At 51.2% G+C, this 68,090-nt stretch overlaps 1 protein-coding gene and 1 pseudogene across 1 annotated transcript; both read left to right on the top strand.

The window, feature by feature from the left end:
• The first annotated feature begins 28,369 nt into the window (after positions 1–28,369).
• LOC142458704 (large ribosomal subunit protein uL13-like) lies at positions 28,370–35,334 on the top strand (annotated as a pseudogene).
• An 11,036-nt stretch (positions 35,335–46,370) lies between these two features.
• On the top strand, positions 46,371–48,344 carry NOG (noggin). The gene has a single exon (XM_075561563.1). It carries the CDS (start codon positions 46,988–46,990, stop codon positions 47,684–47,686), a length of 699 nt encoding a protein of 232 aa, XP_075417678.1. The 5' UTR covers positions 46,371–46,987; the 3' UTR covers positions 47,687–48,344.
• The last annotated feature ends 19,746 nt before the right edge of the window (positions 48,345–68,090 follow it).

The raw sequence follows: 68,090 nt of genomic DNA, 5'->3' as shown, positions 1-68,090 counted from the left end.
GGGGCCAGTTCACTGTCCCCCAGATCCACTGGAGGGCCGGACTAGTTTTTAAAAAAAAAAAACTATGAACAAATTTCTATGCACACTGCACGTAACTTATTTTGAAGTAAAAAAAACAAACAGGGCAAAAACACCCAGCAGGCCAGATGAATGTCCTCAGCGGGCCACATGTGATTGATTGATTGATTGATTGATTGATTGATTGATTGATTGATTGAATCTGGAATCCCTTATGCCCATCTGCGTCAAGGCAGACACTACTTCATTCCTTTAACAATACTAAATCAACATTTTTTTGTACCTTAGTTACCATGCTGAAAACTGTGTGGCCAGCCAGTATCCTTGCTTGTGTGCAATACAAAACATGCAGAAAGGGGCACCTTGTGCATAAATAAGAATTCTGGGGGGATATCAAGAGAACACTCAGCAAAGTTGGGAGGAAAAAGGATGGGTAGAAATGAAAGAATGCTGACCAGCCCAGGCACAGACAAGGTGAGGCCTCAGAAAAGCAGGTCAGGATGTGAATGCTGCCTCCCCTCTGACACCTAATATGGCCAGGGCCACCAGTGAGAATCCTTGGACCTCCCAGCTTGTCCGCATCTTCAGCTTCAGCTTCCATGACCTAGCAGGAGCAGCCAACTGACTGTGCTTAGATCAGGGGTCCTCAAACTTTTTAAACAGGGGGCCAGTTCACTGTCCCTCAGACCCGTTGGAGGGCCAGACTATAGTTTAAAAAAAAAAAACTATGAACAAATTCCTATGCACACTGCACACATATTATTTTGAAATAAAAAACAAACAGGGCCAGATAAATGTCCTCGGTGAGCCACATGTGGCCCATGGGCCATAGTTTGAGGACCCCTGGCTTAGATCATATGCTATGTCTTGGTTTGCTGGGAAGTTAATAGGGACTATCTGGCTCTCCAGTCTTTCCGTTGGATGTAAAGCCTCGCCTCCCTCTGAAACAGACACTGTAGAAGGTTTCCTTGGGAAACATTTCTCAGGACCCAACGAGGGACGATTTTCTACTACAAATGGTTGACAAAACAAAGAGAATCGTTAATTAACTAGGCAAAGGACACATTCACAGCCATGATGAGTACAATGAAAGCTGAAAGAAAGAAATGAAATACTGAGGTGAGGTTCCCCTACAAAAACACTTGGTGCCTTTTTCTGTTAAGGGGTAACCAGAGGGGACAACCAACCACTGGGGAAAATGCTTATCATTACTTATACAGCTGTAGACAACTGCGACTTTAGACCCTGTCCCTTTGAGGTACACAGCATCTTTCATAGGCCACACCAGAAGGATCCAATTTGGAAGGCCCACTAATCAAACTGGACCTTACACACTTGGGTCAGATGAAAGGAACTGAAATAATTCCTTGAACTTTAGGCTGAAATGCCCTAGTGCAAGGAGAAACAGATGACTGCTATCCTAAGGTTATGGATTCAGAAGGCATTGGAATTAGCTTAAAAACTCTTGCTTTAAGGATGCCTGTGATAGTTTTTGGGGGGCCAACATGATACCTGTAATAAGTTATGGGTGGAGCTTAGCCTGTCAATCAAGCCGCAGCTTGATGACCTCCCTTGGAGGTGCAACTGAGATGAATGGCTCTCGGGGGCCGCTCTCTCTTATACAGATGTGATTTGTGTCTCTGGATTTGTTTCTCTAGTCAACCTGGCCCAACACAGTGCCTAATAAATGGAAACTCAAAACTACCATATATTTGCTCTTTTCATACTCTCTTGGCTTTATTACGATGTGCCTTAGCCCAGCAGGCCTTTGTGAATGAGCGTTATGGGAAGTCTTGCCCTGTCCCCAACCCTCGTGGTTTGCATTAATCGTGTCCAGTCACTTGACTTTTGAATCTGTACAAGTCAACAATCCATATACCATAGTCTAAAAAGATGTCCTATCCATGTGTACTTTCATTTGCTCAACAGTGTTTTAAATGCTATATCATTGGCTAAATTAATATTATTGGTAGAATTACGGTATGTCTCATGGGATGATTTAAAACGTTCCCCAATCAAAATATAAGGATGACTCTAAAGTGAACCAGGGGCGCTTTACATATATATCTGAATGGACTGTGAGCTCACATTTCATCGTATCCCTAATTTGAGAACAATTATTTCTTAACGGCATGACCCTACTCGATACTTGCCCTCAAGAAGAAATCACTGAAGATACGGGTGCAATAGCAGTGTGGTGAAGAAACCACACCGTGATCCTTTTGGTACCTTCTACTGGTCCAAAAGCCAATCCTAGAGCAGGCCTAGACTACAAGAGAAAGACCCAGAAACGTGCACGAACACGAGAGGTGTGGTTCAGTGAAGGTCGGACTTAGAGATTAGTTCCTACCAAACGTATGTGCTAAAAGAAGCTGACCTTATATGAGTGGTCAAGGAAAGTTCCCAACAAAGTGCTCATGGATCTGACAGGTCAGTAGACATCAGCAAGGTAAAGAGAAGCAGCAAGTTTCAGGAGCAGGCACAGCATGTGCCAAGACCCAGAAACAGTAAGTAGCAGAGCAACTTCAAGCACACAGAGAGAACCAGCTCGACTGACATGCAGAATTAGTCCAGGGACATTGAGTAGGGATCAGTTCTGTAAATGTCTATGGACCTGGTAGCAACTGATAGTGACTCTGTAAACCAAACCCATTACCATTGAATTGATTCTGACTCATAGCAACCCTATAACGAGTTTCTGAAATTGTACATCTTTACAGGAGGGGTTACCCTCATCTTTCTCCCAAGGAGCAGCCAGTGGGTTTGAACTGCCAACCTGGTGATTAGCAGCCCCATGCTAAACGCACAGTACACCCAGGGCTCCTTCTGTCCCGTAGGAGTTCCAAGGCTGTAATCGTTAATGAAGCAGATTTCTACATCTTTCTCCTAGGGAGCAGCTGGTGGGTTGGAACTGTTGACTTTGCTGATAGCAACGGAGTGTTTCAGTGGGCCACACATGCTTCTTTAAGTCCATGTGAAATATGATCCTCATTATCATCAGCGTTTAGTCCCAATGTGGGGCAAAACGTGAACACAGTTGGCTGCTAACCGAAAGTTAGAGGTTCAGGTCTACCCAGAGGTACCTGGGGAGAAAGCGGATTGTTGCAAATCCAGGTAAGTTCAAGTTCAGCACCGTATCATGTGATCTCCCTTATGGTCCATTTGAATTTGATCTAGTTTTTAATATTTTCGGCTTTCTTCTCTAGCAAGGTTTTTCATCTGTTTTTACTTTGTTATTGTTGTTGGTTTGGGTTTGTTCTCAATGCTTTCCTGTCTATGAAAGCCGGGACAGGTACATCTTTAGCAACAGTGACTGGATTAGTGGTTCCTTGGAGGGGCAGTTTGGAGGGAATGGGGAGCTCATTACGATGAGCACAGGAATGAAGGAAATGTTCTAAAACCGATTGTGATGATGCTGTACAACTCCTCTTAATGTCATCAAATTGCATGAGATGTGAACTTTACCAACAAAACTTTTTCTTTTTTTTTAATTTAAAAGTAAACAACAAATAAAATTCTAAGAGAAACAAGGTATTGGACATTGACGATGGGCCAGGAATAACACGTGCTATGGATAAAACCAGCCAGGTTTAAGCGGATGGAGACGGGGGCTGTGTGGCTGGAGCAGGTGGTCAGCAGCATCCTCTTTGAATCTTGACCTCTGATCAAAGATGTAAATAATAGAAAGTGCCAGCCATTCTGAGATCAGAGGGAAAGATATCCTCAGGAGAGGGACACAGCAAGTGCAAAGGCCCTGTGGTGGCAGTGAGCTGGGAGTTCTAGGAACAGCAGGGGGGTTGGGGGGTTCGGGGAGTGCTGCGACCCGGAGCAGGTCTCTCCTTGTAGGGAAGAATTCAAAGCTGGTTTTCTATAAATGGCAGGGGCACCAGCCACTCTTTCATATCAGGACAGCCCATCGCCAGGGCTGTGGCTTCCGTGACTCCGGAATGTCGCTTCCTGCTAGAATGCTTGGAATGCTCTTTCTCTCTGGCCTGGCCCGGCCTGGCCCTGGCTCCGAGACTCATCTTTCACCATGTACTTCCAAAGCTCAACAACCCCCAAGGAAGAAACTTGGCAGAACATTCAAAGAACCTTCAAGATGTGCGTGCCCTTTGATTCCGTGATTCCCCATGACGGGGTCCAGCCAAAGGAAAGACGCATAACTCTGGAGAAGGTTATTGCATGAGGAAGCTCACTCCGGCATGATTTATCATAATGAAGCCATGCTAATAAATCAAATGCTCAGCCATAGGGGAAAGATCAAGTAAATGAATGTACATCTCCAAGAGGCAAAGCGCTGAAAGCCACGTTCCCCAAGGGCTGCAGGAGTGTCAGGAAATGCCTGGCCTCTAACGGCAAGATGAAAAAGCAGGCTATAAAGTAGTGGGTATGTGACTTTTTCAAAGATTTCAAAAATCACATGCAGGAAAAATACTGACCGGAATCATTTCTTTATGGGGAATCTGAGGATGATTATCCGTGCATGTGTGTCTGATCTGTAATCTTTCTACTTCCTGTAAAGAGCATTATTATTTTCAGGATGGAAAGAAATCTTATCTCCTTCAGGGAAAAAAAAACAAAACAACTAAAATCAAGAAACAATAACAACCAAAAAATCCCCAGAAAACCAGCCTGGTCTTGAGGAGCCCATAAATGCTTACCCACCACACCACCCCCTAAACCACAAATTACCTTTTTTAACTTCTTTTCTGATTTATTTTGTTCCCTATATCTCACATTGTTGTGGCTGCTTATTTTTTTTGAATGTACCATAATTCACTGTCCCGGCTAACACAGTTTTGCCCCGTCCTGCAGAGAATGACCCTTTGCAGTGTAGTAACCGTTGGCACCAGCCTTTTCCTCCCCCAGGCTTTAGGAAGGGGGTGGGGTAGAGAGAAGGGCCTATCCAACCACCAACATCTCCTCTCAACTGCATGCACGCCCACCCGCTCTTTCAACACTCCTGCCCCACCTTGAATCATTCATCCTCCAGAACGCTCTCCCTGGCCACATCATCTCCCACAGGCCTCCTCTTCTCTAATTGCCTAGAACATGGCCTCCTCTGTCTACACAGCTCGCCTCTAGGGCTCATTATGCCTAGACTTGCATTGCGTCTCAGAGTCCGGGTCTGTGCTTTATCCCCATGGCTCCTGAGCATGACTCAGCAGCTCCTGAGAGGGCGATCTCGCCTACCTCTGGCCCCAAGCACACTGTCATCTTATAATGACTGTATTTGAACAAGCCACGGACAGAGCAAGGGCTTTGGGAGTTTTCCCTACACATCTAGCTCAGGCTCAGTTCTTGACCAGGACTTCAGACAGAGCATCCCCCTCTTTTCATTCCCCTACCCACCCCACCCACCACCAACCCTGATCCTCTTGAGCCCAAGGGGAGGGGAGCCTGAACCAGCAATAGCGCATCAGAGGGAACCCTGCATATCAACTCTGCCTACACCCACCTTCTTGAGAAAGAACCCTTTCATTAGGTTCCCCATCAGCCCCAGCACTTAGGAGCTATGACGTCTTTCATCCCTTTGTGTTTCAAATGAGCCCAAGTTTCAGGTTGAGAACCTCTAGCTCACCTGCAGAAGTACTTTCCGTGGAGGCAGGTTTCCACCGGTTTTGAAAGGGACAAGTGACACTATTTGGGTTAAAATCCTCATCTCTCTGACAAAAGGATGGAAGCACCCAGTCTGCCTTGGGGCCGCACAGAGCCCACCTTCAACAGCCCTCTCACTCTGTGGGCTAAGGAGCGGCTGGCTTGCCTCTGAACACCCAGGTTGTGTCCTACTGACCTGTTTCCTCAGCACCAAGAAGAGTGCCCGTGAGGGGGTGCTTGTGCTGTGTTTGTGCAGTGAGTGAGTGAATGGACTGTAAAGGCCTTGGAGAGCGCCAACTCTCCTCTTAGGCATCTCAGGACACATCTCCTAACTCATGCCCCCTCCCTGTTCCCTCGGACTTCCATAACAAATGATCACATGCTCAGTGGCTTCAGACAACCCAATCATCTGATCTCACAATGCTGGAGGTCAGAACTCCCAAATGAAGGTATTCCCTAGGCTCCCTTCCTTGCCTCTTCCAGCTTCTGGTGGATCTGGAAGTTCCTAGCTTGTGGCTGCGTCCCACCACAGACCTCTGTCTTAACTTGACCTTCTTTGCTCTGTGGATGCTTTTCCTGCACGCATTTCTCATGAGGACCCTCGCTCTTGGATGGAGTGCCCAGATGGAGAATCCAGAATGACTTCATCTTGAACTCCTTTGTATAGTTACTTCTCCAAAGACCTTTCTTTTTTTTTCCAAATCAAAGTTGCATGCATAGGTTCGGGGATTAGGGTGGACATATCTTTGAGGGGCCATCCTTCATGTGCTTTTTAAGGTAGGGCTCTATCTTAATGGTCTTTTACTCTGGCACCTAAAATATAGCTGGGTTTTTTTTTTAATGGGATGGATTGGACGGCTCTTCTATCATTACCTCCCTGCCTCAACGCACTTTAGTTATTGCCTATTAGCACAACGTGACCAGGGATGGTTGGTTTTCCCCAAGTGGTAATTCCATCTCTTGAGGTACTTTATCTAGCCACTCCTGAAGACAAATGCTCCCAGGATCCCCTGAACACTATCCTTCACCATATCCCTGTGAGCATGAAACACTGGGACAGCCAGTTAAAGGAAGGAGCGATTCTTTCATACAGACACCTTAGAGGACTAACAGCATCGATTCTAGCATTTAATCAGTTTGCTGAATTGAGACATGTGAATTGAATGCAATGCCACAAGCCTTAAGGACGCATCTGAATTTCGCCCCCGTAACTTTCTTGAATAAAGGAAATCCGTTCTCCTGGGTCGGCAGCCTTAGGTCAGCAGCACAAGCTTTTGTCTAGTAAATCTTCGATGCTCTTCACATCAGCCCTACCGCACCATACAACCACCACGTCCACCGTTCTGATTTTGGCTAGCTCCTGAGGTTAACGGGTGCATACATGGTTGTTCCTGTGGTTAACTGCTGTTGAACCTGCTTCGGCTCATGGGAAGTCGACGCACACCAGAATGAAGCGCTACTCTGCTTTGTATCAGGATGCTTATGTCCCCGGTGGCAGTCACTGCGTATTATAAGTGCCTGCCCAACCTAGGGAAGGAGCCCTGGTAGCATAGTGGCTTGCACTTCGGACTGCTAACCACAAGGCCAGCAGTTCAAATCTACTAGCCTTTCCAAGAGGTACAGTCTTGGAAACCCACCGGGGCAGGGCTTCTCTGTCCTTTGGGGCCACTAGGTGTCAGAAGAAACCCGGTGGCAGGAAGGTTCTGCTACCTGGGTCTCCTCTTCTGGAACTGTGGAAACACACTCGGAGATGGGGATTTCTCTGACCATGCTTTGAGAGTGATAACCGGCGCCTTTCAGGTCTGTCTTCGTCGTCGTAAGCCACTCCTGAACCCTGTCTACCTGAGTGACCTTGCCAGAGTTACAGCGCATCAGCCACCAGAGTGTGACAAACTGACAGGTGAGCGGCAGGCGGAAGGAAGCACCAGCATAATCAATACCAATCTACATTTTAAATGTTGTCGATCCCCACCCAGCGAAGCCATTGAATGTCAACCCCACCCCAGGTGACTGTTGTGAGCTCACAGAAGGACAGAGGGAGTCCGAGGGCAGTCTCTAGAGAATGGCACTATTTGGGCATGGGCTTTCCAGAGAGGAACACTTGTGTAGAACACGAGCACATAGGGTTCAGGCAAAGTGTGGCGTCACTTGTCAATGTGTTCGCGATGGGCATTTGGGGCTCATCCCGACACACCCTGGAAATGCAGCTATTTTGGCAGCTTGAATCCCAGGGTCCCTTGTCCGCAGAGGACAAGACAAACTCAAGTTAACCCCAGTTACCTCCTTGGGCTCTGCTCTTGGAGAAGGAGTCAGTCCGGCAGACAGCTGCCACTTCAAATTCCAGTCCCAGGGAACAATGCACTTATTTTGGGAAAGAGGGGAAGCAAAGGAAAGTGGAGAGATGCCGACAAATATCCATTTGCTCTTCTATTTATGCCCCGCCCCTCCCCCTTCATCACCTCCGTCACCAGTTGTTTGGAGCTGCCACAGAGCACAGACTTGTAAATAGTCACTTGCCCCTTTCCCTGCCTGAAGAATGGCGCAGGTCAGCTTCCAGAACAGCCCACCCCGTGGCTGTAAAGAGCTACGTAAATCACAGGATTATTTCCATGACAGGCTGCTGGCCCACATGGTTGCAATTAATGCCCGTACACAACAAATACTCTCTCGGGACCCTCTCTGTGTAAGAATAGTTACAGCAATAGTATCCTAAGTATGGGGTCTTCATCAAAGGGAGGAAATTCCCCCCCTGCTATTTGTTGGTTTTGTTCCAACCCTCCTATGTCCGTTACTTCCCGTGCCATTGAAAACACCATTTCCATCAGGCTTCTGAAAGCAGGATCCCACATGGAAATCCACTGATCGAAGGACGCACACGGGTGAACATCAGAAAAGAACATTTCAAACAGCTTCACAAAAACAAGGACTACACCTCGGGCGCTTCATACTGTATTCCCGAACCGAGCACACCTACAGAGCCCTGGCACGTGGTCAGGAAGCCGTCAATGACAGCACCAGCGGTCCAATAACTGAACGGAAGCAAACGGCGGATGGAAACGTGTAAGCACGGCAGTCCTCTTCTTGCACTGTTGGGCTCACGGTCCATCTTGCCACATGCTAATTCACTCTTAGAAAAAAGGCTGCCCCGTCCATCTTTACTGAACACTTACTTTGTACCAAAGATGGACCACGTGTTCTTCTGGAAAGACATGCAGTAACACTCGTGGAGTAATCGTACCTACATGTGGACAGGAGCACGTGACCCGCCTGTGGTTACACCCCTGACAGGTTGAGGAATGGGACTCGGACACAGGCCGACTCACATTGAATCACGCCAAGTTGACTATTTACTGGTCTCTCGGGAAATATACCGGAACCCTGGAGGCGTAGGGGTTATGCGTTGGGCTGCTAACCACAAGGCCCGTAGTTTGAAACCACCAGCTCATTCAAGGGAGAAAGACAAGGCTTTCTACACCAGTAAAGAATTACAGTCTTCGAAACTCACAGGGGCAGTTGTTCTGATCCTATAGGGTCACCATGAAGCAGAATCAACTTGATGGCAGTGAGAAAGCTTCAACAACTATCATGATGTCTGCTTCATTCTAATATCAGTTCCGAAGATGGGACGGTGATTTGCTAAGGGTGGCAGGCACATAATCTCCTGTCAACTTGTGAAGGGGTGGAGTCTAGCCTGTCAATCAGGTCATAGCCAGTGAGGTCTCAGTGTGGGCATGGCCTTCTCCTGAGGATTCTGGGAACTCCTATATTCCTCCCTAGAGGTGGGAGACTCTCTCTCTCTCTGCTTGTCTCCTTGCAAGCCACATGGAGTTACAGCCCTGGAGCTGTAGGAACCACGTGGAGACCCCTGCCAGCACTGAAGTGCTTCTACCGCCACTGGATCCACAAGACTTTCCACCCACTGGCCTGTGATCTTCCTGCATTCAGTGTCATTGCATGTGTTGTTTGAGTCTGAAGATGAATTTATAAACTGGCATTGGACATCTGAGCTAATATCGGACTTATGAACTTGAACTGGACTGATCTGGGATGTTTCCTTAATATACAATTGCTCTTGTATATAAAGCTCTTTCTAATGCACATGTGAGTGTCTCTGGATTTGTTTCTCTAGTCTACCCAGACTAACACACTAAGTTTCACCATCACTGGATTTGACAGCAACAAAAATCATTGCAATCGTCAGAGGAATTGTGCACAATAAATTCTTACCTGGAATACATAAAGATAGAGGCAGTTTTTAAAACAAAGATACTAGTTTCATTTGATTTACCCCTGTGGGATTTTAAAAGAAGGGCCGTTGGAAGTTAGAATTACATATTTATAGCCTATTTACTGATTATCTTCCCTCTCAAGATTTGGAGCCATTAAAAACGGGGCCTCTATCTGTTTGGCTCACTATTATGAACCTCATATCAAGCATTAAATATCGGAGCTGAATACTTAATGAATGGAAGAAATGATGATAGACTCCCCACTGGGTGGAGGCTTCTGCCTCTGTGAACTGAGACTCCAGGAAGTCTAGTGTGGTATGGATGGAACTGTGGGGCGTGATGAAGTCAACTCGCCATCCTGGGAGTCAGCTGGAGACAATGAATTCAGACTATGGAGAATGAGTCTCTCCCACTCAGCGACATTTCCTATGCCTCCCACATGAAAGGTCTCAAATCAGATGGGAAATGGCATTGACTCAAATGGAAGCCCTGAGAAGCTGCAGCCCCGCCCGCTCTAGTTTCCCAAACACCCACACGGTTCCCCCATCACCGGGAGTCTAGAAAGCACCCTCGATCCACCTGGAGGGATTGAGTGTTCAGAGACACGAGAACCAGAGCCAAAGCCAATGAGTGCTCAGAAGGGGAGATAAGCCTGAAAGGAGCCAGGCTTCATTTGAAGCACAGCCTGTGCAGACTCGAAGGAGCCCGCCACAGCCCCCTTGTTTGTCATCTGGGAAAGTACGATCTGTGGGCAACAGCTTATTAGTAGCAGAGTCAAGATCTGAACTCAGGTCTCCTGATATTTTCTGGACCAACCATTATTTTTCCATCCCAGAGGGCAGTGTATGGTAGAGGGCTGGTAGAATATTAAACTTGAGGAGGGGAAGGGCAGCGCATGATCACCATCCACCAGAAAGGAAGATGGCCATTCGGGGTTCTGAGTTAAGTTGAGGACAAAAAACACACACACATCATCATCATCATCACCTGAAAACCTGTGTATCAGGCGAAAGAGGGAAAGTGATTTCACGTGCTATTTCAGCTAGAAACAAGGGGCTCTCTGGAAGAACCTGGGAAATGGAATGTTCATGAAGAACTGCTGACAGTGCAACCTTGGAGCTGATCACCTAGATTTGAACCCCGGGCCTGCTACTTGCGAATCCTGTGGCCTCTGGCAAGTTCCTTATGCGTCCTTATGAGTCTCTATGAGTCTCCGTTCGGTGACCTGTAAAGTGTGGACAAGCCCCAGCTCGGCGAGTTATTGCGATCATGAAGTGATATCATAACAGAGAGCATTTCACAGGGTTGGGGCATTTAGTGTGAGCGTATAATGTGGTCTTGATCAACCTTATCTTGACACTCACCTCCCTCCATCACTCTGGGAGGTTAAAAAGAACAGCTTTATGTCGATGGAAAACCCTGGCATATGAGTGGGCCTACACGTTATCTCGGCCTCCGTGACTAGAAGGAAAACGAACAGAAGAACTTCAAAATGGTACATGTTCAACCACCAAGTCACAGTGCCCCCCCACCCCACCCCCACCCCAGGGAGACTGGCACACGGATCAACCCAGGCGAAGGGGAAGCCCCAGGCAGCACGTGTGGAGGCACACCACGCTCCCTCCCAGCTGACCGGACCACTGACAGGGACTCCTGAAGAAGCGTTCCCAATCCAGCCTGGACTGCGTGGACTGTCTTCAAAGAAAGAGCTGGGTCAGTTACCCGTCTCCCTCTGTAGAATTTGACCTGAGAAATACCAAGAGAGTGAGGTATTTAGCAGCAGCAGGTGTGAGGTCGTGACACAGCAGGAGACCAGAAGCACCATGATGGCTCAGGAACAAGGTGAAGTTATGGAGGAACAGAAATCATGAAGCCAGGGGAAACAGAGCCGAGGGTGAAGAAATCTGTTGGTAGGAAAGGAAGGCGAACAGAGGAGACATGTAAGAGATGAGTCATGAGACGGTGGAACACCACAGTCAAGATCCACACACTCCTGGGGCCAACATTCCGGGAACCATCCAGGATTCCAAATGACCTTACAATTCCACTCTCAGCCTGTGTGGCCCTCGGTCGTCCCAAGGCAAGCTGACCAGCTTTTCCTGAGTTCTCATGCACATGGAACCTTATGACAACTTTCTGAATAACTTGCGCGAATCCCTGCTTTGCACCCAAACAAGTCTGATGACATCAACCTGTTCGCTTTCTTTGCCCTGAATTTCCTGGAATCAGTCCAATTTCATGAATTGACGGGGATTCGTGAAAACGGTGAAGAAGTGTCACTCACCTTCCACACGTTTGTAAAGTTCTATGTGCGAGAGAGAGAAGGCAGTGCATAAATAAGAAAGACCTGGTACTAGTTTGAGGATCTGTGGCCACCTTCGTGACATGCCAGGCAATTGACTAGGGACCAGCTGGGGTAGGGGAGTGGGGAGAGAGTGAATTCAGAGCCAGGTGAAGCTTCGTCTCAGCACGCAACTGTGCTGTCGGTTTTATGAACTCAACAAACCCTTACAGAAGAAGAGTTCGTGTAAGTCCCATCAGGGTGGGGATTCTGTTTGTTTGTCTTATTCATTGTGTACCCTCAGTGCCTGGCACCAACTCTGGAACTGAATCAGCACTGCAAAGTATCAACTGGAGGAATAAAACGAGGGAGGGGGGGCAGAAAGGGCTGTGGGTCTCAGGGTGGGGGACGGTGCAGTCATGAATGCAAATGTGCCTTAGCAATCTAGGGAAGAGAGGTTGAAGAGGTCCGAGCTGGAGGCTACCAGGCTCCACTTGATCTAGCCTTGGTAACTCCAGAATGTCACCTTCCCCCCAATATTCAGTCACATGTCCCTGAGGCCAGCTCAGATGCAAGGCTCGGGGATTAGAACTCCACTGCCCACTCAATGAGGAGAGAAGTAAAGGACTCGCAGCCGTCTTTCATCTGCCTCACCAGGACCTACAGAACCCGTCTCCCCTGCTGGCATGCATACACCCATTCCCGGAACGGTAAAGAAATATTTGGAAATACTTGGTATTTCAAGGAGTCCCTGGGTGGTCTAACTGCTTAAAGCATGGGCTCGCTATGGGTTAGACCCTCACAGCCACACCGGCAAGAATCAGAAGACGGACCTCTCATAACCAGCGATGCCTTGGGGGAAAGTGCTGACGGTCGCCATTTGAACACAAAAAGAATGCCAGTCCCAGAACTGCCCGTGGAGCACACTCGTTGGTGGGAGGGTGGTTGTGAGTCAGGGCAGATGCAATGGCAACTGCTCCAATCGTTCAGCGTGTGCTTGTTTCGTCTTTACAAGAGTTAAGCTTTATTGGCATGGCATGTCCAGAATGATCCTTGCTGTCTGGCTTGGTCTATTTGTCAGAGGTAGCAAAGAGCAAAAGGCATGGGGGCTGAACAAAGGACGGATTGAGGCCCCACACGCCGCATGGGACTCACTGTGACACCCGCATTGAGGTGTTTGAATTTACAGTGTCTGCATGTTTTACAGGTGCATGCGCCTGGTTGTTGATTATGACTTCATGTTACCTAACTTTCAGCCCGACTCATAATCATACGCGCGGCTAAAGGGCTTCAAAGAACTCTTGCAAAGCACCTGTGAATCCAGGACGACACCAATACTGTACGCACGGGTTACCAATAAGAAACAGCAATGGCATGGTGGCTGCTCCTGTTTTCCAGTAGAAGCTTCATAGACCATATCATCAGATATGACCGTGCACGGTTAGGATGCTTAGGTTGGGTTTTGTGATCACTTAGCTGGGCCAGGATTCTCAGCAGTTAGGCAGTTGAGAACTCCCCATGAGGTAATCTACCATAATGGAATCAGCTCCAGGAAAGGATCCTTGGTGGGCAGCCAAGCAGTTGTGGGAAGATTAGGGTAGGGGACTGCCCCCTTAATCTGCACACAGGCCCTGATATGATGGAAGGGAACTTTCCTTGGGAGTGTGGTCTATTCCGATGTAAGCAGACCCAGTAGGGAGGCTTCTCCTTTCTTGCTGCCTTGGAGTTTGCGTCTGACTCCTGGACCCCTGCCAGATTGACTGCTGACCCTGGATTCATCTGCCTCAGCCCCCCAAAGTCTAGGAACCTCCTGCTCCCTGGTTCATCGGCGCTAGCAGCTGAATCAGAAAAAGGCTCCGACTTAATGTGCCACAGACTGAACTTGCCCACTTCTACAAGGGTGGGAGCCACTTTCTTCACACACACTTCATGCATGCACAAATACACATACATGTACATATGAAAGTATTATTGGTTTTGCTTTCCTGGAGGACCCGGGGGAATACAAGGGTCAAAAACATTATTAGCACAATGCAAAATCTAGGCGCCAGGGTAGCATAGTCGTTATGCGTTGAGCTGCTAACCACGAGTCAGCACTTCACAACAGCCAGCCCCTCCTCTGGACAAAGACGAGGCTGTCCACTCCCATAGAGTGACCGTCTCAGAAACCCACAGGGCCAGGTCTACTCTGTCCTGGAGAGTCTCGTGAGTTGGAATTGACTTGATGGCATTGAGATATGAAAAGCGAAACCCTTCGGGGGTGCAATCAGTTTGCATTCAACTGCTAATCTAAACTCTGACAGTTGAACCCCAGCCAGCAGGACCCAGGCTGAAGTAGCCTGATGATTTGTGCCCATTACAGGCAAGAAAACTCGTGGAGCAGTTAGTTCGTCAGAACCCACTCCACAGCACTCCACAGCAGCAGTAACAACTGAAAAACGGGGGGGCGTAGTTTCTTTTCTTTTTTTCATTTTACAATGAACTTTCACTGAACTTCAACCCAAAAGCATATTCCATAACATGTATTTATCTAGCAAGCCTTAAAACGTTGTTTATTTCTTTCTTATCTCAGCCTTTCCAAATTTCTTCTTTTGAGTGCATTTTATGATGTACATCCTCTACTTATATTGGGAGTTCATATCTATCGTTTAAATTCATAAATATACGTTGTTGAGAGAAGTGCATCTAAGTGATTTTACTGGAAGGGGCTTGATTGAGAACCTTTGAAAGCCACTGTTGAAAAGAGCAGGCAGAGAGCAAAAGTTGATGGCCCCAAGAGAGAGAGAGGCTGTTGGGGAGGAAGGCAGAGCAGAGCTACTGGGCCGTGCTGGAAGGGTCTGGAAGGAGCCTCTCCCTTGAGAAGAGCATTTCAACATCTTTTGAATCGCTAGAGTCCCTGATCGGTACCCATCACCTTACCACCCATCTCGGTATTATCAAGGTTTCTACACTGATCTTATCCCCAATCTCCTCCAACCCAGCCCTAGAGTAAACCAGGGATTAGCTTCGGGTCCCCTCTACATCCTCTTGGCATCTAATGAACTGCTCTTTCCAGAAGATGCTCTTCTGTTACTCAATCCGCATAGTACTTTTTGAATGCAAATATCCGTTGGGGTCACTAACTCAAGCTAGTCTTATCAGCACGGCCTGGGAGATTCCTTCTAAATGCAGGTTTTCAACAACAACAACAACGAACTAAAAAAAAACAGCCAAGCCAAGAATAACCCTAAAAAGTGCCTCCCCAATGTTACAAGGAATCACTAAAATGACTCGATCTTTCTAGAAAGTGGTTGAGCCGTGTGTCCCAGGACGTCAGAGTCTCAGCCCGAGAACCCTGCTGGATAGTGGACGATGCACTGGACGGCTCACCGCCAGGTCAGCAGATGGAGACGGGGAGGCCCTCCATGGGGCAAAACGGAAGGCTGTCCGACTCCCATCACGGGGCAATTCCACTCTGCCTAATAGGGTCGCTGCTGGTCAGAATTGGCTCAATGGCAGTGGGTTCGGTTTTCTGAGCCCGTTATCCCCCCTGTAAGAATTCACTCCGAGGACATCATTGGAGGGATGCTGAACTTGGAGTTACCTCAAATGAACATTTTAGCAAACGAGCTCAACAATATAAGGCGTGTGACAGCAAAGATGCCCACTGCCACTGATTGGGAAGCTTTGGGCTCTCGGCAATGTGGTAAGACAAGAATAATCCGCTCCTTAGCTCAGGCTGACAGCCTCGCTTTTCTCAGAAGAGCACCAGCAGGTTCGAACACCGAGGCCAGCAGTCTCCTCCACACCACCACCAGAAAGAGAAACAAATCATCTACGTTGCCTCTCCTCCAAATCCAAGAACTCAAAAGGGGAAAAGAGGAGGGAGGGAGGGAGGGAGGGGGAGGGGAGTCCAGCAAAGGACTCGGTCCCATGCCCACTCTGTGACTGGCAGATGAACACCACCGCCTGCCCGGATCATGAGCTAGTGTGATTGCCGGCCCCACTGAGTCACATGGTCGAGAGTGGTCGCAGGCTCCTAAAGAAGGAATTGGAGAAGAGGGCGGATGCAGAACAGTAGGAGAAACTTGGTGTCCCGTCCAAACCATTCTGGGAAGATGGCCTCTTCAGAAATTCCCACTGCTCACTAGAAAAGACAGGCCCCAAATGTTTCTTTCTGCGCCGTTTCATAGCCCTCTTCAAAGAAGACTTTGTTTTTCCTTGAGAAGTGTCCCTACCCAAATGATGCTGGGTGGTCGGCCGTTCAAGCGCCCCTCAGAGCCCACAGCTGGGGGCTGACAAGCAAGCCCTGGCCCACCGCCTTGGCCCCCGAAGCCTCTCGGTACAGAGCCTCAGTTAGCTCGCGGCTGTTCTGCGCCAGCCCCATCACACCCAGGCCCGAGGCCCCTTCCCAAGGCCGGGGCACACAGCTCCAGCGGGAGGCTAACAGCCAATGTGCCATCGCCAGGCCCAGGCTCCCAGACGCTGCGCGAAGACTGGTGCGTCTTGTCTTGGCCTGGCTCTGACAGGCCGGCCCCTGGCCTGGCTGGGGGCAGCGGATCAAGGGCACTTTGTCAGGCCTAGGGCACCTCTGCGAAGCCCACGTGTTGCTGAATGAAGGGGGCGGCGGGCCGTTGGCGTGTCTGGGTAAAAAAAATAGGCAGCTTGAGCTGTGGTCTTCGCTGCCTGAGCCGCCGAGCTGCAATCAGCAAGGACACACGAGTTTCTCCCCATTTACAACACGTTCATTTATTTTGGAATTTCTGTGCCCGCTGAGGCTTACAGGGCGGTGACAGTGGAAAAATTGTCCGGGGGCCAAGCAAAAGAGAGACTTGCAACTGAGCTCCTTGCTCCGAAAAGGGGTGCTGGAAAGCAGTGAAAATTGAGCCAGGCTAAGAGGGTGCCATTCGCAGGCAGCAGCCCAGAGACCGGGGTGCCTGCCCAAGGAAATGGCTAATTGGGAGGCCCACCATTACTCCTAGCCCAGGGTCTGTAGTTGGGGCCCCTAAGACCCCAGGATTCCTGAAAAAAAATCACAGCCCCCCCCCCTTATAGAGTTTCCTTTATCTAATATGATCTGCTTTCTTTGTCCAAGGTCCCCAGGGAGTCAGAGAACATGTGACTTCAAAGGTGACCCGATGGCCCTCTCCGCCCCCCTCCCCCAAAGCAGGCTTTATTGGAAAACAACCTGGAGAAGGGGAGTGGTGGGGTTTGGAATGGGGCACAGAGCTACTCCCTTGCCGAGGCAAACGGCTGGATGCTCATGGCGTTCCCTTTTCACGTCTGCTTTAAAGTGGCGAATCCGATCTCAACAGCAAACGTGAGGTGGAAAAGTGGGGTCACTCGTCCAGATACACAGGACAGTGGCCAGCTCCTCCCAGGAGCTCAGCCCGTGATCATTCCAACTGCGGTCTCTTGCCACTTCCTATTGGCTAATCTTTTAGGTAGCAGCCAGGCACTCTGACCAGCGCGCCACCAGGATTCCCCTTAAGGTGATAGTGATGGTTGGATGATTTACATCAACTCGACACTCCTAGCTAGTGGGGGGGGGGTCAAACATGTCAATTGAGTCAACAAACCTCCTTGGGGGGATGGCCTTTTGTACAAGAGTGGGGGACTCTGGGACCAGCTTGTCTCTGCTACTTTACCATCCTCCTCCTTGGGACTTCGTCAGGATGCTGTGTGGTCCTACATGAGCCACCCATCCCTGCGAGCCGTTGGTTCCCTGACATGCTTCCACCGACCTTGGCGCCATAAGACTGTACTACCCAGCCTGTGATCGTCCTGCTGCCTGGTTCCCCTTTCTGCGGCACTGGCCTGCTGCTTTGTGAGTCTCAAGAAGGGACTTAGAGACTAACATCGGACTGATGGAATGCCTCTTGATGTAATGATACTCTTGATATAAAACTCTTTCTTATACATAGATGAATGTCACTGGATTTGTTTCTTGAGACAGCCCAGCCTAACACAGTCATGATAGGCTGCGATGAAACTGAAGAATCCCACTCTGGGGCTCTAGGCACCTCAGACAAGGTCAATGTCAGAAATTGTTCATCTGCAGGGTTCAGGCAAGCAATGAAAGCAGGAGACGGGAAGCCAGGAAGCTTGACACGGGTGTGCTCAAAGCCTATTGTTGGCAGATTAGTCCACTCGACTCACAGTGGACTCTTAGTGACAGAATAGACTCCATCTCTAGGGTTTTCTAGGCTGTAATCTTAACTGAAATGAGTCTTGGGGGTATAGTGGTTACAAGTTGGGCTGAAATCCACAAGGTCAGCAGTTTGAAACCACCAACACCTCCACATGAGAAAGACGGTATTTTCTACTCCCCTATGGAGGTAAAGTCTCAGAAACTCACAGAGGCAATTCTCCCCTGTGCTACAGGGTCGCTGTGAGTCGGCATCGACTCGATGGCAGTGGGTTTGGATTTTGGTCATCTTACCTGAAGCAGAATGTCAGGTCTTTCCCTCCAGAACTGCTGGGTGGGTTCAAACTACCAAACTTTCAGTTAGCAGCCGAGTGTTTCCCCACTGCACCACTAGAGCATCTTGTTCCAAGCCTAGCCCTTCATTTTTTCCAACAGATGCCCCATTCTCAGCACTCATGCGAGAATGGGCTGGCCATGGACAACCCTGCGCTAGAAGAGGCACCGTCCTGGACAGAGCTTAGGCTCCATCGTTACTGTTGATGTCATTAGTCAGCATCAAGTCAGTTCCCATTACGGCAATCTTGTGTATTGATGAAAGACTGCTACCTGGTGCAGGCCCAGGCTGCATGATGTATGTTGAGTCCATTGATGCAGCTCTGTGTTCATCCCTTGTATTGGAGGTTTCTTGCATTCCGGCTGATCCTTTCCTGTAAAAAGCATGATCCCCCCACCCCCACCTTAGATGTCATGCTATAGACATGGGCTTTAGATTGGCCTTTCCAGGTGACGGGTCCAAAATAAGCAAGTCAAAGACTCAGCATGTTTCCTTTTTTTTTAAAGTAATTTATTTTTAGCAATTTCTCAGACATACAAATTACACACATTGCATTAGCTCCGTCACATTGCTAAGAGTTGTGCCACCATCACCCCCCATCAATCCCAGGACATCTCTTCTTCCCTGAACTGGCTGTGGTCAACGCCCCATTTCCTGCCAGCCTCCCCGTCGAGTCCCTTTGAATCTACTGACCGAGTTGTTGTCTCTATCTATCGGTTTACCTAATCTGCATTTCACAGACAGAAAATCATACAAGATCAAGACAGAATACAAGCAAACGGCCCCACGATGATGACACCACGAAACAGAGGGAAACCTCGATCAATAACCAAGCAGAAAATATTAAAGGAGCTTTCTGATGGCATGTCTTCTAAGACTGATGGCTTAGTTCTAAGTGCCCCGTGGTACTATCAAGTCAGCCAGGAACTGCAAACTGCCAGGTGGGTCATTCCCCACCAGCTGCCCTCAGGAGGGAGATGAGACTTCTCTGGTGAAGACTCAGGGCCTCACAAACTCTGGCTAGGGTCTGTATGGGTCAGGCCAACTGGACAGCAGAGGGCTGGCGGGTTCTGGACGTCCACACTTTAGTCAACAGTCTTCCGCAACAACAACACCGGAATGTATCGATTCCTGCTCTCTCCTCCTGTTTCGTTATCCAACTTTCCTGTGCACATGAGGCTATGGATGGGTCATGGGCACCTTAGTCAATCAGTAGCAAGCATAAAGGCAATGCCAACCAAAGCCTACGCCCAAGAACTAAGAATCATCAGAAATATTAACTGGCATTCCTACCACCCTATCCCTCTACCTCCAGAGCAGCGAAGGAGAGCTCTGGAAACTTAGCCACCCCAGGGTTATAGGCTCGATCCCTGTTGGTTAGCTCATAGGGACTGAGGAATGTTATCATTAATTCCCTGGCATGCATGTCCCCACCCCTTGTCACTTGGGAGAGGTCAGGTGCCCAGATGTGTGTTTCCCATAAACTCCACTCTCTCTAGTCTGGGCTACAGGAGACAGTTTCATGCCAAATTAAAAAAGACTTGAAGACATGCGTTGTATTGAGAGAGCTGGCCTGTTAGAGGGGTATGAAAAACAGGGAAGCTAATTTCCTCACCTAACCTGCGGCCTGCTCCTGTGAACCAACCACCTCACTCACGCCCCTTACAGGCTGGAATAGCATCTCCTTCCGTTTCCCCCTTGTGAAGAGCTCCTTAAGCACATTAATGAGACCCACTGTCCTGAGACTTAACAGTACCATTCCCAACGTCCAGCCAAACTTGAAGAAAAAGAAAGAACTCAGCTGGGTTCATCGCCTGCGGAGGCCACGGTCCGGAGAGGAGTCTGCAAGGCCATATGGAAAGTGGAGGGCATGCCGGGAAGGTGGGAGCATCCCTCCTCCCCCACCTGGGTCTTCAGAGGGCGTGGACTCAGCCAATCTGGCGTGAAGACCCTTTCTTTCGCCAGCAATGTCGATGCCCCAGTTCAGCCAGGAGGGCAGGGTCTTCAAACTCCAGGGATCAGTTTTGACAAAAAGGTAATGGTTTGAAAAGTGGGCCTTGTGATTGTTTCACGGACATAGCCTCCTGCCCGAACGTGTGTGTTAGGGTCTCAGGGGACACGGCTTGTTTAAAGCAATAAAAGATGCCACTTCCTGAAGGACTGGGTCCCAGCTTGTTCTAGATCTAATAGCATCCCCTGTCGCAAGATATGTATTGGAACCAGAGTCCCTATCTCGTGGCTGTAATTCTGTTTGGGACTGGGGCGGGCGGTCCTGTATGTTGACAATGCCGTGGCCATGTAGGGTCGGCCTTAAACCCAATGCCTTTGAGATGTGACAACAATGGGTTAGGCGCAGAGAGAAGCAAGCATAAGGGGCAGGGGAGAGGAGATGACCCTTGTAGGTATCCCCCACAAGGAACTCGGGGACCACTGGGGTTACAGAACCTGAGACCAGTCTCTTTGCCCAGAGCCAAGAGAGAAAGCCTCCCCTGGGAACCGGAGCCCTGCGCCAGAACTTCCCAGGATAGGAGCGAAGGAGTGTCTGCTTTTTAAGACCGCTGCTGTGCGGTTTGTCTGTCCCAGAAGCACGAAGACACTCAGACACCAGGCAGTCCCCAAGTCTGCCTCCCCTCCTCTTCACAACTCTCCATAATGCTGTCCATGGCACCGCCTGAAACCCGAAGCTGCGGACCCCATGACCCCGACATCTCTGTGCGGACAGGCGGAGGTGGGAACTGAGATCTCGGGGCCCCCGGAAAGATGTGCTCGCTCCGTCTCTCCTCCCTTGCCTGGCGTTGCTTGGTCGAATGTGGGAAAGTATGTATATGGAGACCAGGGAGGGAGGCTGGCGCGAGAGATCTGTTTATTTACTGGCTTGGAATAGAAGAGATTTTAGAAAAGCCTGATTCACAGGCCCAGGGCACGGGGCCTCGGGGGGAGCAGCATGGGGTCAGAGGGGGGCCTCATGCTGGCGGCCTGCTTCTCCCCTCCTCTCACAGCCCACAGCCACAGCACCCAGCCTGCCAGTCTCCTCTCTGGTCTTTCTCATTAGCTGGGATTGGGACCAATTTGTGGACGCCTTTGGTGCCCCGGGCAGTGTTTGACTCAGCCTCCCTGATGCTACAAAAAATAAAAAAAGAAGGAAAGAAAGAAAGAGGAGACAGCCATCCCCCAGGAGACTGGAGACACCGCAGAGAGGAGCAGCGAGGGGTGGAAGCCAGGAGGGAGAGTCCACCGTGGTCGGAGGTCATTCCCAGTCTGGCTTTCTGTAACCTCACTCTTCCCTGGGGACCTGCCTCTCCCATGAGATCACCTCCGACCACACAGACTTCAAAAAGCTGGGCTCATGTGGGATCGGCTCTCACTATTCCAAGACCTGTTAGCTCCGGGGACCCACATCCTTCCAGGCCCGTGGGCTTTGCAGACCTCCAAAGGAGGAACCCAGGAGAACTCACTCAGCCTGATTCATCCCAACACAGGTGATGCTTCCATGCACCTCAGCCAAGTGGGAGGGGTGGGGAGTGGGGTCTGGAGTGAGCCTGGGGGATTGAGGCTGCCGTTCCTAGTGAGAAGCGCCCACCTTCCTGAGAGACAGTTCCATGACATCTTACAAGACTGGAATTAAAACCGATGGCTACAGGAGTATGGAAGCTGTACACCCCCCACATGGTAATTATCGTTGTTCCCGTGAATGTTCAATAGAAAAGGTAACCATCTAAAAAGCCTCGTTGTGTTGGGTCACAGATGTTGTCCTTAGCAGCCTACCTCCACATTTCATTCCATGTCCGCCAGCATCGTAAGACAGGAACCTTGATCTCTACTCACCACATAGGGGAAACGGGCTGAGCTCGATTAAGGACCGTGTTCTGCATGGCACAGCCAAGCAAGCATCCGAGATGACATTGGAACACAGCTGTGTGGGGATGCAGTCCCGATAAAATAACCAATAGTGAGGTGAAGGGAGGCTACAGAATCTATGGGAGCAATTTCCCTGAAAAGAAGATAAGGATGTAGATCAGCGGTTCTCAACCTTCCTAATGCCTTGACCCTTTCATACAGTTCCTCATGTGGTGGTGACGCCCCCAGCCATCAAATTATTTCGTTGCTACTTCATCACTGTCATTTTGCGACTGTGATGAATCGGGCGACTCCTGTGAAAGGGTCCTTCGACCTCCAAAGGGGTCTCGAACCACAGGTTAAGAACCGCTGATGGGGAGGCAGGGGGAGGGTCGGGAGTTGGGGTGGGGGGAGCATGAACTGAGCACAGACTGAGTCAGAGTCAGGCGCTGTGCTAGGCATCCGCACTACCTTACTCACTTGTTGTGAGATGCCATAAGTCTGTCCTCACTCATTGTGACCCTACACCCCGCAGCCCGAACCTCTGCCCACATCAGAGGCATGGTTACGACGGATCCCGTTGTCGCAGCCAACTGTGTCAATGCATCTCATGGAGGGTCTTCCCCTTGACCAACCATGGCGTCCTTCTTCGGGGACTCATTCTTCCGGATAACGTGACCGAAGTACATGAGACGGAGCCTTGTGGGCTTCCACCCCAAGGAGCATTTTCGCTGTTCTTCTTCTAAGACATAGTTGTTTTTTCCTCTGGCAAGCGATGGGTGATTCGGTATTCTTGACCTGTGTCACCATTCAAATGCAGGAAAATGTCAGGGACTCACGTGTGGTCTCCAACCCAAGGTGAAAGAGGACATTCGTCCGGCTAGTTTGCGAGTGTAAGCGCTAGGCCGGCATTCGTTCCGTATTTGGTCTTTTGGATTGGAGCAAGCAGAGAGGGCTGTGAGGTGCTGTCCTTCAAGCCGCTTTTCTGGACTTATGGAAGTTCAATTTTGACCTCTCTGTGATAAGAACTCAGCTGATCCAGAGCCTCTTTTACTTGAAATAAGGCATTGAAATTAGGAGACAGAACTGTGACCTCACAGTGATGCCCTGAATGCAGCTGACACCAGTTTACAATCAGCGCATCACATATTCATCTACCCATAACCACTCTCAAAGGGAGCCCTGGTGGCCTAGTGAGTAAAGCACTCAACCGCTGGCAGAGAACTCGTGGTTCACACCCACCACTTGCTCCAAAGGAGAAAGGCGTGGCAGACTGCTTGGACAAAGATTCATGCTCTCCAAAACCCTACCTTGACTCTAAAGTTGTTTTTACACATTCAGGCATCAAACAACTATTAAAGGCCCTGTATCTGCCTCGGCCTTAGCCAATCTAGGCAAGCAGATCTGTCTCATCCAAGCTTGAAAACACTACTTTTGCAGAAATAGTCCCAGGCAGAACTGGTACGGACTTAACCTGCCAGAACCCTCTGTGGACCCTCTTTGGACCCTCTTTTGGAGGCACTAAATATGTTCCAGGTGCGCAATCCCTTTGAATGGAAAGTTAATCCCATTAGGCAACTGGGAATCAACCAGTTGCCACTGAGTAGACGCGAATGCTTGGAGTCTCTCTCTCTAGGGGTCAATGACTGGCTTTGGGGCAGTGGATCACCCGACCTCTCTTCTGAGGCACCTGTCTCTGGATAGACTTGAACCGCCAGCCTATCATCATCCGGAAGCACCACTGAAACCTCTCCACCATGAGTGACCCTCGTGAACGTCCCTGAAGGACGCCCCTCTGCCCCTGGGCTGACCTCCCCTGGGCTGGGACCGTCCTCCCGGAAGCAGCCAGTGCCCAACCCGCAGAGCCTCTTGAACCCATCCCCACTGCATGAGTGGGGTGCAACAGTGAGTCACAAATCCATACAGCCCTTGTTACGAATTTCCATCTGCCAAAGACAGTCCAAGGCCCTAGCAAGCCCCCAACCCAAGCCTGACTGAGAAGGGGACTCACCCAAGGAGGCTGTATTTCCTGACCAGTGAAGAACCTGACTCATGATTCCAGACTGGGCAGCACACCGTTAGGGACAGAGAGCCAAAAGTGCACAGCCCATCAGTTCTAGGTGCTGGGAACCCCAGGAACACTATTTTGGGGGTTGGTTGTTACCCCCACCGCATCCACCGTCACAGTTTCTGAGTGCATCTCACCCGATGTGTAAAGACCCCAGTGTGTGTTTGGGGGTGGGGGGGCCAGCTGGGAGAGTTTGGTTTTATTTTCTCTATGATCTAACATTGAAAAGGGCAGTGAGGTCGAAGTATTAGTGCTTGCTGAAAATACTGCATCAGAGTGAAAATCGATCCAAACAGCTAGTTGAAGTTTGAGAGGCTCGTGCGCCTCCAAAATGCAGCTGTCACCAAGACGCCTTGAAATTTCTCTCTCTCTCTCTCTCTCTCTCTCTCTCTCTCTCTCTCTCTCTCTCTCTCTCTCTCTCTCTTCCTCTCTCCCTCTCTCCCTCTTCGCCTTTCCCTACCCCCACCCCACCCCCACCCCCTGCCACAATTTAACTTTAATTGCCCTGTCAGCTCTAAAGGCTGCTAATTGATGCCTTTTATTCTGGGTTAAAACTTCTCAGGAAGAAAAGAGCTGGCCGGGCCCCCAGAGCTGCAGGATTCAGCCGATTTGGCACGCTTGTCTCCCTGCGAATTGAAGCTGGGTGCTGCTAGAGCTGGGGGAGTCGTGGCGGCGAGGAGAGGGGCTGGGGAGGGGCTGGGGCGTCTATTTTTAGTGAGGGTTTTATAGAGTGGATCCCTGTGGCTTGGCTCCACACTGAAATATTGTCCTGGTCTCAATGACATAAACACAGGGCAACTCGAAGATCTTGGCGCCAGCCCTGGCCGGAGCCTGTGAATGAGCAGAGGGGTGGGATCCCAGCAAGAGCTCTGCTGTCATTACAAATCAATCCAACGCCCCTCTCCCTGCTTCACTTCATGCCGCACAAAAGAAAGACCGAGAAGGCCATGCTTCTGTGTACACAAGGCGAGCGGACCCCACGTTACGGAAAGATCTACCAAGAGAGCAGCTAATGAAGTCATGACTGGAGCGAGCGTAGGTTTAAAAGAAGAGGCATTGGGGGCGTCATTCACGGCCGGCCGGCCGGCCGGCCATCCATAGGCGGCGCAGACATGGACGACGAGTGCCTTCTCTGGTCTGGAGTCAACCCAGGGAAAAAGCCTTGCCTGTCCGGTCCAGTCCTGACCCAGGTCCACAAGAGATTGGAACTGATAAATCGGAACCAATTAGCACAGAGTCCCCATAGGGTTCTCTGGAATGTCCCAGGCCATGCAGCATGGAGCAGTCACCCTGGGCCGCCTCAGACGTGGAGCCACGGTTTCCAAACCATATTTTAAATATAGCCTTGCTTCCCTGGAAGCGTAATCCCAACCCTCATTTTTATCCTTGGAAGCTCAGGGCCCAGAGGGGGGTGGAGGTGGCGTGTGGGGTGAGGTGGGAGGTGCACAGCCCCCATCCCCCACCCCCACAGCCCCGTAAATAAATAAAAGATTACACCAAATTCCATTTGAAGTTGTCAGTCCCGGAATGGAACTTTCATCCCATTATGAATTTCATGGGTGAGCCCGTTCAGACTTTGACTGTGGCTGACACCTCCATTGAAAGACCCTAATTGCAGTTGGAGGCGCTGCCTGTTTGCAGACACCGCACTGTACACACCAGGGCATGCCTCTGAAGAAAGAGCACCCTATGAGGCCTTCCCTCCCGCTGGTGGGACTGTTCAGGCTTCACTTAAACTTCAAACCAAAGTTGCCCTATCGGAGGGCCAGGGGCTAATTTGGGACTCTGAGGTTCAGCAGCGCTGCCTTGGCTCACAGGGCCCTTACTATACCCAAGGGGGCCACCGAAGAGACACTTCAGCCTCAGAAGTTCCCAGAGAGGGAATTTCACTGTCAAAATGGACCCTGGAGGGAACACTTGCATTTTCTGAGGAACTTCCTCTGAGCCTGAGCGAGTCCAGTGCTTGGTGGCCTAGCAGGGGAGAGCCCAGAGAGGTGCACCGCTCCCCAGCCCTCCCCGGAGCAAGGAAGCTGTGTGCTGAGAGAAGCAGGGGCAGAAGACTGCTCACTTCCCTGTGGGTCTGCTGTTCGTCCTGCCCTGATGGGGACCAAGCCGAGGGATGATGGCGGACGGTGGGGAGCTGTTTGTAAAACCCTTCGCTAACCTCTCTGGGCACCAGTGATCTGGATTTCTTTTCTGCTGCCTTTGGATTGTCTCTCTTTTTCTTTTCTTTAGGAACTGAGGCCTTACAGATGTCATCCAAGGGCCGATGGTTGGTTTCTGCTGGGCTCCCCGGAGGCAAGAGGGTCAGTGATCAGTGGAGGAAACCGAATATGTGTCCAGTCACCTTCAAGAACAAGATTTGCCCTGCGACCAGAACTGGATGGTACCTGACTAGCACTGCTGAACATTCAGAACAAGGATTCTCTGGAAGAATCCTGATCAGACGGGGAGAAATGAGGAATAGACCTCAGACTTTGTGAATGGCCCCTCAAAACTATGATCCAGTGGACAGCTTGAAACATTGAGCCCAAACTATCCGCTGACACTGTCCTTGAGTAAAAAGAAAAGAAAAGAAAAAACTCACTGAGGAGGAGAACTGTCTCTTTGGATTTCTGAAACTGTAATTTTTTTAATGGGAGTAGAAAACCTCCTCTTTCTCCCAAGGAGCAGTTGGTGGTTTTGAACCACTGATCTTGCAGTCAGAAGCCCAATGTGTAACCCACCAAGCCACCAAGGCTCAAGGAATCCAACCACAGTCCAGTCTAATGAGAATAGAATGTCTGCATTAATTATTATATTCCCTGAAAGAATTAGCTATTTGCCATCAAGTTGAAAATGGTAACTCGAAGGGATCGGTGAGACGCATGGAGGGACAGTAGATTGTATTAACAGCGGAGACGTCATTTAAGAACTCTTGTCAAGGGAAGTGGCACCACTTGAAGGGTATAACCAATGTCATTGGTTTGTTCGTGTCGAAATTGTTGGCATGTTTTCTTGTGTATATTTTCACATGCAAATTTTTTCATTAAAAAATTTCAATGTATTGAAACTCATTTTAAAAAGAAGAAAGGAGGCATCATAAATACATGCAAACATCCACTCAGCTCTTGGCTCTGGCTCTCTGTCTCTCTCCAGAGGTGACCATTGTGCATGTATACCTGGAGTCTGTACTTGCCGAGTAAGCTTATTTTTATATACATTTAGCCACCTCTGTCTTCATCCACGCCAAACTTACACCACTATTATGTGGGTCCATGAGGCATTCACCTCATCTGGAGTCAGTTTGAGGATTAAGAGTGTAGGGGTGGAGTCTAGGCTGCCAATATGGAGATAGCCAATGAGACTTCTGTGTGGGCATGGCCTTCTCCTGAGGAATTCTGGGAAATCTAGTACTTCCTCCTTGGAGATGGAAGACACTGCTCTCTCTGCCACTCCCTGGGAGACATTGCAGAAGACAAGCCACATGGATGCAACCAGAACTCTGAAGCCAGAGAAGCCACAGAGAGACCCCTGCCAGCACTGAGATGTTTACAATGCCACTGGACCCAAAGACTTCTACCCACTGGCTGTGATCGTCCTGCATTTGGCTTCATTGCACATGTTTCGTGAGTCTGAAGAGGACTTTATAGATTGATATCGGACATATGGGCTAATATTGGACTTAGGACTTGATCTGGACTGGACCATCATGTTTTCTCAATATTCAATTGCTCTTATATAAACCTCTTTCTTATACACATATGTGTATCCATGGATTTGTTTCTCTAGTCTACCTAGACTAACACAGTCCACTTGTGTGTTCCTCCCACCCCTGCCACCACCTGCCATATTGCTTCGTTGTCAGAGGGATGCCGCAGAGAGGTCTGGTGGCGCCATGGCTAAGCACCTGGCTGCTAGCCAAAAGGTCAGTGATTGAATCCCCACCACTGCTCCATGGGAGAAAGCTATGGATCCTGCTTCCAGAAAGATGGATGGCTTCAGAGTGGATCCTGTGAGGGGGTCTATCTGACCTGTGGGTCACTGTGATTGGGAATCGACTTAATGGCAGAGGGTGAAAAGAAAGACTAAAAGCAGCATCCGAGATGAAATCAAAGGAGGCACAAGCTTTGCCATTACAAAGCCAGATAAATCCCAGCCGGGTCCCGTTCTTATTGGGAGACCTTGGCCAAAGCCCTCCTTTGCTCTGAGTTTCTGTGTCCTTGCTTGTAAACAGAGGCGTTTTGAGGGCGACTTGGAATGACGGTGGCGTGGCACTGTTCCAGGCAAAGAGTAAGAACGTGGTCCTTGGCCAGAAGCCGGGGGGAAAGAAGAGGTGAGCTTCAGTTTTCTTGGGGAGCTGTTGCCACCCCTCATTCACTCGAGAATGTAACTGGCTTGCCTGAGCCTTCGGGTTGCCACGGGCTGAGACAGAACATGCACAGAAGTAGCTTTGGCGACATGGCCCCATTAGCCTTTACTAAAAAGTCATGACGTGTGTATTAGTTTATGAAAGTTGCCATGCTGGTCACATAATGAAAATGTTTTCAATGCTCGCAGTCCCAGGGTGTCAGCCATCCTCTTTCTGAAGATGTTAGAGGACGATCCTTCCTTGTCACTTACAGCTTCTGGGAGCCTCAGGAACCACTTGTTTTGTGCCAGCGTAACTCCAGTCCCTGGCTCTGGCATCCCACTCTGAGTGTCCTCTTAAAAATGTACCGCCATTTTGCATGCGGGCCTACTCTACTCTAGTATGACCCCCTGTTAACTAGGGACATCTGCAAAGACCCGATTTTCAAAGGTGCTAGGGGTTAGAAGGTATCAATGTATCATTTGGGGCACACAGTTCAATTCATAGCAAGGAGTGAGTTTTACTTCATTTGCCCCCCCAGGGGGCAATGGGGCATGAAGGGAAGGGGGCCAGGAGGGAGACCTGAATTGCTCTGCCCAGTCACCCTCCTTGGGGCAGAACATTCAGCTCAGGCCTTGGGCCTGGCTTCAGAAACTGTAATCCAATATCTTAATCCATTTCTTCTTCAAAGCATTGCCCTCCGTGCCAGGTGGACGGTGCCCAATGCCTGAGTGATGTCAAGCTGCCCCTGAGAAAATCTTGCATTGGGCTGCGTCATCCGGGCTGAGGAAAGGCTACCCAGAGGGAAACCTTTGACCTGATTAACTGGGGGCAATCGTGGCCGCACAGTGACATTCCAAGTACCTAAAGGTTGTTTAGGGAATCGCACCTAGGGAGTGTTGGCAGTAAGAGTTGATGGATTCATTCAGCCAGGATGAGAGGGGGCTGAGCCACTCTTTCTGGAAGCAACTTCGGAATCCACTTCTCTAACAAGTCAGCAAAGGATCAGCGGCCCTAGGCGGAAATGTAGCAGCCCCAGGGGTTCCAATCAGGATAAGGTCCTGGGTTTCGGGCATCGAGCATTCTTTTCTTTCAGGGCTGGGTGAATCTCGGCAGTTGCCAGCTCCCCAGGAATGAGCTGAGGTCACTCAATTACTCCCCGGGGATCCTCCCCAAGCTGCAGCTTTGTGGAGAGAGGTGTCCATCCCACTGCCCGCCCTGCCTTTGAAGTTTCTGCTGCAAGAGGCAGCCAACCTCAAGAGGGAGAGCATGCACTTGTGAGCACTCAGGCTCTGAGGACGAGGACGGGGGACAAGACAGCGCACCTCTTGGGGTCAAATTGGTCTTTTGATTGTGCCATACCTGTGAGAGATAGAAGGGGCTCAGGTGACGCCATGGTCAGAGTACTCGACTCCTGGTGCCATCTCCTGGGCGTCCGGCAGCCATTGTGGCCAAGCCAGTACTGCTGGGCCGCAAGGTGGCAGAGGTGCGCTATGAGGGCGTCAACATTTCTGGTGACTGCTACTGGTACAAGTTGAAGTACCTGGCCTTTCTTCAGAAGCGCGCGCAAACCCCACCCCCTCCCATGGCCCCCTACCACTTCAGGGCCCACAGCCACATCTTCTGACGAATAGTGTGCGGGAAGCTGCCTCACAAGACCAAGTGGAGCCATGCTACCCTGGACCGGCTCAAGGTGTCTGATGAGATTTCACACCCCTATGACAAGAAAAAGCAGATGGGGGTGTGGCCGAAGCCCATGCTCAAGTTTGTCTACCTGGGCCACCTAGCTCATGAGGTGGGCTGGAAGTACCAGACGGTGACAGTGACCCTGGAGGAGAAGAGGAAGGAGAAGACCAATATCCACTACAGGAAGCAGCAGCAGCTGAAGAAACAGACAGAGAAGAACTTGGAGACAAAGGTCAACAAGCACACAGAGGTTCTAAAGGCCCAGGGACTCCGGGTCGGAACCAATAAAGACATAGGATTGTCCGTGATTGATTTTTCTCTTCAGACGTGGGTCTTCAGGCCTTTCTTCCGAGGTGCCTCAGAGTAGACTTGAACCTCCAGCCTTTCTGGTAGCTGAATGCTTTTAAGGTCTGCACCACCCACAGACTGTGGTTTGGGGCGAGGGGGTGGGGTGTCAGTCTGGGTAGACTGGAGAAACAAATTCATAGACACTCATATGTGTATAATAAAGAGCTTTATCTACAAGAACAATTAAATATTGAGAAAACATCCCAATCCAGTTCAAGCCCATAAGTCCAATATTCACCCATATGTCCAATACCAATCTATAAATTCCTCGTCATACTCACGCAACACATGCAATGATGCCGAATGCAGGAAGATCACAGGTGAGTGGGTGGAAACTCTTGTGGATCCAGTGGTGGTGGAAGCATCTCAGCGCTGGTGTGGAGCTCCACGTGGCTCCTCCAGCTCCCAGGGCTCTGGCTGCATCAGCGGAGCTCCACGTGGCTCATCCTCAGGAATGTCTCCTGGGGAGAGAGTGAGTGCCCCACCTCCAGCGAGCTATTTATCTCCTTAGCGCCTCCAAATGAGGTCACCAAGCTGCGACCTGACTGACAGGCTAAGCTCCACCCCTTCACTCTTCAGTCTCAAATTGACAACAGATTTTGTAACTACCACAGTGGGGTGGGGGTGGGGGACCTTGTTTTGCTTCTTTGTATGACATTTGGATTGCATCCCCAATAAAAAAGAACATTTTAAAATAAAGGAAAAAAGAGGAAGAAAACATGCTATCTTCTCCTGGAGGGTAACCAAGTGAATCCTTGGAGATTTTTGGACAGTCTTAACTCATTCTCTTTCTTACAACGGGTTGATTTTAGCCTTCTGAACTGCTAAGATTTCGGAGGAAATGATGGAGGTACGCCAGACGGCTTCACCAGGAAGCCACCCTGCCTTGAGCAAGCTAGTGCTGTCTGCCAGCCTCCTTCCCAGGGTCCGCCGTGCCTAGGCGGTGTGGCTGGTCAGATATTCGACTAACAACTGAAAGACTGACAGTTCGAATCCAGCCAGAGGCAACTCGGAAGACAAGCCTGGCCATCTGTGCTAGTTACATAATCTGATGTCAATTTGGGACTTGAGAAGATTGCAAGTAAAGGGGTGGTGTCTAGTCTGTCAATCGGATCACAGTCAATGAGGCCACCCACGTCTGTGTGGGCATGGCCTCTCCTGAGAATTCTGGGAAATCCTGGATTCCTTCTTGGAGGAGGGAGACACTTCTCTCTCTGTCTGCTCTCCTCCTGCACGACATCCCTGAGGAGAAGCCACATGGACCTACCGTGATGCAGCCCTGGGTGCTGGAGGAGCCGTGTGGAGACCCCTGCCAGTGCTGAGATGCTTATAACACCACTGGATCCAAAGAGTTTCCACCCAGTGGCCTGTGATCAGCCTGCACTTGGCATCATTGCATGTGTTTGTGAGTCTGCAGAGGACTTTATAGATTGGGATCGGACATATGGGCTAATATCAGACTTATGGGCTTGGACTGGCCTGGGTTGGGATGCTTTCTTAATATACAATTACCCTTTATATAAAACTCTCTTGTACACGTATGAGTGTCTATGAATTTATTGCTCTAGTCTACCGAGACTAACACACCATCTGCCTCTAGAAGAGCACACGGCCTTTACTGTGAGTCAGAACTGTCTTCCCCACAAGCAATAACAACTTAGGGTCACTGGTAATGGGGCGAGGCTGGGGGCACTGTGAACCTGGTGACAGAGCGCACACCCTCTCTTCTCTCCCTCTTCCTCTCTCAGAGACCTAACTAAACCCTCCACACCCCACCCTACGCCCAACTATAGTCTTAAAGTCCCTAAACGAGTACAAGGGCCCCCAGGGCTTGCCTCGCTGTCAAAATATTTAGAAGAAGGATATTTACATCTCAGCCCGGACAATAGGACTAGCTCAGAAGTAAACGTTCCGGCCATGGCAGCAGCCTAAGCCATAAACATTTAGTCTGAGGCCAGGCTGCCTTTCCTCCTCAACGAGGCTTGAGAGGGTAGCTCCCCATCTCCTCTCTTTCCCATGAGGACCTGATTGTCAAGATGCCTCCCACCACAGGAAAGGACAGACAGGCTCGTCGCTGGGGTGCAAATCCACCAGGAGGGGACGGACGTGGCTCTGCCTTTGTCTCAGGGTAGAGGGCGCAATAAGGCCCTAAGAAACTCAAAGTGAACGTGAGGTTGGCACGGCCACCTTGCCCCACAAGCGGCCCGCTCCCTCCAGGGCCCTTGGCCCAGCATTGTCAGCAAGGGACATCAAGCTTTATGCTACCTCGCTCATGTCATGAAGCCCTCGTGGGAGGTAGGAGACGCTTGTCTAAAATCGCAGCTCGTAGGAGATTCATCCTTTGTGGGAAAGGATGGACCCGTCCCAACACTGGTCTCAGCTGCCCCCTTGCCCCCACTCTATACCATGCCTGGTGATTGGGGTATGCTCTGCATTTCAATGCATCCGAATTTTCTATGAACACTGACTCTCCCCTCAGGAGCCCGAATCTCAGTTCAAAACCAACAGCCACTCCGAAGGAGAAAAGGGGGCTCTCTGCTCCTGAAAAGAGTTGCAGTCCCAGAACCTCACAGGGGGACCCTGTCCTATAGGGTCACTCTGAATCAACATCCACTCAATGGCTGGTGGTGAGGTTTCTGAATCCTTAGGAAAAGTCACACCATGTTGACCCAGGAGCACCTCCCCCTCCCCATCCAGCCCCCACCCCCACCCTACCCTGCCCCACTAATGCTGGCAAAGGACTAGCCACAGGTTTATGGATTTCCGATTTTGTTTCAATTCTCAAGTTTTGTCTGAATTCACGCATTTACTTTTGACCTCATTTTACTGGACCAACAGACAGAATGAAAAATGGAGGACGCAGGACGGGTTGGATGAAGGTGGGAAGCCCCTCTAGAAGTGTAAGGGGTGAGTGTAAGGGGTGTTTCCGGAGTGCAAGCCGCCCTCCTGTCCGCTGCAGGCAGGTAAGGAAGGGTCACTAGCGAACTGCCACGAAGCAATGCAGTGATGAGGCTTTCCTAATTGAGGGCGTTTTTGTTCATGAAGCTGGGTAGAGACACGGGGGTGAAACTTTAGATACAAGAAAAATAAAAGCGGGTGGGGGCTCCAGGGACATTGTTTGTCTTGAAAGCGATGTGGGCACACTTGATCACAAGGCTCGTTTTACTGCATTCATGCTCCATTATGGGGGGGGGGTAGTGGGGGGAATGGAAGGTGACATGAGCCCTCTCCCCTCTGTGACCAGGTGGCCAAAAGTTACTGACCACAAGGAGGCCTCCCTGGCCTGCTGGTGCTGATGGCCGCAGGAGTAGATCAAATATGGATTCGAAGGAAGAGAAAAAAACCCAGGTCTTCTGAGCCCCCGCTCCGTCCTGGGGCACTAAGCTAACAGGCTTCTCCCTGACTCCGGAGAGGTGAGCCCCAAACATGGCCCTGGGCACGCTCACTCACCCCTCTGGCCTCCGCTTCTCCCTCTGTAAAATGCTGTGGTAGTTACATAGTCTGATGTCCACTTGAGACTCTTCAGAGTGAAGGGGTGGAGTTTAGCCTGCTAATCAGGTCACAGCTTGATGACCTCATTTGGAGGTGCTACGAAGGTAGATGCTCGCCGGAGGCCAGACCCACACTCTCTGCTCTGTCTTCCTGCTGACAAGCCATGTGTAGTTACGCTGATGTAGCCTGAGCCCTGGAGCTGGAGGAACCACATGGAGACCCACGTCAGCACTGAGATGCTTCCACTACCACTGGATCCACAAGACTTTCCACCCACTGACTTGTGACCTTCCTGCATTCAGTATCATTGCATGGCTTCGTGCGTCTAAAGAGGAATTTATGGATTGGTTTTGGCATATAGACTAATATTGGACTTACGGACTTGATCTGGGCTGGGCTGGTTTCTTAATATACAATTATCCTTTGATATAAAGTTCTCTGTTTATAGGTATATCGAGTGTCTATGAATTTGTTTCTCTAGTCAACCCAGACTAACACAAATGGTAACACAATTGTCCTGACCCCAGAGACTCCTGTGAGATTGAAACAAGACAGCATCTGTAAGGCAGGTGGTCAGTTCCCAGACCGTGTGGAACATATTCTATCATCTCCATGCCTGGACACTTGGAAATGACCACTGGACTCCTTTTCAGACCCACACCCTCCGCACTCTCAGCTGCCAGTCCTCAGCCCCCACCTCAGGCTCATTCCAGACCACCGAGTTTTGATCCAGTGGGAGATTGGGTTTGGTGCATTTGAATTCTGTTTTATTTCTCAGGCCAGTGGTGGTGGATTTTGCCGTGGGCATGACTGTATTTGGAGAGCAGTGTGATTTCTCTGTAGATGCCGGCTGTACATACATGTGGGCACGCAAGCACACGTCCCTGTCCACCCAAATGCCTCACTTGGAAGAAAGGGCCAACTGCGCCCCTCCCTCCGTCACTCCCTCCTTTGACCTTCCAGGTGAGCGCTGCTCCAGTCACTGAGCCTGGAGCACACCGAAGGAGCAGTGGGGACCATTTTCTCTGCCACGGGCCATTAAGATAGTTATAAGATCATTCGAGGGCCAGGCTGGTCACACATTTAATTAACTCATCCTGAATGTGATGGCTGGAACTGCTTCTTTGGTGAGGTGCGTGATGCTGGCTGGGATTGATGGTCTTGCCAGCCTTATACGGCCTCTGGGCTGGACATTCCCCACCGGAGACCAGATGGCCCTGCCCTGCCGCTGGGTGCCCCCTCCCACGATCTCTTCCACATAGAGAACTTACCATACCATCCCTGGCTTTGCCAATATCTGACGGTTATTTCGGGGCAAGTCATTTCCTTCTCAAGTCACTAATTCTAATCTTTATTGATATTTTCTTAAGTAAGACCCTAATGACTCTTCTTTTTAAGCTGATCGACATAGAGGCATATAATTTTAAAAAGTAAATAAGCATCTCACTGTTCATCTCTCACTCAGTCACGTATGCCATTCTCCTCGTTCTGGCGGTTTCAAACTGCTGACTTTTTGAGTCACAGCCCAATGTGTAACCACTGTGACACCAGGCTTGTGAATGCAGCCCTCTAGGACAGAGTACACTGCCCCATATTGTTTCCAAGGCTCTCATTTTTGTGGAAGAAGACAGCCTCATCTTTCTCCCACCGAGCAGCTGATAGGTTTGAACTGTCGACCTTTGGGGCTAATAGCTAGGGCATCTCTCTCTAAGAGTCCAACTAGTCCATTCCAACTCATAGCAGCTCTACAGGTGAGAGTAGAAGAGACCCTGTGATAGGAGTAGAAAGCCTCATCTTTCTCCCTCTGAGTGGCTGGTGGTTTTGAACTGCTGACCTTGTGGTTAACAGCCCAACATGTAACCCATTATGCCACCAGGGCTCCTTTCTCTAAACATAGTCATTATAAGCATAGCCATCTTTTCAGGAAGTTTCCTACGCACATTAGAGATTGAAGACAAGGATTCAATAGCTGGTCAGCCTCGATTTCAATCTTAGCTCCAAACCAAGTCTTGTTCTGTTTTCATAGAAGCTGCCCTGAAATTCTGACGACCATACTCACCAGGGTGATAAGATGTCCCATGTTACTTTCAAGGGTTTCTAAGCCCCGACCTCAATTCATACTGGGTTTAAAACTTCTTAAGACTCCCGTATGCCCCACCATGGGGCCCATGGGTGGGGCAAAGAGATGTTCAATTACTAACCAGAAGGTCAGCAGTTCGAATGTACCCAGAGCCAGTGCAGAAGGAAGGTCTGTGGGTCCACTTCCAGGAAAAACAAGAACCCACCACTGCAAGTCCTGAGGCATGCAGGATCCCAGGGTCGAGCGGTGTGTGGTCTCGGCGTTTTGGCTTGGTGTGGCCCATCACCCAGAGCCCTTGGTCTCCCAGCCGCTGTGGCCTAGCGCTCAGCATTGCCAAGTGAGCCCCAGGATCAGGAATGTGATGGCCCTTCCCCTGTCCCGAATGTCAGCAGCCAGTGCTCTCCTCCTGCCCTCTCTGCACTGTAACCTCCTCATGATGCTTTAAGCCCAGCTTGGACAGCAGATCGCGGGGGAGCCTTTTTTCGACCCCTCTCCTCCCTTCACTTCCTACTGTCCTCCCTGCTGCCTCATGGCAGCAGGCTCCCTGAGTGTGACCTTGGTTTATTTGTCCATCTTCCCTAAGCGTCTTCCAGCTCCTCGACGAATTACATGAACGGATGAATGGGCAAGTCTGAGAGATGGCCCAGCATGGTCACGGGGTGTCGTTTCCAAGCCTGCGCCGCCATTTGGATGGGGAGGGGCAGAGTTGGGAGCTAGAAAGAATCCAGAGGTCTGCAAATACTGTGTATTGGGTGGGGGTCAAGGAGCCCTGGTGGTGTAGTGTTTACACATGGGCTGCAATCTACAAGGTCAGCAGTTCGAAACCACCAGCCGCTCCACTGCAGAAAGAAAGACGTGTCTTTCTACTCCTGTAAAGACTCAGAAACTCCCTGGGGAAGTTCTACCCTTGTCCTGTAAGGTTGCTATCAATCGGCATGGACTCGTTGGGAGTGGGTTTGGTGTTCCCTGAGTTTGGGGTGGGGGTGGGATTCAGTAACTGGAACCTAGGAGCTGTCCCACCTACAAGAGCTGGGGATGGCTTTTCACTTAACTTTTCATTCCACTGAGCTCCCGTCTCCTTGTTATCTTGAACCTTTGAGGGGATAAGAGAGACTAGACCTTATTATCTCAATAAACATCAATCTGAGGCCACAGGAGAGGATGCACAGGAATGTGAGCCTAGGCTGAGGTGGGGCTGATGTGTTTGGGGTGGGGATGGTGTGTGTAAATTCCCCATGGCAGGTCTAAGGGGCTGGGGGATGGGGTTGGCGGGGAGGGAAGCTCCAGAATCCTTCACAGTCCAGGAGGCCAGTGTGTGTGTGTGTGTGTGTGTGTGTGTGTGTGTGTGTGTGTGTGTGTGTGTGTGTGTTTCCTGGACCCTGTGAGCATCCTGTAAGCGTGGGTGTTCAGGGAGGCACGCCTCAGTAAGTGCACCTCCACCTGTACAAGTGGCTGCCTGTGTGCATCACCAAGGGTGTCTCATCAGGGAGCGAAGCCAAGTGCTAAGGAGATCGAGAGTTTAAATTCTTAGAAATTGAGGGATTGGTGTAAGACATGGGAAAATGTAATAATTTATAAATTATCAAGGGATCATGAAGGAGGGAGGGTAGGGGAAGGGGGGAACCGAGTTGATACCAAGGGTGCAAATAGAATGAAAATGATGATGACAACATATGGACCAATGCGCTTGACACAGTGGATGGATGGATGGTGATCAGAGCTGTAAGAGCCACCAATAAAATGATTTGAAAGAAATGGAGGGATCGTTTTCAAACAGTCGCCCTTCTGCCATTTTTGAGGGACCCCAATGACATAGTGGTTCCACGGGGGGCTGCTTCCTGCAAGGGCCACACTTTGAAATCACTGGGCTCCGGAGGGAGAGAGATGGCTTACTATACCCTAGGAGTCTAGGGGAGGAGATGAGTCAGTCAGGGTGCGATGTAACACCGATGAAGAATACAGCTTTCCTCCAGTTCATAAATGCTTCCACCCACCCCACCCCCCCAACTACCATGATCCGAATTCTACCTTACAAGTCTGGATAGAGCAGAGGATGTACACTGGTTCGGATAGGAGCTGGAGGCACAGAGAATCCAGGGCGGGTGATACCTTCAGGACCGGGGTGTGAGGGGCGATACTGGGAGGGTAGAAGGTGAGTGGGTTGGAAAAAGGGAACCGATTACAAGGATCTACATGTGACCTCCTCCCTGGGGGACAGACAAAAGAAAAGGGGGTGAAGGGAGACACCGGATAGGGCAAAATATGACAAAATAATAATTTATAAATTATCAAGGGCTCATGAGGGAGGGGGAACAGGGAGGGAGGGGAAAAAAGAGGACTTGATGCAAAGGGCTTAAGTGGAGAGCAAATACTTTGAAAATGATGACGGCAAAGAATGTACAGATGTGCTTTACACAATTGATGTATGTATGGATTGTGATAAGAGTTGTATGAGCCCCTAATAAAATGTTTTTTAAAAAAAAGAATTAGTGGCTCGGAGCTAGTTCCGCCCTGTCCTGCAGGGTCCCCGTGAGTCAGAATGGACTCAATGGCAGTGAGTTTGATTTGACAATAAACCTAAAGCCTGGGAACTTAAACCCACCTGTCAGTGCCAGTGGGAAAAAAGGTCAGGTGACCTTCTTCCTTATACATGACAGCTGAAAGAACTATCTGGCTCCGGACCACACGGGGCCAGGCGAATCAGGATTGACCAAATTGGTGGTCGCAGGGGTAGTGGCTTTTTCTGTGGAAGCCCATTGACTCTCCTTTTAAAATTTGGGGTCACGGTGGTAAAAAAAAAACCCACAATAATGTTGACAAGAATAAAAGTGTGTGTGTGTGTGTGTGTGTGTGTACACATATATACATAGTTGTTGAGTTCAAGTTGACTCGGACTTACAGCCAGCCCACGTGACAGCCTAGCACTGCCCGGCAGGCTGGTCTTGGCTGTAATCTTCACCTACGCAGGTTGACAGGTCTTTCCCCCTGGGAGCTGCCTGTAGGTTCAAAGGCCAACCTCTGGCCCAGGCGTAATCTTTTTTTGTTTTGTTTTGTTTTGTTTTAAGCATCTGTTGAGAGACTTCTCTGCAGACTGGGAATTCCGTTCTGGAGCCTGGGCCCCAGCCTCGAACTACGGGAAGTTAGCTTGAGGCGGGGCCGGGCAGAGGACAAGCAATTCCACCACCGCCTCACCTCCACCCACTGCGGCCCCCCACGTCATACAGGCTAAACTTGCACAGGCTCCTGTCTCCAGGGCTGAGAGAGGCGTCCTCGTTAAAACTCAGATAAACAGTTTATCAGGAGGCGACTGAGCAACCAGGCTCCAGAGACAGCTCCCCTTCCCCAGCCTGGCCAGATGGGGAGGGGGATGCTGGGGGACTGGGGAAGGAGACCCAGACTGGGGAAGGAGAGCCAAGGGCCTGGGGCTGCAGCAGGCCAGCACCAAGCACCAGTCTCCTCTGTGCTCCAGCTTTGTCTCCATGCCTGGAACCGCCAATTCCATTTCTTTACCACTCAGCCCACCCTGTGGAGTCTCTTCCCGTCTTTCCCTCCTTTGTTTCCACTCTTTCCTTGTCTTCCCTCCCCTTCCGCCCCTCCATCCCCACCCAAACACTGTTCACATCGACCCTGTCACCAATGAGAGGCAGGAAAGGATTGACCGGTATTGTGCCGCCGGCCCCGGTCTCAGCACCTATCCTGGGCGTGCTGACTGGTAGGGTTGCCCCCAGCCCCGTTATGGGGATCACCACCTGTGGGCCCCCTTGGCCTCCACTCCCACCTCCTTCCTTCAGGCAGTACAGAGGGCGAAGCAGGCTTGTGGTTGGCTTCTCCTACCTCGACAAATGGAACCGAGCCCAGAAATGCCATCCTGGGTCCCTCTAAGTCAGGAAGTGACACAGTTCATCACGCTCTCGGCTGCTCCCCTAAAAGTCGGCTGTGTGAATCTAGCAGCAGCTCTGTGGGAGACAAGTGGGACCCTGTGCTTCCCTATCAGCCACAGCCCGGGAAACCCCTCAAGGTCCTTATGAGCACAGTGGACTCGCCAGCACGGAGCAAGAGAAACGCACCTGTGAGTCAGGCCTGATGCTAAGCTCGGGGGTGGGGGGTGGGGGTATAATCCAGACCTCTCTCCTGTCTTCTGTGGTCTTCCAGGCCCAGTGCACACACATTTTAAGTGCATGCAAGTCAGACTCAAAAGGGGGGAATTTTCATAGGTCTGGGCCTTATGGTGGCGGTTACCCAATCCCCCAGCCCCCACCCATCGGTTCCGACTCATACACCGGGCCCGTGCACAGCAGAAGGACACGCTGCCTCCCCACGCCATCCTCACAATGGCTCTTCTGAGTGAGCCCCTCGTGGCAGCCACAGTCTTGGCATCCATCCGTCTTGGCGAGAGCCTTCCTCTCTTGTGCGGCCCCTCTGCTTTACCAAGGGCCTGGGCTCCCTGGGGAGCATGTCGTTCTCCAGGGACTGGTGTCTCCTGAGAGCATGTGCAAAGTACATGAGACGTCGTCTCGCCATCCTGGCTTCCAAGGGGTCTTCTGGCTCTTGCGAGATAGATTCGTTTGTTCTGTGGGCCATCTAGGGCCTTTCAGTGTTCTTCACCAGCACTGTCACTCACATGCATCGATCCTCCTTGGGTCTCTCTGGACTGCCTAAGAGATGGCAGTTCATATGCCTTCTCCTTCCTGGTGCTACCTGGATGGTACCTTTGGACCGTCTCCCCTGGAGTGTCTGTTCTGGCTTCCGGATTCTTGAAGACAGGCAGTGTTGATGTAGCGTGGACTGCATCAGAGAGGGAGAGTGATTTTCCTAGGGTCACGCGGGTTTTCTGACATCAGGCCGCTGGACACATCACCCACAGTTGCCTGCAGTGCCGTGGCCAGGGCTTAGGAGCCTGCTGGATGCACAAACCCACAGCTGGCCTCCTTCCCTGTCATCCTGAGGCTTTCTTGCTTGGATCTTCCCTTGGATCTGCCCTGAGGGATGTTCATCCTGGGATGGGGACCATCTTCCCTCAACTGGAGCATTTGGCAGGGATGGAAATTACCAAAAAACCAAACTCACTGCCAATGGGGTTCATTCTGACTCACTGCCCCCTGTGAGCTCCTGGACACTGTACCCCCTTACAAGAGAAGAGGGCCTTCTCTCTCTCCCAGGCTGCCGCTGGTGGTTTCAAACCACTGATCTCTTGGTGAGCAGCCCAACATGTAACCGGTACACCGCCAGGCCTCCCTCCACTATACTCTTCCTAGAAGGCTAGGAGGAAAGGCCTGGCGATCCACTTCTGAAAACTCAGCCAGAAGCACCTCCTCTGCTTAAGAGCAGAGCGCTGTCTGGCAGGATCCTGGGGGCTGGGAGTCACACCAAACATTCAAGAGCTGTGACAGTGACGGGTTGTGTGATGTTCGCCTCTGTGGTCCATGGGGTGGCCACCCGCCAGAACACGGCCAAGAGGGAGCCACCAGAGCAAGGCCAAGGGCCTGGTCAGAAGGGAGGGTGATGACCAGCTTCCCTTGGTGTATCTCTCCACCCCCAACCCCAGTTCCCTTGGTCCTGCTGCCCAAGGTCGATGTTTATTACAGTAGCAGACGTCGGTGTGCTGCTCCATCCTCAAGTTCCAGCTCCCCTGCCCCAAGTGAGGGTATCACTCAGAAGAGCTGCCTGGCGACGTGCATGGAGAGGAGGCACAGGGGTGTGGATTGCAACAGCATCCCCAGCCACCCCTCCTCAGTCTTCTCCTGCTGAGACTGGAAGCAGCTGGTGGAATGGGAGGCAATCCCCTTCCCCAAAGAACTAACCCCTGCAGGCGTGACACCAGATTGGCCATTCCTGACATCCTTGATAGGCATGTGTTTCGCCATTTCTCATGGGAGGAAATGAAAACTTGGCACTCGGGACTCAGGCTCAGCGAAGATGCCCCAACATAGCTGGGTGCACGTTCCAACTGACACCTACCTTGTCCCAAGGTCACCTCTGTGTTGAACCCCTTCTCCTGACACCCTCCTCCTCCCGGCTCCCTGCCCCCACCAGATGGGCTGGTTGCCCCTCGCACAGCTAGAGTGGGGAGTGTCGCCCCCCTCTTTATGCAGATGTGCCTCCTGTATCTCATGCCTCTTCCTCTGGCTTCTCTTCATCCTGGAGCTCGCTCTCCCCGCTGTGGCTGTTAGATGCCGGCAAGTTGGCTCTGACTCATGGCGACCCAATGCAGTGTCACAGAAAGACCAGAGGCCCGGCCCAGCCCTGCTGTTGCTGTCTGAGCCCATTGCTGCAGGCATGGTGTCGATCCAGCTTGCTGAGGGGCCTTCCTGTCCTTCTCTGACTCTAATTTACCAAGCACGAGGCCCCTCTCCAGGGATAGTACACCCCCCCACCACCCCACACACACCTCCCACCCCCTGACAACGGATCCCCTGTGAGGGCAGTCTCTCCATCCTCCCCACCAGGGTGTTAGTAACCACTTAGTTCTCCATGCCGCCGTCTTCACCATTGATCTCAGCAACTGGGGGCTCAGGCTGCCCCGAGCTAGTGGCCACAGGCTCCCTGGTGTGGATTTCAGTACCCTACAGAGAAGAGGGGCAGGGGTGATCTGAGAGCAGTATAAATCCAGAAAAAGACAAACCAACCGACCCACTGCCATCAAGTCGATGCTGATTCATAGGACAGGGTAAAACAGCCCCCACTGGGTTTCAGAGATGAACTCTTGACAAGACCAGAGAGCCTCCTCTTTCTCCTATAGAACGGCTAGTGGTTTCAAACTGCCGACCTTGCGGTCAGCAACCCACTGCGCCACCAGGGCAGTATAGGTAAGATCATCGTTGCTGTGACTTCTTTGGGGTCAACAGAGCGCAGTATAACTTTCCAACAACATTCAAAGGAGAACGTGACGTGGTGACATCACCGTAGTTGCGGGAACAGGGCAGGGCTTTTAAAGGTTGGGAAGCATCGGTCTCTGCGCTATCGGGAACGTGTGGGTTTTTTCCCAGACCCTTTAAAAGTTTTCTTCGCAAGCTCATCACTGGGCCCTAAGCGGGCCTGCTAAGCCCCGCCCCCAACCCCACCCCACATGGAGGCCAACTGTGAATTCCTTCCTTCGATTTGTCTCCATACTTTGCACCCAGCGGACAGGCCACCCTTCTACGTGTATTCTCCAACACGGCTTACTGCGTGTTCCCGAGGGAACCTTTCTCCACCGTATGGTTAAGCTTGTTGTTCTTGTGAACCCCAACCCGCTGCCACCAGGTCAATCCCAGCTCCTGAAGACCTTCCACTGTCGATGTGGCTGGGGGATTCGAACCGTCCACCCTGCCTGTAGCAGCCCAACGGCTTCCTGGAGATGTACCATCCCATCACTTAGCCACCCCATGACAGAACAGAATCTCCCCGCTGTTGTCTTTATGGGAGCAGACCCCCAAGTCTTTTTCCGGAGGAGATGCTGATGGGCTCCGAGCGCCAGTCTTCCGTGAGGACTCAGCCATCTGCACCACCAGGGCACCTTTGGGCCAAGGTTCTCTTAGTCTCAATCAAGGGGCGAGAGCTGGGTTGGCTTTCAAATAAAAGCAGGTGATTCGAAGGAGGGAAGGAGAGAGAGGCTGGTGGGCTGGAAGGTGACGCAGTCCAGTGTAGGCCAGGTAACAGTCAGCCTTTGAACTCCACTGAAAACTGATGTTTTCCGTGACCTCCTCCTGGCATCAATAGATGACCTTTGTAAGAAAACAAACGAGGGCGAAGCGTTCAGAAGGCGCATGGGAAGTGAAGGAACGCTGCCGAAGCAGCTGACGATGCCGAGCCCCACGCACACGTCATTTGAGAATCCACTCAATTCGAGGCACCGATGGGGTCCCATCCACAGTGTTCAACCTTTCGGGCAGCATCTTGGCCACCGGATGCTAGGTGTTACCTAGCCTGGAGAGTCGAAGACTGCATTCTCACTCGGGATTCTCCCATTACTGGGATGTGCTACATAGACCGGGCCATGCATCGGAGTACGTCCTGCTGGTCGCGCTCAGCTCTCACTGAGTCTGTCCCTGGGCACGGGGTGACCCCGTGCACCACAGGAGGAAGTTGTGGCAGCTCCACACAAACGCAGTCAGCAGCATAGCGACATGAAAGCCTCCACTGACGGCGGAGGGGCACCAGCCAGGAATCGAACTCGGGTCTTCGAAGAGAAGCCTTCTGCCACGAAACTGAAGAGGCCTTTTCCTTGGGAGACGGTCAGTTTGGTGTGTGCTGGAGGGCAGACAGAACAGGTTGTCAAGAGAAAGAAAGTGGGATGTTCTGATGTCACAGAGGAGCCCCAGACCCCCGGGAACAGTGGTGAAGACCTGTCAGCCGGTCCGAGTCTCTTGACAAGCTTCCCTCAGTTTGAACCCACAACAGATGTCAGAGGAAGCTAAATATGTGTCCTTTTCAGGACCCACCTCCCACCAGAGAGCATTCCTGAAAGAAGAAGCACCATGCAGGCTTGTCATAGCCAGCCAGTGTTGGGGGAGGTAATGCAATTCTGTCACTAGCGCAGAAACTAAGCTCCTTGAAAGAAAAACTTGTCCAAGGTGAACATGATTCTACCCGGCTGGACCCTAAATCAGTCTGTCTTTCGAGTGTCCGCTGCTGCCCACTCTTGTCCACTGAGGCTGGATAGCAGAGACAGAAGGTGGGCACCTTCTCGTATGGAATTTGAGGGGCCTGGAGAGGAATCTCAGAAAGTGTGTTTAGGCGGAAAGTTTGGAGAGACTCCAGGGAACCTTCAGAACCAGCACAGAGTGGTCGGTGCTCGCGGACCGTCAAACACACGAAGTGACAACGGCACGGAAACGAGACGCGAGCTGGACAGAGGGGGCCACAGATAAACCCCACCACCTGGCAAGGGCCGCCCCTGGTAGCGCCCGGTGCAGGCCCCGCAGTGTGCCAGCAGAGGGCGCGCCGCCCTCAGGGAGTCGAGCGGCTGCCGCGCGGAGCCGGACTGGCTAGGGCAGCCGCAGCTTAGCCAGACGCACCCCTGCGTCTCCGCCACTCAGGGCGCAAGACCTAGGCGAGGAGGAGGAGGAGGAGAAGGAGGAGGAGGAGGAGGAGGGTGAGGCGCGGTCTCCCCTCGTGGGCCCGGGGGGCAGACGAGCAGCAGTGCTTCCTAGGAATTACATCACGTAGATCTGAGCTGTGGCTCGCGGACTCTCCGGGAGCACATGTGTGTGTTGGTTGAGGGGTGGGGGGGAAGGAGTGGGGGGGACAGGGGACCCACTGGCTCTATGTGTGTGTGTGTGTGTGCGTGCGCGTGTGTTGGGGGAAGGGACAGTGACAGAGCCCAGGAGAGAGGAAGGCGAGACGCGCCCCCGGAAAACGTTCCCTGCACATGGAGAAATTTCTTCCTCCAAACTGCACAGGCATCGCCCCGCTGTCCCCCTCCCAGTGCAAAGCACCCAGCTAAATAGCAACCCCCGCCCTGCCTCAGGCCCCCTCTGTTCCCCCCACCCCCGTCCCCCGCTCCCCCCCCCCCTCAAAGCCGGCCCTGCACCCTCCAGCCTGGCTCCAGCGCCGCCGCGAGCTCTCCCCAGGACTGGCCCTGGCGGGGCGCCTAGAGCCCCAGTTGCATTGCTCCAGGAGAAAGGAGGGGGGCGGTGCATTTTGCAGGAGGAGGAGGAGGAGGAGGGGGGTGGGTGGTGGGGGAGAGAGAAAATTGCGCGGAGACCTGCCAAGCGCCACCGCCGCCGCCACCGCCGCCGCCGCCGCCGCCTGTGAGCTCGGGCGGGCAGCCGGACTGTCGGCTTCCCGGGGCATCTGGGTCCGGCGGGGCACAGCCCTGGGCGCTGCCGAAGCCGCCGCCGCCGCCGCCGCCTCCGCGGCGAGTGCAGGCGGCTTCCCCCGGAGCCTGTGCCGCTCCAGCTCCTCGGGGGGTGGAGAAGTGGGGGGTGGGGTTGTTGTTTGGGGGGAAGAGGGGGAGGGGGCAACGCCGAGAGAGTCAGTGGTTTCCATGGTGATGGAGCTGAAAGTGCAGGAAATTTAAAGGCTTGGACCCTGCGAGACAGACAAACCGGTGCCAACGTGCGCGGACGCCGCCGCCGCCGCCGCCGTCGCCGCCGCTGGAGTCCGCCGGGCAGAGGCGGCCGCGGAGCCCCAAGCAGGCGGAGGGAAGTGCCCCCGGGACCCGCTCGGCCAACGGCGCTGCAGAGAGCTGCAGGACCCGGAGCAGGAGGAGGAGGAGGGGAGGCGGCTCGTCCACGCGCCCTGCGCCGCCGCCGCTCCGGGAAGGCAGCGAGGAGCCGGCGCCCCCAGCGCCCAGCGGTCGCCCTGGAGTCCTTTCGGATGCCCAGCCGCGGCCGCCTTCCCGAATAGAACCCAGAGAGGAGTTGCAGCCAACTTGGGTGTCTTTTTTCCGCCCCCGTGGGAGCCGGCGCGGAGCAGAGGGCTCTCCCCGCGGCTCATGCTGCCCGCCCTGCGCCTGCCCAGCCTCGGGTGAGCCGCCTCGGGAGAGCTGGGGAAGCGCGGCGGCGCCGCCGCGGGCTGGGCGTGCTCTGCTCCGGGGACGCGGGACGCGGCAGCAGCCCCGGGCGCACGCCGGAGGCATGGAGCGCTGCCCCAGCCTGGGGGTCACCCTCTACGCCCTGGTGGTGGTCCTGGGGCTGCGGGCGGCACCGGCCGGCGGCCAGCACTACCTCCACATCCGCCCGGCTCCCAGCGACAACCTGCCCCTGGTGGACCTCATCGAGCACCCGGACCCTATCTTTGACCCCAAAGAGAAAGATCTGAACGAGACGCTGCTGCGCTCGCTGCTCGGGGGCCACTACGACCCGGGCTTCATGGCCACCTCGCCCCCCGAGGACCGACCGGGCGGGGGCGGGGGGGCGGCCGGGGGCGCCGAGGACCTGGCCGAACTGGACCAGCTGCTGCGGCAGCGGCCGTCCGGGGCCATGCCGAGCGAGATCAAAGGGCTGGAGTTCTCGGAGGGCTTGGCCCCGGGCAAGAAGCAGCGGCTGAGCAAGAAGCTGCGGAGGAAGCTACAGATGTGGCTGTGGTCGCAGACCTTTTGCCCGGTGCTGTACGCGTGGAACGACCTGGGCAGCCGCTTCTGGCCGCGCTACGTGAAGGTGGGCAGCTGCTTCAGCAAGCGCTCTTGCTCGGTGCCCGAGGGCATGGTGTGCAAGCCGTCCAAGTCCGTGCACCTCACTGTGCTGCGGTGGCGCTGTCAGCGGCGCGGGGGCCAGCGCTGCGGCTGGATTCCCATCCAGTACCCCATCATTTCCGAGTGCAAGTGCTCGTGCTAGAACTCGGGGAGACACTTGACTGACCCCCACGGACGCCCCCAGCCACCGCCTCCAACCCAATCCACCACCCTCGCGAGTGGATTCAATGAACTTTTTTTTTTTTTTGCTACAGAGACCTAGCTTTCTGGTTCATATAATGCACTGTTTAACTGTGTAGGAATGTATATGTGTGTGTATATACGGTCCCAGTTTTAATTTACTTATTAAAAGGTCAGTATTATACGTTAAAAGTTACCGGCTTCTACTGTATTTTTAAAAAAAATAATAAGCAAAAGCAAAAAAAAGAACAGAGAAGAGAAACTTATTCTGGTTGTTGCTAATAATGTTAACCTGCTATTTATATTCCAGTGCCCTTCGCATGGCGAAGCAGGGGGGGAGTTATTTTTTTCTTAAAGTACAAAGAGAGAGGGGAACTTTTGTAGAAGGACTTTTAAAAGCTATTTTCCATTCTTTGGAAAGTGTTTTGGGTTTCCTTGGACCTCGAAGAAGCTGTAGAGTTCAATGTTATTTTACAGTTATTGTAAATAGAACAAATGGAATGACTAATCATTGTAAATTAAGAGTATCTGCTATTTATTCTTTATAATATCCCGTGTAGTAAATGAGAAGGAAGTGCAGAGCAGGATTAAAGAGAACCACTGAAACCGACTGAGCTGGACACTGCGATTCTCTGTGTTGGTGATTGATGGGGAGGGGGCGGCGGGAGGGGGCGGGGAGGGGTACCACTGTGCCTGTTGGGAGAAGGGGCTCATCCCTCTGACTCCCCTCCTCTGGTGTGATTGAGGTGACCGCTGACTTTCTGAGTGGCGGGAGGAGGAGCTGAGGAGAGAAGGGGGGGCTATTCTGAAACCCCTCACTTGAGCGTCACGTGGCCTCCGCCAAGTCTCCCAGCATTTTCCCTCTGTGTCACCAAAGCTCGGGCCTGTCGTGACCTCGACACCCAGCCGGCCCCCTGGAGCTGACCCCAGGCTGGGCCGAGGGGCGGGGGGGGCTGTGCAGGGGAGGGGGGGGCGGCCGCTTTGTCCTGCCTGACAGGCCCTTCACAATGGGGACACGTGTCTTTCACACCTACCCTGGGGGCGGAGTGCCGCTGAAACTTGACCCCCGAGGAATAGGGGGGAGGAGGGAGAGAGATCAGAGCGCGCCCACCCAGATCCCGCCACCCCTCCTGCCTAGCACCCCCACCTCAATACCCAGCCCCGCTTAACCCTTTGCACGCCTGGACGCTACGCCCATTCCAGCGGAGGGGCCTCCCGGGATCTTGCAGGTCCGAGCACCCTGGATCCCAGAACCCCAGCTGGAGTTGCTTGGGGTAGCTGGAGATTTGGCACACACGTCGCCCTCCCCCCAGGACCTAAGGAGGACCCGCAGAGCCAGTGTGTTTGGAAGTGTTTGAAAATGCCAGTCGGAGATGTGTTGTTGGAAGAGGGCGGGGGCGCTCCCCCTCTCTGGACACCCACTCCCTTTGGGGACCAGGCTGGGGTAGAAATATGAAGGGGGGGGGGGGCTCTTTGATCTTTCTGGATAGGAGCGGAGAGCGAGCGCGTTCTTCGTGCAAAATATCGCCTGCACCCTACCGTTTGACAAGCCCCCTTCTGGGGCGGGCGCTGGACTCTGGCGCGCGCCCCTCCGCGGGAGTCCGCCGTGGCGCCCCTCGGCGCGTTCCACGTGGGCCCGCTTGCTGACACTGCTCTGCGCGCTCTTTGCGTCGCTTGGACTCCAAGGGCTCTCTCCTCGGCCTCCTTCCCACCACCCTGGTCACCCCCATGTCCCCCACCCCCCACCCCCGCCCCGTGCCCGAGTCCCGGGCGAATCGATGCTAATCGTTTCAAACCTGAGCCCAGTCCCCAGCGCAATCTCCACGGCCCGGCCCCGCCCGCCGGGTCCCTCCAGCCAGGCGCTTTCTTCCCTCCCGACGCAGCCTCGGCGGCTCCTCGTTTCAATAGCCCGGCCCCGGAGCCGAGCCCCTCCCGGCGCTGCCTGCGTCCGCCGTGGGACAGACGTTAGGGTATTCATTAACTGAGAGCCGAGGAATAACGGCATTATTCCCCCCGAGAGGGCACCCTGCCCCCGCGACTATCTGAGGCTTCATTGTAAAAGGATTAAAAGTTAAAGACCTCCATCTTATGATTCTTTCATTTAATCTTCCTGGCGCCTGGGAGACATGCTCGATGGATGATGGCTTTTAAAATATTCCTAATGTCGGCTACCGTAAGACTCCAAGCCGGGCAAACAAACGTAATTTATTTCCAGAAGAAAGGGGATATTGAGATGTTTAAGTTTATGAACCGCTGCACCCATGTATATTTGTTAAGTTCTGACAAATACCCAAATAACGTTAAAATCAGCCATTCATCACTTATGAATTTATGCAAAACTTTCTGTGCCCCGGGCCAATATTTTTTTAGACAGAGTTTCACTTGCGAGGGGCGGAGGTGGTGGGGAGAGGGGACGGGGAGGGGGCTTACGCGGGAGGGGGGGGAACCCGAAAGCAAGAATTTTCATGCCTGGTAAACACGCGAATTATGCGGAGAGAGTTATTCCCAGCTGGGCCGGCAGCCAAAACTCCGAGAGCGCGCGGAGGCCGGCGCCCCCGCCCCCACGTTGGCAATGTCATTGGATTACAATGCGAGGTCTTCCCCCTCCGCGACGCCCCCTCCTCCCGCCGCCTGCGCCCTTCCTCCTCCCCCCCTCCCCCGCCGTTCCCCCCTCCCCGCCCCTTGGAGAAGCCGCGCGGCAGCCGGCTTTCAGAGCCGCCGGAGCCGGCGTGCGCGAGGTGGCCCTGGGCTGCCGCCAGGGACCTGCAGCCCGCAGACCACCGCACCCTGCGGCAGACCCCAGAGGGCAGGCCCAACGCCACTCGGGCTGTGCAGAGCGCGCCCCGCTACCGCCCCGCAGTCCGAGAAAGGGACTAGGAAGGCGCAGCTCCTGGCACCCTGTGACGGCAGCCCAGCCCGCTACGTTTCCATCAATATTCACCGTAGCTTCCCCAGGAAAGGCGAGCGCTCCGGCTGGGCTGGGACGCCAGGACACTGTCTTCTGAGGTCACCTAGCGCCTACCTCTCCTAAGAGGAAAATTGATCTTGGTGTTTTCTGGGGCTTTGACAGCCGGTATCTATGAATGTATGCAGCTGCTGGGGGACCCATGCCGCCCCCACCACCCCCGCCCAGAGGGAGGTTTATAACGCTTGTGGATGCATACAGACATAGTAACTTTAAACAGCAATTCTAAAGAGAATCAATCTCTCGGGGTGTCCCCCCCCACCCCATGATCGCATTGCAAGAAGTTACCTCATATACCTAATCTTCAACTCCTCTCTGTATTCCTTCCTTCCACCCTTCCCAACCCACGCATACCGCACCCCCTCCAAACACACACACACACACACACACACACACACTCCACACACAAGCAAACTGAAGCCAAATGTCCACAGAAAGCCAGCTCCATCTGGGGAGGGGCCTCTCCCCTCCAGAGTCTGGGAACGGGATCTGGTTCCCTGTTGAGATGGCTAAGGCCCGGGTCCATTATCAGTCTTGCTTCTGAGACTCCTGGGAAAGGGACTTGAAGTTTGGTGGCAGCTGCAAGGAGGAAGCAGGCTGTGTATTAAGAGCTCTTAGCTGGGCTGGATGGGGACAGCAGGGGGAGGGCCCAGCCCATACTGGTATTTTGAAGGGGGTGATTCATGCTTTCTCCTTAATGCTCTTGGAATGCCAGAGCTGAGGGCTTAGATTCCAGTGCCCACCACTCAATGTACTGAGCCCCCAGCAGGGACTTGCTGAAGATCACTCCCAGTGATCCCTCTCATCGGAGGGTAAGTCAGAAAGTATTGCAACAAATGCCTAGAAACCTTTCTTACACCACAAGGTCAACACATGAAGCGGTTGTTTCCAGATAGAGTCTTCATCTGCGTCTACACCCCTCTGAAAGTGCTGTTCTCCTATCTCTAACCCGCCCTGGAAGAATCCTACACTCTTTGAGTTGCACCATGGGAAAACAGCACGTTGGCATCCTTGAGAGACCCCACTCTCTCAACGCTCTTTGAGTTTGGGGGCCAGAAAGAAGTCTGAAGGGGCAAGATGAGGACTGTAGGGTAGGTGGGGTAAGGTGCCCCAAGGAAATTCTCATAGGGCAGTTCATGCAGGTGCATTGGCAGTGATGGGGCAGGGGGCTGCAGAGTAGTGCCTTGGCCTTTTTTTCTCACCCATACAATTTATTCTTATAATTCCTTTCTAATCAATTCCCCTAATTGTTCTGTATCCTCCGTGGAAATCTAACTTGATTATCCTTTGGGATCAGTGACTTTCTTAGCTGATGGCATTTCACCGGCCCAGCAGCTCTCCTGCAGAAGCTCTGGTTGGGTTTGAACTGGGTTTGGACCTTGCTCGCTAGGTCACTTAAGGCAATTCCTTCCCTAAAAGTGTCTTCCTTAGCTTTGAGCTCACTTAAAGGATGGGTGAAAAGATCAGATCTCTGAGCTGGCAGATCTTCACCTAACACTTTCGGCACCAAGGCGATGAAAGTTGGCTGAGGACAAGATGTTTACTTGGAATTGAAGACGCTGCAGAGTAGAGACCCCCAGCTCCGAGAGCTATCACATCAGTGGCAGTTCTCAGGTCTTCTTGCACCTGTTTCTTTGTTCATAAGGACCGGCGGTCTTCCCTACCTTGACTCATCCTTGAGGCCTTCCGTCATAGACTTGCTCCATCTAGACCTGTTATGTGGGGTAGCATTTCAATAAACGGGTTGCAAAACCTCGAGGATTTGAGTTTTATTTAAAATTTTGTATTAGCCCTGGTCTCAAAAGCCTCCTCCCACCCCACCCCACCCCACCCCACCCCCCACCACGGCACAAAAGTATTCTTGCTTGAAAAGGGCAACTTCACCGGACTAAGACAAGTCTATTAGTGAGAGAGCTTGTCTGCAGCCATCTGTTGATCACAGAAACGTGCTTCGACACGTTTTATTTGGAATAAACTCAGGCAAGCCTGCACTGGAATGCTGGTAACAGTACTTCTTAATTTTGCTTCTTACGGTTGAGGTTGACCTGGGTGTTGTTGTTGTTGTTGTTGTTGATGATGATGATGTTTTTGTGCTTAGGTGCCAGCAAGCCGACTCTGATTCCAGGTAAACGCCCGGCCCGGGCCTGCACCCACTTCACATGGTCGAAGCATGGTTGTCATGCTTACTTTCATGGTTGCAGCTCCTGCGTCAATCCTTCTCATTTAGACTTTCCCTTTTTCCTTGACCCTCTACTTTACCAGGTCTGATGTCTTTCTCCCAGGAGGTCTCTGTTCTGTCTCATTGAAGGAGCACTGATGGTTCCGTGAGCTAGATCTTGGGCTGCTAACCACAAGATCTGAGGTTCAAATCCACCATGGGAGACACATGAGGCTGTTTGTCCCCACCAAGAAACCCTGGGCAACAATTCTACTCTGTCCTATGGGGTTGCTATGAATCAGAATCCACTCAGGGCCAGTGGACTCTGAGATAGTTCCCTCTTGTCAAGGAGTCCAGGGGGTTCCGTCCTGGGCTGCGAATTGCTGGTAAATCACCCCCCCACCCCCACCCAGGTTCCTGTGCATGTGAGAGTGTCAGTCCCCTTCTGTGATGGTTTACTACATGGGAACCCTGTGGAGCAATCCTACTGGCCAGTAGGGGTCACTATAGTCAGAACTACCCCAATGGCAGTGAGAAGGGGGTTCTCATTTCATCCTTTCTTAGCTCTCTTTTTTTTTTGCAGGGGACTCTTCCCCCCCAAATTGTCATAACCACTAACCATCAACACATGGCCCGGCCCGGCCTCTCCTTCAGTTGTGTTCGCCAAGCACTTTTTAAAACAGTTTTATTGGCTTATAATCTGCGCATCATACAAGTCAAGCATCTCAGTTATCACCCCAAGTTCTTTTGAAGGATCTGTGACGTGCCTGGGCCCTGGTACGCCCTTACTCAAGTTCTCTAGTTTCCATATAAAGAAACGGGAGCTCAGAGACAGAGGCATCTTGCCCAAAGCCACACAGGATGTGGTGTTGTTGTGGTTCAAGTTCTGAGCTGACGCCAAAGCCCAGGCTTCTTCCAAATATCCCTCTGCCCTTCGAGGACTTGAACCCCTGGTTTGGGAGGCACACCATGAACACCATTATATGTTGGCCGCTCTCAAGCTCTCGAAGGGCTTGGGCCTGATAAACCACAGAGTTCCGTGCTCCCTCTTTTTGCCTGGGTTGGTGCTGGCGTTACAAAGCGTCCTCAGAGGGCCTCCTCCCAGCACAGATGCTCACGAAGCCCTTGCAGTGCAGTAGAGAAGGTGAGGGATGAAGAAGGGGGCCAGGATGGAATGGAAGTTAAGCCTCCAACAAACGTGAGTCAGAAAGGAGAGGCCTCGCCAGCAGAAAGCATCTGACTACACTTTCAAAGTAGGACTGGGGAAGAAAGACCATCCACGCCCTCAACCAGAAGCCACTGCCATCGAGTCAGGGCCGACCCGGAAGAATGCCCATGGGATCCCAAGACTGTAATGTTTCCCGGGAGTCACAAGTCCAGTCTCTCTCCCTCAGTGTTGCTCCCAGAGAGCGTTCCCGCTGTCAACCGTGCCCAAAGAGAAATCTCTAAGCCACCACGGCTACTGCACAAGAATTTGGCGGGTTTGTTCCACAAGCATTTCTTCCATCTTTTCTTGTCACCCCCATTCTGGTTATCTATTGGACCGAACAAGCTACACCCAAACCAGCCAACAAAACAACCATTCCTTGTGCTCAAGATTCCAGGTGTTAGGAAGCTGGGAATACTTCCTCTGGGTGGTTCATCTCTGAGACTCAGGGCATCCACCGGGGATTGAAGGAGCCACTTTCCAAATGGCTTCATCCTGGCTGTGATGGTGGCTGGCAGGTGGGAGCTCAGCTGGCACGTTGACCAGAGCCCCTACAAGTGACTCCTCCATGTGCCTTGTGTTTTCTCACAGCTGAATGGACAGCTCAGCAGTCCAGAGCCCTGACTGGAAGGCCCAAGGGTTCTTTGATTTAGTCCTAAAAGTCCCACCTGGTTATCTCTGTAATCTATTGGTCAAACAAGTCGCTAACGCCAGCCTGTACATCATCAGAACCAAAAAAAAATCTTACCAGAGTGAATGAGGGGGGGGGGGGTGCAGAGTGGAGACCCAAAGCCCATTTGTCAGCCACTGGAGATCCCCTTGCAGAGGGGTCTTGGGGAGGAGACCAGCCAGAGAGGGTGCTGTGTAGCAATGATGAAAAATACAACTTTCCTCTAGTTCCTAAATGCCCCCTCTCCCCCACCCCCCGCCACCAACTATCATGACCCCAATTCTACCTTGCAAGTCTGGCTAGACCAGAGGATGGAAACTGGTACAGATAGGAACTGGGAACAAAGGGAATCCAGGACAGATGATCCCTTTAGGACCAGTGGTGTGAGTGGCAATACTGGGAACATAGAGGGAGGGTGGGTTGGAAAGGGGGAACCGATTACAAGGATCTACATGTGACCTATTCCCTGGGGGATGGACAACAGAAAAGTGGGTGAAGGGAGATGTCGGACAGGGCAAGATATGACAAAATAATAATTTATAAATTATCAAGGGTTTATGAAAAGGGGTGGGAGCAGGGAAGGAGGGGAAAATGAGGACCTGATGCCAAGGGCTTAAGTGGAAAGCAAAAGTTTTGAGAATGATGAGGGCAAGGAGTGTACCAATGTGCTTTACACAATTGATGTGTGTATGGATTGTGATAAGAGTTGTATTAGCCCCTAATAAAATGATTTTAAAAACAACAACCAGCCTATCCTACATGGGAGGCGAATGAGACATCACCTCTCAATGGGAGGAGAAATGAAGAATTTGAAGTTGTCTACCACAAACACACCTACAGGTCAAGCTCTCTATTATCGACTCAGGACAAGAACGTAGGAAGATAAAGCCATTTTCAAGGTAAGTATGATACCAGGGCCCAGGGATGCTTGGTGCTAGATTCATTAAGGAGGACTTTGATGTGATCCACAAGGAGTCCACAGGAGTCATCAATGGCAATGAGAACAAAGATCAGGTGGCAGGAAGGGCTGACTACTTGAGCGTGGGAGCTGAGGGAGACTCAAAGAGCTCCCACTGTCTCTGTCTGCCAAGGTCCATGTCCAGAGGAGGTGGCCTCTGAGAAGCTTGGAGAAGACTTTCAGTTGATAATGAATGAATGGATGGATGACTGAACAGATGGGGCAAGGTGGGATGAAGGGATACGCATGCAGTCCATTTGCCTTGAGTTATAGTAAAGGCTTCTGCCGAAGACCAGAAGGGTCTTGTTGACAAGATATGTGTTTGCATTCAGGGGTGATATCAAGAAAGGGGTGCAGGGAGGCCTGGGGAGGCCAGGGGACAAAGAGCACCCCCAATCTGGGTGTTTGGTCTTTGCTGTCTCACTTCATTTTCACTGTGAAATGCAGAGTATTGCCCCACAAGGAGTGGCACAAGCAGTGAGCCCGCTGAACCAAAGGTTGGAGGCTCCCAGAGTCCCTCAGAAGATAGGCCTGGCCATCGAACACTAGCCAAAAAAGAACAAAAACAATCCACATAGAAAACTCTACAGAATAGAGCCATCCTGCTGTCACACCCATGGGCTCACTAGGTGTCCGATCAGCTCTGTGGCAGCTGGCCTGTCCACTCTGTAGAAGAGGCAAACATATCTCTGAGAGGCCAAGGGGCTCCCCAAAGGGCACCTATCTGGTTAATGGAAGTGCTTGGGTTCAAAACCAAGGCTGAATGGTGATGAATGATTCCAAAATGACGCTGGATCTGTCTACACCTTGAAAGTCTCCCTAACAGGCGTGACTTCATCCACTGTCTCCAGACTTCGTAAGGGTTGCATTTTTTGGGGGGAGGGGGAGTTCTGACCCTGTTGTGCTTAGAAAGGAGGTCACACGGTTGGTCTGAGGAATGCCGGCCACTCCTGAATGTGTGTAAACTCTGTGTGTGTGTGTGTGTGTGTGTGTGTGTGTGTGTATTTTAACCTGGGAGGAGCTCTTAACCAGTCACTTTAGTCAGATTCCCGGAGAAATCAGTAAGAGGAAAAGGGTTGGACTCAGCCGTAGGCTATGGGATTCTGACTGGGAAGACGGCATTTTAAAACTCATCTTTCTGACCCCCTCAGCCCGCAGAGCAGAGCTCAGCATGGCACACAATCAGTAACTATGAGGGGGAACAAAGGGACTGAGGCTGCCTACTTCTGTTAAGATTTAGCCTCTCAGAAACCCAGAGGGACAGTTCTTCCCTGTCCTATAGGGTCATCACGCATTGAAATCGACTCGATGGCAGTGAGTTTGGTTTGGTTTGGCTGCGGCAGTTCACAGAAACCATTGTCGGTTCTTGAGCAGAGGGTGCGGTGGGAAGATCCTTCTGAATTAAATGGTATGCGACTATTAAACGTCAGGAAGGCAACATTCCAGGCTGGAAGGTCACAGAAGAGACTGACACAGTCCTCTGGTCCTGGCGGACAGGGTGAGTGGGGGTAAAGGAGGGAAACAGGCACGCCTGCGAGGTGTTTTAAGGAAAAAGGAAAGAAGAGTTGAAGCCAACTGGAATTTTTGACTGAAGCCACACGTGTCTGGAGCTGAGAGGACATTGCCCCCCCGTAGATGGTGACTAAGGCTCCCCAACTTATTTGAACTACCACCTCCTTTTCATGGGGGGCCTGGGGGGGGATGAGTCAATGCCTCCCTGCAATTAAAATCTTTACTACTAGAGTTCATTATCCAGGATAAAGTATGGGCATCTGCTTTTGCAGCCCGCTGTCCCCCTCGATCAGTCCAGTGCCCCGCAGGGAGCAGCACCCATCTTGAGAGTCAGTGACACAGCATCTCCCTCCTGAGCGTGGCCTCGGCCCCTTCATTTCCCTACTGTCGCCTCTCTGATGTTTTCTACTGGGGCTCGCTCTCATCGCCATTTGCCACTTGGCCCCCAGCATTAACTACAAGGAAGAGACTGAAAGGAAGCAAGCCTCACTTCTTTTCAGAGGAAAAGCAGCCCGGAAGGAACTCCGATGCAGGGTGTGGAGAGGGAAAGCAGACTTTGCGGGAAAGTTGAGAGAAGCTGATGGGATGGTGACAGAACCTTTACATCCTTCAGCCCTTGGTTGGGTTGGAGAAACGAAGGCCGGCCAAGGCTAACCACCAACTTGTCTCCGTTCCAGAGACTTTGAAACCGAACCGCATTTCCAGAAGGCCGGTTCCACGCTCCTCCTGGGGCAGTTGCTATGTGTAAACAATGTTAGCATGTACAAAGCACTTTCACCAGCCTGCTGTGAACGTGAAGTGAGAGGTGAAGATGCTTGAGGACAGAGAACAGGTGAGTCTTCTATCCCCAGAGAGATGAGTCTGTGAGTGGGGTCAAGAGGGAACACCCTCAGCTGCTAAGCAAGTGGTTGGAGTCTCCCCAGAGGCACTTCGAAGAAAGGCCTGGGCTCTGCTTCCTGAAATCTAACCTTTGAACTGCAAAGGCCCCCCAAACCTGTGCTGTAAATCTTCACGTCTGTGCTTGTGGTCAGAATCCCATTTGGGTTACCCTCGTTATGCTAATGGCCAGGGTACATACGGGGCGTGCCTGAAACCAATCTGGTTTTGAGATATAAGAGATTAGCGGAGCAAACAAGTGAACTGAGATGGGAAAGACGGATGCCAAGAGTCAAGGAGATTTCCAAGGAACCAGAAGGGTCGAGAACCTTCCTCCAGAGCTGACTCACTCCAAATAAACTCATTGGTGTCAAGGGGATTCTGCCTCACAGAGACCCTGTAGGACAGAACAAAGCTGCCCCTGTGGATTGCTGAGACTACAACTCTACTGGGAGAGAGAGAAAGCCTCGTCTTTCTCCCTGGGATCAGCTGGTGGTTTTGAACAGCTGACTTTGCTGTTAGCAAAGCCATAACTTATTACACCACCAGCACTCCTTTAGAGCTGACGGAGCGAGGAAACTTTCCTCTACCACTGGTGCTCTGACCTTAAACATCTGCCTTCCTAGAGCATGAGAGAGCCAACAAGGCTGAGAAGTACAGCCAGAATGCTCTCTGACAGTGAAGATGGGGAGAGTCCACTCATGTACTTCGGACTTCATTATCAGGAGGCCTGGAAAAGGATATCATATTTGATAAAGACAAAGATCGGCCCAAGAAAAACAAGAGGACCTTCAGTAAGATGGATTGACATGGTGGCTACCACAATAGACTCAAACTTGGCGCGACTGCAGCGATGGCGCCGTGTTGGGTTCCATTGTGCAGAGTCGCTATGAGCTGGAACCAGCTGACAGCAGCAAGCTCACGGAGTTCATTTCAGTGATGGAGGCAGAGGTGCCGACAATACAAGCATGCCAGGCTGCTGCTCTTTCTCTGTAGTTGGGATTGAGGTGTGGAAACCAGCCCGCCATTGGCAGGCTGTTTGGCGAGCCCATCAAGATAGGAATAAGAGGATAATGGTTGATGCATGCCAAGTAAACGAGGCCCTGTGATCACTAGTTTGGGCAGCTTCTTCCCAGACAGATGTATAGATAATCACTGGTGATTGGAATGCAAACCTTGGAAACAAAGAGCGAAGTTCAATCATTGAAAAATGCGGCCTTGTTGATAGAAGCAATGACTTCTTCATTGCGAGGGCCCGCTTTCAGCAACATGAACAGCAATTGCACATGTGGACCTCACCGGATGGAATACACAGGAATCAAAGGGAATACATCGATGAAGAGATGACGGAGAAGCTCAGTCTCTCCAATCAGAACAAGCCCAGGGGTCAACTGAAGACGAGACCACAAATTGCTCATCTGAAAAATTCAAGTTGAGGCAGAGAAAAAAAAAAAAGAACCAAGTCCACGTTGGCCAAAATACAACCTTAAGTATATCTCACCTGAACTTCAAAGCCATCTCAAGAACAGACAGGGGCATTGAACACCAGTGATTGAAGACCAGGTGAATTGTGGGGGTCAATCAAGAACATCATACCTGAAGAAAGCAAAGGGCCCTAGAAAAAGAAAAGGTTCTAAAATAGATTGTGGTAAAGATTGTGCAAATCTTCGTGATCTGGTTGAACTATTGAATTGTATGACCTATGGATGTAGTGCCAATAAAACTGTTTTTAAAAAGAAATCAAAAGGTCATTAAAAACATAAGAGAGAGAGACGTGGATGTCAGGAGAGACTGGGAAGCTGGCTGTAGGAAGTAGACACGCTCTAGGAAGAAACTGTAAGCACCAAGAGCAAGCAGGACATTTCAAAGGGCAGCTCAAGAAGCCCAAAGGGTATGACCATGAAATTGTGCAAAGACCTGGAGTTAGAAGATCAAAAGGGAAGAACAAGACAAAAGAGCTGAAGCCAAATACAAGCCTGGAGATATGACATTGAAGGAGCCCACGGGGAAAACATCCAATGATGTAAGGAACATCCAACGAAGATGGAAGGACTACAAAGAGTTAATGCATCAAAGAGTTTGTCCTCCTACATTCATATCAGAAAGAGTATATGATCAATGACTTGGTATTGACAAAAGCCTAAGCACATGCGAAGTCAATGGTGATACACGAGGCCCCAGGGACCAATCGAACTGCTTCAACAAAACAAGGAAGCTCTCATTAGCCTGTGCCAAGAAATTTGGAAGACCAATAGCCTGACCAATCAACTAAAAGATGTCCATATTTGTGCCCATTGCAAAGAAAGGTGACCCAACAGGATGCAGAAATTCTAGAGGAATGCTATTCGTATCACAGACGAGTGTCAGAAACGATCACTGCAGCGCATGAATAGGAAAAGTCAAGCTGGGCTCAGAAGACAACACGGAAGGAGCATTAGCAGCGCTGATGTGATACAGAGATACAGATCTTCGCTGAACACAGAGAAGGCCAAAAAAAGTATTTGCGTACGTTTCATGAACAATGCGAAGACATTTGAATGTGTGAATCACAACTAACTATAGATAACATTGTGAAGGAAGCGAATTCTCGAATAGATCCTTGTACCCCTGCACAACCTAGGTAGTCATTCCAGCCGATCAAAGGGGAGACTATATGGTTTAAAGTCGGGAAAGGTTTGCATCAAGATTGTATCCTTTCACCATCCTGCTTCTGCGGGCTGAGCAAATAATCCACGAAGCCGGATTATATAAGAAGAACGCAGCGTCTGAATTGGAGGAAAGCTCATTAACAACCTGTGATATTCAGTTGGAAGAACCTAATTTAATGAAATTGAAGGGAACTTAAAGCACTTACCGAGGAAGATCAAAAACCAGAGCCTTCGGTATAGATTACAGCTCAATATAAAGGAAACATAACTCACATTTTGACCACTAAGGAACATCATGATAAATGGAGAAGAGATTAGAAGCTGTCAAGGATTTCATTGTGTTTGGTTGTCCATCAACATCTGCGGAAGCCACCGTCAAGAACTCCAAGGACATATAGCATTGGGCATAAGGGTTTGGGGCGGGGGGGGGGGGGGGGAGGGGCAGACAAAACCCTTTTTAAAGCGCTGACGGTGTCGTTTTGAGGACTAAGGAGTACCTGGCCCAAGCCATGGTACTTGCAATCCCTCATAGGCATGATAAGGCTAGACAATGAAAAGTCATGTCTGTGAATTTGGGTGTTAGTTAAAAGTACTGACAATACCATCAACGAGGAGCCCTGATGGCAAAGTGACAGCTTAGACTGTTAACTGCGAAGTCAGCCGTTCAAACCCTTCAATGGTTCCCAGGGAGAAAGACGAGGCTTTTTGCTTCGGTAAAGATTTACATTGTCAGAAGCTCAAAGAGGCCGTTCCACTCTGTCCTGTAAGGTAACTATGAGTCAGAATCTGATCAATGGCCGTGAGTTTTGAGTATACCATGAGCTGCCAAAGAAACGAGCCAATCTTTCTTACAAGAAGTACATCCAGAATGCTCCTTAGAAGTAGAGATGGTGTGGTCGTTATATAATAATTTGTCGATTTGAGAGGATTGAAAGTGAAGGGGTGGAGTCTAGCTTGTTAATCAGGTCATAGCCAATAAAGCCTGTGTGGGCATGGCCTTCTCCTGAGGATTCTGGGAACTCCTGCATTCCTCCTTGGAGGCCGGAGACACTCTGTCTGCTCACTCCCTGAGAGACATTTCTGACAAGAAGCCACATGAAGCTACCCTGATGCCCTGAGAGCCACGTGGAACCCCCTGCCAGCGCTGAGATGCTTACAGCGCCACTGGATCCACAGGACTTCCCACCCACCAGCCTGTGATCTTCCTGCATTTGGCGTCATTGCATGTGTATGTGAGTCTGAAGAGGACTCTATAGATTGGTACCGGACATATGGGCTGATATCGGAGTCATGGACTTGATCTGGACTGGGCTGGGATGTTTTCTCAATGTTCAATGGCTCTTGTATATAAAGTTCCTTCTTTTACACATATGAGTGTCTATTAATTTGTTTCTCCAGTCTACCTTGATTAACACAGATGGCAAGACTTTGTCTCATGTACTGTGGACGTATTATAAGGAGTGACCAGCCCGTGGAGAAGGACATCACACTTAATAAAGTAGCGGGTCAGCCAAAAGGAGTAAGAGAGAGATGGATTAACACAGCGGCTGCAACGCTGGGCTGAAGCAGCAAGGATGGTAAGGATGGCGTAGGATCAGGCGGTGCTTTGTTCTCTTGTGCACAGGGTCACTCTGCGTCAAGACCGACCAGCAGCAACAACAATCCCAGCGAGCATCGTAAAGGGCTCCTGGGTGGTATTCCCATTATTCGTGCAAAGGGGGAAAAAAGACTGAAACAAAGGTAACAGTCATTTCACATTGGACAGAGGCAGGGACTGGGCTCAGAAAGCCTAAACCACGTGCCCAGTATCACACAGCGAGTCAGCGGTAGAGCCAAGATTCATACAGCATCAGCCCTCTGCTAGTCTGGTGAGAGAAGCCGAGGGGTAGTGTGTGCCCTGAGTATATAAGCCCAACCAGACTCCTCGCTTCCCTGCTTGCCCCAGCGCCAATCCATTCTCCACGCTGGAGCCCCAGCGACCTTAAGACACACATGTGGTCTTGTCACTCCTCTGCTTAAAACTTTTCACCAGCTTCCCACTGCTCTACGGATAAAGACCAGAATCCTCCCTCAGCCATGGCCCCTTCTCCCCCAGCTCTGGGTTCAAGCCTCATGGTCTTTCCCACAGGATCACCCAGTCACCGACCTTCCCTGTTCCGGGACCTTTGCACCTGGGGCATCTCCAGTCTAGGGTGCCCCTGAGCCTCCAGCACCTCTAAATGTCACTCTGGCCTTTAGAAGAATTCTTAGGGGAAGCAAGGCTGGGTCTCCCCAGAGCCATGCTCTCTTAGATCCCTGCACTTTTTTCATTACATGACATTTCCTGGTTTAGAGCTGGTGTTTAGAATTCACACTCGTGTGTGTGGTTGTGCTGTCTCTTCCGGCAGACCGCTATATTCCCCTCATGCTGCTCACCGTGGTTCTCCTGGTCACTAGTGCAGCTTGGGATGTAGGTAGGTAGGTAAGCCAAAAACCAAACTCACTGCCATTGAACCAATTCTGACTGCTAGCAGCCTTACAGAGCAGAGGGACACTCCCCCTGTGGGTTTCTAAGACTTTAATGCTTTACGGAAGTAGAAAGCCTTGTCTTTCTCCCTCAGCTCAACTGGTGGTTTTGAACTGCTAACCTAGCAGTTAGCAGCCCAGTAACTAATCACTATACCACCAGGGTTCCTAGGTAGGTAGACAGTTACACTCAAATTGACTCAGCAGGTAAGTAGATAATGGATAATAGATATGCGGATGGCTGCCATCAGTTCCACTCTGACGCATAACACTTGATGCCCCACAGAACAAAATGTTGCTAAGTCTGGCATCATCCTCGCGATCTTTGGGATGGTCCCGTCCACTATATTGTGGTGGTCATGACCATCCATGGACCCGAGGGTCTGCCACGCCCTTGTAGGCCCTCTCCCTCACCCAACAGGACAGACAAACTCCTCCAGCCATGACTGGGGCAAGGCTGCGAGCCGAGGTCTCCATGGACTCATTTGTAGAAGCAGAGCACCGCATGTTCTTCCGAGTCTACGTCAGCCTGGACGCTCACCCGTGGGTGACCCTGCTGGTATTTGGAACACCCCTGACAGAGCTTCTGACATCCAGGCAACACAGTAGGACAACCCGTCTCCTGAGTAGAGGAAGGGTACCAATAGGCACACAAGAAATGTAGGGATGAAATGAATAAACTGAATGAAAGCAGCAATACTCATGATCCCTGGCCTGGTCTAAGGGGACTCTGAGGATCTGAGGAGGGCAGTGTCTACCTGAGGTTAGACACTTGTCCAGGACATGCCCCAGGTTGACACAGAACAAAGCACCAGCGGCGTTCAAGCCCCCAAAGGAGCTCTATCAGTTCTGAAGATTTCCCTGACTGCCAGGTTACCAGATTGGAAGGCCCCTGCTGGCTCGACTAGGTGGGGAGGGAGGGCCGCATGGACAAGTCCTACTGGCAAATCAGTGACGCACTCCCAGGGAATGCACCAGCTTGCCAGGATTCTCCATCGGAATAGAGATATCCTTAGAGACTCTATGGAGAAACTTCCGAGGCGGCTCTCCCAAGGTGGACCGAAATCTGAAATTCTGTTCCTATCTGCTGGACGGATCAGACGTGATTTTTCCTTCCCAGAGAACCGTGAACATAAGCAATGTGTAACGCATGCCTACTGCTTCACAATTTATCTATGACTTCCAGATCCACTGCTTCTTTCAAACCACACCACAGCTCGAGGCCAGGGATCATTTTAACAATAAGGAAGAAGAGCTTGCCTTGCAGGCCACCACTTTCCTCCTGGGAGAGCCCCTTGCTTTACAGAAACAAAATTAAACACAAATAAAAACACCAGGGCCTTTGGAGTCACACTGGCTTGGCTTTGAACTCTGGCTGTGTGGCCATTAGCTGTGGCCCTTTGTTAAGATACTTCATTTTCCTGAGATGTGGGTTCTACCGCCCGAACATGGGCCTGGTGCTACCTGCCACACCATGGTGCGGGGCTGTTCCAGTGTCTTCCGCTGGTGGCCCTCTTGGTGGGGGGGTGTTTTCTCAATCAGCTCAAAAGCTGAATGTCCTGGCCAAGACGCCGTGACCAGTTATGGGTCCAGGTCTCTATTTCTGCAAGGCCTATATTTATGGATTAAGGAATCAGACGGATTCTGTTTTCTCAGTTTATGGGAAGGCTTTGCACTCAGGACCAGTTGCTTTTTATTTTCCCCCAAATGCTGCCCTTTTACTTTCAAACAGTTGCTTATTCTGAGAAGCTCATCCCTCCCCAGTGTTATCATTCCCCTTACTGGCTGCTGTGTGGCTGCAAACTGAGCCATGAGGTCACTTTTCCAGACCTGGACATGGTAAGGGCCAGAGCGGCCAGATTTCTTTCTACTTGTCTCCACTCAGCCAATAAGCCCGTTCTCTTTTTATGAATTTGAATTTTGTCCTGCATTTTCCTCACTCTACCCAAGGGCCTGCTAATGGGATCCTTTTCAGAGCAGTTGGCAGTAGTGGCCGGGCACCATCTAGTTCCTTTGGTCTCAGGGTCACAGGGGCTGATGGCCCATTAGTCCACTGGATTAATTGTTTCCATGCATCTTCAGTTTTCTGTTCCTGTCTTCAATGTCCTTCACTCTCCTTTCTGTCTTTTTAAAAGCATAGGACAAGTGAAGGAGCGTGGGAAAACCAATGACCGAAAGGTAAAGCTGAGAAAAGAAGGGTAAATCAGGATGGAGGGAAACTAGGAACCAGAGGGTGTGTTTTACAACAGAGGCAGAAATCCATCCCAGGTAAACGAGCCCTAAGTTGTTCTTTTCCTGAGATATTTGAGGTCACTGATCCATAGCTAATTTCCCAGAAGTGATTACTTCCCAGAAATGGCCTTAAGTGCTGCCATTCTCACCTGACTTTAGCGACAGACACCTGGTTATGAACCAGGCAATCGCACCCAGTAGGGCTAAGCCTCCTGAAAGAGTCAACCTGCAATGTCCGCACTCAAGGACAGACTACAAAGAACATCTGTGTGCTCACCATCATTTCCATGAACGGCGACGAAGGCAAGGCCCAGAGAGAAGAGGTTGTTTGGCTCACGTCACACGTCAAGTTGAAGACTAAGAGTGATAGAAAAATTTTCATTAGGGTCCCAGGCACATGAAAGCTGACCCGGGACTCAGAAAGACTACCCATCCCAAGTCCAACACCTTCCCCTAAGCTGGTTCTGCAGTCTCCAAGCACCACGTGTTAAGGCAGGTTGCCCCAAAGCCCAGGACGCTTATGTTGTTTCTCGTCTTCCTTTTAAAAATAAAAATAAGAAGCATCATGGACAGACCCACGCCCTAACTCCAGGACACGGGTCCCTGGAGACACGCTTGATGTCATTTCTCTCTGGCTGTACTTGTGAAATGAACGATTCCCAAGGTCCTGGTCAGGCGTCTTCTCTTCTTCACCCTGAGTGAGGGGGTCAAGGGGGTGGGGGTCACTGGGCCTCCCACCGTGAGATTTATCAGTTCTGGGTGGTCAACACCCAAAGCTCTGATCCAGGCCAGGCCTCATTCCTGGGCTAATTCTGCAGAGCCAGCTGCCTCTCTGGACTTTCCCTCGTTAAATACAAGCTCAAAATTGGATTTATCTCTTAATCTCATCCCTAAACCTGCTCATCTGTTTCCAGTTCTCCCATTGTTAAGGACTGACCTCCTCCCCCCATTCATACAGGAACCTAGATAAGTATCTATAATGATATGTATATCTATATCTACATAGATATATCTACATAATATATAGCTACAACGATCTATATAGATTATACATATTATGTATATAATATATTATATATGCCATAACTATATAGATGTGTGTCTATATGATATGATATATTCTATATGTGTAATATACAATATATTATATAACATCTATATAGATATTTGTCTAGGTAGACACATGCGTGTGCGCACACACACACAGTCTTTCTCTCACCATCACCCTCCCTCACGAATAACGTGTCTGGCAGCACACTGTAAGATACCTATCATTCCATCTTCTCATTTTCCTCCTCACTATTTAGCGATAGCCTAGATCCTTGCCAACGCTGGGCTGGGCCTTTGCCACAGCCTCATAGTGATTGCTTTGCCCACAGCCTTGCTCCATCTTCAACATCCACACACAAGTTACCGTATCTCTGACACACACTTCAGGCTTCCAGGGGCTGCCCTTTACTATAGAGTCATGGCTAAATTCCTTCGTGTGGTAGTTGCATAGTCTGGTGTCAATTTGAGAGGATTATGAGTGAAGGGGGGGCATCTAGTCTGTCAATCGGATCACAGCCAATGAGGCTTCTGTGTGGGCATGGCCTTCTCCTGAGAATTCTAGAAAATCCTGGATTCCTTCTTGGAGGCAGGAGATACTTCTCTCTCTCTGCTCACTTCCTGTGAGACATCTCTGAGGAGAAGCCACATGAACCTACTCTGATGCAGCCCTGGGTGCTGGCGCAGTCGCGTGGAGACCCCTGCCAGCGCTGAGATGCTTACACTACCACTGGCTCCAAAGACTTTCTACCCACTGGCCTGTGATCGTCCTGCATTTGGTGTCATTGCATGTGTTTTGTGAGTTTGAAGAGGACTTCTTAGATCGGTATCGGACAGATGAACTAATAAGGACTTATGGGCTTAGACTGGACTGGGTTGGGATGTTTTCTTAATGTACAATTACCCTTTATATAAAACTCTCTCTTACGTACATAGGAGTTTCTATGGATTTGTTTCTCTAGTCTACCCACACTAACACACTGAGCATGGCACCCAAGGGCCTTTACAGTCGGATTCCAATTCCCTTCCACTACAATGCACTATCATTTTCTACTCCATTCCACCCCCACCAACCAGCCACACCAACTTACGCATGGCTGTCCAAACTTGCCAGTTCTTTGATGCCTCTGAGCTTCTGCTTATACTCTCCCTGAAGCACCCCCTGCCCCATGCATGCCCCATCACCCAGCCCAGGAGTTCCACCTAGAGAAGACCCACACATACCTCCACGTGTCTCATGGCGCCTCCTCAGCCCTTGGCTAGGGTGGAATTAGTCAAGCCATAGTTTGTCCTCCCATAGTGCTTGGCGATTAGTAATAATAATCATCATAATAATTATTGTTGTTGTTGTAATAATAGACATCAATTGCCTCTATGTGTCAGGCCTTCTCCTAGGCACTGTATGCGTATTCAACCATTTCAAGCTCAGAGCACTCCGACGTGGGGTTACCATTGCTATGTCAGGGGCTCTGAGAGATCTGATGATACTCAGAGACTCACCTAACTAGGTGATGGCAAAGCCAAGATTCAAACCCAGCGTTCAAACTCCAAAACCCTTCTAGGTCCAATCTTGCATTCATCTATTCTA

The sequence above is a fragment of the Tenrec ecaudatus genome, chromosome 10 (genome assembly GCF_050624435.1).
Source record: "Tenrec ecaudatus isolate mTenEca1 chromosome 10, mTenEca1.hap1, whole genome shotgun sequence".
NCBI classification, from domain to species: Eukaryota; Metazoa; Chordata; class Mammalia; order Afrosoricida; family Tenrecidae; genus Tenrec; species Tenrec ecaudatus.
Note: the sequence above shows the minus strand (reverse complement) of the source record. Positions and strands in the feature narration are given on the sequence as shown.

What these genes read in the sequence shown, in the direction of transcription:
- NOG (XM_075561563.1), top strand. Translation starts at nt 46,988, where the DNA reads ATGGAGCGCTGCCCCAGCCTGGGGGTCACCCTCTACGCCCTGGTGGTG.